A 72,089-nucleotide genomic window follows, 5' to 3' on the forward strand; every position below is an offset into this window, starting at 1 on the left:
CAAACCTCATAACACCCTTCATGGGTGATACCTTCAGCAAAACCTTCTCCCCAACCATAAAAGACACATCACGAACCTTCCTATCCTCGTAGCTCGTCTGCCTAGAATGCGCCGTGCGAAGCCGCTCCTGAATCAATTTCACCTTATCTGATGCGTCCTGGACCAAGTCTGTACCTAAGATCCTAGCCTCACCCGGCTCAAACTATCCAACCGGAGATCTACACCTCCTCCCATATAAAGCCTCGTACGGAGCCATCTGAATACTCGACTGATAACTGTTGTTATAAGCAAATTCCGCGAGTGGTATAAACTGGTCCCGTGAACCCCCAAAGTCAATGACACAAGCACGCAATATGTCCTCCAATATCTGAATAGTGCGCTCGGACTGCCCGTCCGTCTGAGGGTGAAAAGTTGTGCTCAACTCAACCTGAGTACCCAACTCTCGCTGCACGGCCCTCCAAACCTGCGATGTGAACTGAGTACCCCTATCTGAAATGATTGAAACTGGGACACCATGCAGGAGAACGATCCCTCGGATGTAAATCTCAGCCAATCGCTCTGAAGAGTAAGTAGTACCAACTAGAATAAAGTGCGCGGACTTGGTCAACCGATCCACAATAACACAAATAGCATCAAACTTCCTCGAAGTCCGTGGGAGCCCAACTACAAAGTCCATGGGGATCCGCTCCCACTTCCATTCTAGGATCTCTAATCTCTGAAGCAAGCCACCCGGTCTCTGATGCTCATACTTAACCTGCTGATAGTTGAGACACCGAGCCACAAACCCAACTATATCCTTCTTCATCCGCCTCTACCAATAGTGCTGCCTCAAATCCTGGTACATCTTCGAGGCACCCGGATGGATGGAATACCGCGAGTTGTGGGCCTCCTCAAGAATCAACTCTCGAAGCCCATCTACATTAGGCACACATATCCGGCCCTGCATTCTCAGCATGTCGTCATCACCAATAGTCACATCCCTAGCATCACCTCTCTGAACCCTATCCTGAAGAACGAGCAATTAGGGGTCATCATACTGACGATCCCTGATAAGGTCATAAAGAGAAGACCTGGATACCATACAAGCCAATAACCAACTAGGCTCGAAGTATCCAATCTGACAAGCTGGCCTGCTAAGGCCTGAACATCCAATGTCAAAGGTCTCTCTGCTGCTGGAAGATATGCTAAACTCCCCAAACTCTCTGCCCGGCGACTCAAAGCATCGGCCACCACACTGGCCTTCCCCGAATGGTACAAAATAGTGATATCATAGTCCTTAAGAAGCTCCAACCATCTCCGCTGATGTAAATTAAGATCCTTCTGCTTTAACAGATACTGCAGACTCCGGTGATCAGTATAGATCTCACAATGAACCCCATATAAAATAATGGTGCCAAATCTTCAAGGCGTGAACAATGGCTGCTAATTGAAGATCATGGAAAGGATATTTCTTCTCATGGGTCTTCAACTGGCGCGAGGCATAGGCGATCACCCTACCCTCCTGCATCAAAACACAACCAATGTCTATCCTTGAGGCATCACAATACACGGTGTAAGAACCTGAAGCTGATAGAAGAACTAACACTGGAGTTGTGGTCAAAGCAGTCTTGAGCTTCTGAAAGCTCTCCTCACACTCATCCGAACACCTGAATGGAGCACCCTTTTGGGTCAATTTGGTCAAGGGCGATGCAATAGATGAAAATCCCTCCATAAAGAGATGGTAGTAACCCGTCAAACCAAGAAAGCTCCTAATATCAGTGGCTGAGGACGTTCTGGGCCAATTCTGCACCGCCTCTATCTTCTTTGGATCCCCCTAAATACCCTCATTGGACACCACGTGCCCCAAGAATGCTACTAAGCGGAGCCAAAACTCACACTTAGAGAACTTTGCATAAAGCTTCTCCTCCCTCAATCTCTGTAATGCAATCCTCAAATGTTGAGTGTGCTCCGCCTGGCTGCGAGAGTACACCAGGATGTCATCAATGAATACAACGACGAATAAGTCCAAATAGGGCTAGAATACACTGTTCATCAAATGCATGAATGTTGATGGGGCATTGGTCAGCCCAAAAGACATCACCAAGAACTCATAATGGCCATATCGGGTCCTGAAAGTTGTCTTAAGGATATCTGAATCACGAATCTTCAGCTGGTGATAACCGGACCTCAAATCAATCTTGGAGAACACCATTGCTCCCTGAAGCTGGTCGAATAAATCATCAATACGAGGCAAAGGATACTTGTTCTTGACTGTGACCTTGTTCAACTGCCTGTAATCAGTACACATTCTCATGGAACCATCCTTCTTCTTCACAAATAGAACCGGTGCACCCCAAGGTGACACACTAGGCCAAATAAACCCCTTATCAAGGAGTTCCTGAAGTTGTTCTTAAATTCCTTTAACTCCTTCGGTGCCATACAATACAGTGGAATAGAAATGTGCTGAGTGCCCAGCACCAAATCAATACCAAATTCAATATCCTTGTTAGGCGGCATGCCCGGCAGGTCTGCAGGAAACACATCCGGAAAATCACATGCCATCGGAACAGAATCAATGACAGGAGTCTCTACACTAACTTCCCTCACAAAAGCCAAATAATATAGGTAACCCTTCTCAACCATGCGCTGAGCCTTCAAATATGAAATCACCCTACTTGGTACATAATCTACATAACCGCTCCTCCTTAACCCTTGGAATTCCCGGCATAACCAACATCACCGTCTTAGCGTGACAATCTAGAACAGCATGACATGGATATAACCAATCCATACCCAATATCACATCAAAGTCAACCATACAGAGCAACAAAAGGTCCACTTGGGTCTCCAGACCCCAATAGTCACCACACATGACCGATGTACGCGGTCCACAATAATAGTATCGCCCACATGAGTAGATACATGTACAGATGAAACTAAAGACTCACGGGGCATATCCAGAAAATGGGTGAAATATGAGGAAATATATGAATACGTGGAACCAGGGTCAAATAATATTGAGGCATCTCTATGACAAACTGAGACAATACTTGTAATCATAGCAACTGAAGCAATAGCATCTTTTCTGGTAGGGAGAGCATAGAAACGGGCCTGACCACCCCCTGGTTTGCCTCCCCCTCTAGGGCGACCCCTAGCTGACTGACCTCCACCCCGAGCTGACTGGCGGGTGGTGAGGTAATTGGTGTTGTAGTCGGAGGCTGACTCCTCTGATGAGATAGACCTCCATGACGATGAGGAAACTGCCTCCACATATGCCCAAGCTCCCCACACTCAAAATAACTCCCTTGTGCTGGCAGTGGAAACTGAAGGGAACCCCTAGCACCGGGATAACTGGTAAAAGAATCTGGCATAGAAGAACCATGAACAGGAGGAGCACGGGACTAACTCTGAGCTGGAAGGGCACTAAGTGATGAGTGTCCCTGATGAGAAATGTGAGAACCATGGCCATATAATGAACCACGGTGAAATGGCCGAGCTGACTGAGCCTGTCTGAAATGACGACCTCTACCGTGCTGGAACTGACCCCTAAAAGGAGCACCGCTGAATCCAACCTGACCACGAGTCTTCTTGGCCTCCCTCTCAACCCTCTCCTGACCGCGAACCATCTCAATCTTCCGAGTAATGTCGACAACCGCATCAAAGGTAGCACCCAAAACCCGCTCCCTGGTCATGAGCAACTGTATCTGATAAGTGAGGCCATCAATAAACCTCGTGATCCTCTCTTTGTCCGTGGGAACCAACCAGATAGCATGACGGGCCAACTCATAGAATCACATCTCATACTGTGTCACAGACATATCACCCTGGAGAAGCCCCTCAAACTGTCTGCGCAGCTCCCCTCTGCGGGATCGAGGCACGAACTTCTCCAAAAAGACCACGGAGAACTGCTTCCAAGTAAGGGGTGCTGCGCCAATAGGCCTACGCCTCTCGTAAGTCTCCCACCATCTGAGTGCAGCCCCAAAAAATTGAAAGGTAGTGAATGAGACCCCGCAAGTCTCCAGAATACCAGCAGTACAGAGTATCCTCTGACACCTGTCCAAAAGGTCCTGAGCATCCTCTCTCTTTATGCCACTGAAAGGTGGTGGCTGGAGTCTCCCAAACCTCTCCAACCTATGCTGATTATCCTCAAGCATAGCAGGAACCACATAATCCTGAGCAACTGCAACCGGTTGGGCTGGTGGTGCCTCCGGTGTCTGAAGTCCCTGAATAACCTGCTCGGGTGTGCGAGCGACGGGAGTCTGAGTGCCTCCCCTGGCCTGAGAAGTGGTTGCGACCGTTGAAATAGATACCTCCTGAGCAAGGCTAGTACACGCTGTTAGAATCTGAGCTAGGGCCTCCTGAAGGCCTGGAACCACAATAGGCACAGGTGGTGCCCGAGTTGGTGCACCAACAACTGGAACCTGGTCCTGATCTGGGACAACCGGTGGATCTGTAGGTACTTCCCCAGCTGCTGTACGGGATGCACCTTTGCCCCTACCACGGCCTCTAACGCGGCCCTGGCTAGTGGTACTGGTGGTTGGCCCTCCTGACCGGTAGCACGAGTCCTCACCATCTGTGAGAGAATGAAACAACAGATGTTTAGTTACTAGAATCAACAGATTCGCACGACAAGAATTCAAGAATGTGGAGTTTCCTAAAGGTTCTGCAGCCTCTCGAAGATAAGTACAGATGTCTCCGTACCGATCCGCAAGACTCTACTAAACCCACTCATGACTCGTGAGAACTATGTAACCTAGGCTCTGATACCAATCTGTCATGACCCAAACTAACCCCTGTCGTGATGGCGCCTATCGTGGAACTAGGCAAGCCAACTCATTTCCAACACAAATCGATATTTTCATTTCAAAGATAATTTCAACGTTATTTAACATAAAACCTTCGTAAAGGAGTTCCAATCAAAGGGCAGAAGGAAAAGCCCGACATCGGGGTGTTAGTAGTCATGAGTATCTACTACAATCTGTCTAACAATATCAAGACTAACTCAGTCTGGAAAATAGCTAAATATAACTAAAGGAAGATAAGAGGGAGAAGAGCAAGGCTTCGATCGCCAGGCAGCTACCTTGCTATCCCCGGGAAATTCTACAATCAGAACAATCAACAACCACTATCATGTCCAGCTGCACCTAGATCTGCACACAAGGTGAAGGAAGTAACGTGAGTATGCCAACTCAGTAAATAACAATAATAAATAAAGACTGAGCAGTAGTGATGAACAATAAAGCATATAACATTCATATCGGGAAATCTCAGTAAAATACCACATGCTTTTAAAATCAGAGTTTGAATCAAAACATCTCGTTTAACCCAGTTCCAGTAAAAATCATTTACAGATATTTTTCAATAGTTTTTAGACAGAGGAAGAATGCAAAGGTGAGCAAAAATGATGAAATCATAAACAGCCCCTCGGGCAAACCTCACAGTCACTCTTGCCACTCGGGCATACCTCACAATCACTCTTGCCACTCGGGCATACCTCACAATCACTCATGCCTCCCAGTCACGAAGCACTCTGTACTCGGCACTCGCCCTCGCACTCAATAGGTACCTGCGTTCACTGGGGGTGTGGACAGACTCCGGAGGGGCTCCTTCAGCCCAAGCGTTATAATCTGTACGGACAACTCACGTGTTACACGGACAACTCACATGTTATATTAATAAAGTATGCTGCACGCGGGCAGCCCCGATCCACACTCATCCTCATAATTAGGCCATCGGCCTCACTCAGTCATAAACCTCTCAAGCCACTCGGGCATTCGGCCAAAAACATTTATATGCATCAAAATAGAGTCATAAAACTAAGTTATGCGGTAAACAAGTATAAACATGACTGAGTATAAACCCGGTAAACAAGTATAAACCCGGAATCACCCCGAGTCCCCTCCTACAAATGTTCACTTTTTGGGTTTTGTTATACACATGTAAGGAGTCAGGCCTTAACCCCTACACCAAAAAAAAGGTTAATTATTACTTAAATTGATTGTTTAACTTTGAATTTTATTAAAATCTAGGGGTTAGGTCTTGTTAAAATTGAATTGAATTGGTTACCTAGGGTTTAAATTGAATGTTTAAGTTTGTATTGACTTGAATAGTTTGGTTAGGAATTGAATGTTTATTTTGAATTGAATTGAGTTTTTAGGGTTTTATTCTTGTGAATTGAAATTTTAGGGTATGAATTGAATTGGTTTAGGGTATGGGTTGAACTTTTTGTATATGAATTGAATTGGTTTAGGGGTAAGTGTTGAAACTTTTGGATAGAGCTTATGTTTTGTGAGGTTAATTGAATTGTTTAGGGTATTAATTGAATTATTTAGGGTATTGGTTGAATTATTAGGATATGGATTGAATTTTTTGGGGTAATGGTTGAACTTTTTGGATATGAATTTAACTTTTTAGGGATAAGTGTTGAACTTTTTGGGTATGAAGTGAACTTATTATTTTTTGTTTAAATTGAATGAATAATAAATAATTATATTTACTATAATTTAATTTTGGTGTAATTAGTAAAAATTAATTAGCTTAATTAACAAAAAATGATTTAATTAATTTATAATTGTAGAATAAATTAAGTAGTTCTTATACTTATGGAAATATCTCAATTTATTTTTGTTTTATTTTGTATAGATATAACATCGTACTTGGATGTACAATAGGAATTATCCTAATCGGCGGAGATTAAGGGAGGATTTTGTAGAAGGGGTTGATGACTTTATTAGACATGCAATGTCACTTTCAGCGTACCAAATTGAAGGAGTAATTAGGTGTCCTTGTGTATAGTGCGATTGTGTGAAGTTTAAAAAACTGGAGGAAGTTAAACTTTATCTTTATGGGAAGGGGTTTATAGAGAATTACTTTGTGTGGATTAATCATGGAGAGATCGATGGTAGCCGTGTAATATTACATAACATGCTTGTTGGTGAAAGTAGTAGGTCGGTGGAGAATAGGAATCATGATTCTAGAATTAATTATATGGTTGCGGATGCTTTTGGGATTCACTCCGGGGTTGAGCCCAATGAAAATGTTGAACAAACTCCTAATGATGATGCAAAGTGTTTTTATGAACAGTTAGAGGAAGCTTGTCACGACCCAAAATCCTAGCATGTCGTGATGGCGCCTAATGTGGTAGGCAAGCCTACACTTCAAAATATTTCCAAAACTTTTAAATGTAAAACGAACTAAAACAGGTTTAAATAATTAAAGATCTCATAAACTAGATAGAAGGTCAAAACTCAAAATGGATGTTCCCAAAACCCGGGTGTCACATAGTACAAGATCGTCTATACAACACAGTCTGAAAATATTGTCTATGAAAAACTAAAACTAAATAAATAAAGCTGAAAGATAGGGAAGGAGAGCCAAGGTCGGCGAACACCGGCAGCTACCTTGAAATCTCTGAAGGATCAAGCTGCTCAGATAATCAACACTCACCGTGTACGGAAATACCTGGATCTACACACGAAGTGCAGGGTGTAGCGTGAGCATAACCAACTCAGTAAGTAACAAGACTAACTATTGGACTAAAAATAGTGACGAGCTTCACGGAAATAATTCAATTATAGAAAATACAATCCAGGAAAATAGGCATGCTTTCAAGTTCGACAGTTATAGCCAAAACAGTTTATTCATGTCAAGTTCAATTGAAACATGATACAGTATCTCTTAGAAACTACAAGGCAATGATATATACCGGTTAAAGTACAACAGTAATGAAATCAAGTGCATATTCTCAGAGTAACAGTCACTCAGTCATCCCATTTACTCCAACCTCACAGTCACTCATTCCTCACGGTCTCTTAATTCTCTCAGTCGCTCGACACTCGCACTCAGTAGGTGCTTGCGCTCACTGGGGTTGTGCAAACTCCGGAGGAGCTCCTTCAGCCAAGCGCTAAAATCAGCCAATCATGGCGTTAATCAATAAAACATGTTGCGGTGCGCAGCCCGATCCAATAAATATCCGCACAATCAGGTCCTCGGCCGCACTCAGTCATCAATCTCTCCAGTCTCTCGGGCTTTCAAAAATCATGATAATCAGCCCAAATAACAATTATATAATGTATAATTAAAGAACAACAGAGACTGAGATATAATATGCAAGTAAAAATAAAGACTGAGTAAAAATGGAAATTTAGCAGATAATTCAACATGTGACACGACCTCTAGGGGTCCATACAGTGCCAAAACATAGCCTAAACATGATTTGCATCTCAATTTCTATAACACATGGAAAATATACGAATAACAACAGATTTTTCAACTATCCAGTTCCTTAGAATTTACCAAGTCACAATTCTTACGGTGCACGCCCACACGCCCGTCACCTAGCATGTGCATCACCTCAACACCAATCACATGACACGTAATACGGGGTTTCATACCCTCAGAACCAAATTTAGAACTGTTACTTAAATCACACCGTGTAAATCCCTACTATAACATACCCTTGCCTCGTGAATCAACCTCCAAATGCCTTGAATCTAGTCACAAACATTTCGATACAATCAACACGAGCTAAAGGAATCAATTTCATAAGAAAATACTAAGTTATTAATCAAAAGTCAAAAAGTCGACTTAAAAGTCGGCCCCCTGACATCTCAAAATCCGATAAAAGTCATAAAATCTGAAAGCTCATTCAACCACGATCCAACCATACCAAATTTACCAAAATCCAACAGCGAAATCCCCAATTTAACTCTCCAAATCCCTAGCCTCAACTTCCAAAATTAAACCTCAAAACCACACAATCTAGGTGGGAATCAATGGGGAAACATAATTATTGAATAAATTTAACCACAAGTGATTTACCTCAAGAAACCCCCCGAAAATCCTCTCAAATATCGCCTAATCCCGAGCTTGGAATGTTCAAAATGAAGAAAATCACGGAAACCTCGAATTTAAGGTTTTGTCCAGCTTTTTCGCTCCTGTGGAAACTTAACCGCATCTGTGGCGTCGCAAAAGCGAAAATCCTTCCGCTTCTACGGTGAACCACTGGCACTGGGCCTTTGCACCTACGGACCATGCTCCACTCCTGTGCAAACGCAGGTGCGACCCTCATTCCTGCTCTTGCATTGGCCCGCGCTTCTACGCTCAACCTCTCTGCATTTGTGACCACGCAGGTGCTGAGAAGTCCTTCACACATGCGACCAAATCCTTCCTCACTCTTGGACACATCTACTCTTCACAACTCATACCTACGACCAAAGCTCCGCAGGTGCGATTGCACTAGAAGACTTCAGCTACAGCACCCCTTTTAACTCCAAACTTGATCCGAAAACCATTTGAACTTCACCCAAGGCCCCCGGGACCTCAACCAAATATATAAACAAGTCCTAAAACATAATACTAACTTAGTCGAGCCTTCAAATCACATCAAACAATGCTAAAATCACGATTCGCACCCCAATTCAAACCTAATGAAAACTAAGGAATTCCAACTTCTACAAACGATGTCGAAACCTATCAAATCATGTACGATTGATCCCAAATTGTGCACACAAGTTACAAATGACACCATGGACCTACTCCAACTCCCGGAACCTCATTCCGAGTCCGGTATCCACAAAGTCCACTCTCGGTTAAACTTCTAAATTTCCAACTTTCGCTATTTCAACCCTAATTCAAATACGGATCTCCAAATCACAATCCGGACATACTCCTAAGTCCAAAATCATCCAACGGATCTAACGGGGCCATCAAAACTTCGTTCTAGAGTCGTCTACACATAAGTCAATATCCGGTCAACCTTTTAATTTTAAGATTTGAACTCTTGAGACTAAGTGTCTCAATTTATTCCAAAACCTCTCCAGACTCGAACCAACTACCTTGGCAAATCACATAAAACTTAAGCATGGAATGAGAAGTAAATGGGGGAACGGGGTTGTAACTCTCAAAATGAATGGCTGGGTTGTTACATCATCCCTCTCTTAAACAAACGTTCGTCCTCGAACGGGTCTAGAAATGTACCCGGAGTCTCAAATAGGTGTGAATATCTGCTCTGAATCTCCCGCTCGATATCCCATGTAGTCTTCTCAACTGGCTGACCTCTCCACTGTACCTTTACTGAAGTTGTGTCCTTTGACCTCAATTTTCTAACCTGCCGACCCAAAATGGCCACCGGCTCCACATCATAAGTCAAATCACCATCCAACTGAACCGTGTTGAAATCCAAAACATGAGATGGATCACCGACATACCTCCGGAGCATAGAAACATGAAATATTGGATGCACACTCGACAGACTAGGCGGCAAGGCAAGCTTGTAAGCCACATCTTCAATCCTCTGAAGTACCTCAAACGGCCCAATATACAGAGGGCTCAATTTTCCCTTCTTCCCGAACCTCACAACACCCTTCATGGGTGAAACCTTAAGCAGTATCTTATCCCCAACTATGTAGGCAACATCACAAACCTTCCTATCGGCGTAACTCTTCTGTTTAGATTGCGTCGTGCGAAGTCGATCCTGAATCAATTTAACCTTGTCCAAAGCATCCTGGACCAAGTCAGTATCCAATAGCCTAGCCTCCCCTGGATTAAACCATCCCACCAGAGATCGACATTGTGTCCCATACAAAGACTCATACAGAGCCATCTGAATGCTCTACTGGTAGTTGTTGTTGTAGGAAAACTCCGTGAGCGGAAGAAACAGATCCCAAGAACCCCCGAAATCTATGACAAAAGGGCGTAGGATATCCTCCAATATCTGAATAGTACGCTCGAATTGCAACCGCTCTGAAGAATACATAATTCCAACTGGAATGAAGTGCGCGGACTTGGTCAGCAGATCCACAATCACCCAAATAGCATCAAACTCCCTCAAAGTATGTGGGAGTCCAACTGCAAAATCTATGGTGATACGCTCTCATTTCCACTCCGAAATCTCAAGCCTCTGAAATTCGCCCAGTTTCTGATCTTCATACTTTACCTGCTGATAATTTAGGCACCAAGCTACAAACCCCACTATATCCTTCTTAATTTTCCTCCACCAATAGTGTTGCCACAAGTCCTGGTACATCTTCACGGCACCCGGATGAATGGAATATCACAAACTATGGGCCTTCTCAAGAATCAACTCACGTAACTCATCTACATTGGTCACACATATCTGGCCCTGCATCCTCAACACCCCATCATCCCCGATAGTAACATCCTTGGCATCACTGTGCTGAACCATGTCCTTAAGGACAAGCAGATGGAGATCATCATACTGGCGCTCTCTGATGCGATCATTAAGGAAGACCGAGAAACCACACAAGCTAAAACCCGACTGGGCTCAGAAACATCTATCTCATGAAATGGTTGGCAAAGGCCTGAACATCAACTGCAAGCGGTCTCTCACCAACAGGAATGAATGCAAGGCTACCCATACTCACCATCTTCCTACTCAAGGCATCGTCCATCACATTGACCTTCCCGGGATGATACAGAATAGTGATATCATAGTCCTTTAGCAGCATTACTTGAGACTTCGATGATCTGTAAATACCTCTCCAGACACACCATAGAGATAATGCCTCCAAATCTTCAATGCATAAACGATGGCAGACAACTCCAAATCATGCACAGGGTAGTTCTTCTCATGGGGTTTCAACTGGCGCAAAGCATAAGCAATCACTCTACCCTCCTGCATCAAGACACACCCACTACTAATCCTAGAAGTGTCACAATACATTGTATAAGAGCCGGAAGCTGAAGGCAAAACTAGAACTGGAGTTGTGGTCAAGGCAGTCTTGAGCTTCTGAAAGCTCTCCTCACACTCATCCGACTACCTGAAAAGAGCCCTTTTGGGTCAATTTGGTCAAGGGTGATGCAATAGACGAGAAACCCTCCACAAAGCGATGATAATAACTAGCCAAGCCGAGAAAGCTCTGAATCTCTGTAGCTGAGAACGGCCTGGGCCAACTCTAAACCGCCTCTATCTTCTTTGGGTTCACCTTAGTCCCCTCACTGTACACCATGTGCCCCAAGAACGCCACCGAACTAAGCCAAAACTCACACTTAGAGAACTTAGAATAAAGCCTCTCCTCCCTAAGTTGTTGTAGTGCAATCCTCAAATGCTAGGCATGTTCCTCCTGGCTACGTGAGTACACCAGGATATCATCAAGGAATACTATGGCAAATGAGTCGAGATATGGTTGAAATACATTGTTCATCAAGCGCATGAATGGGCATTGGTCAGCCCAAAAGACATCACAAGGAACTCATAATGACCATAACGGGTCCTGAATGTCATCTTTAGAATATCGAGTCCCGAATCTTCAATTGGCGATACCCAAACCTCAAATAAATCTTAGATAACACTCTCGCTCCCTGAAGTTGGTCAAATAGATCATCAATGCGCGGCAAAGTATACTTGTTCTTGATTGTGACTTTGTTCAACTGCCTATAGTCGATGCACATCCATATAGTACCGTCCTTCTTATGTACAAACATAACCGGTGCACCCCCAAGGCGACACACTAGGCCTAATAAACCCCTTATCAAGAAGTTCCTAAGGCTGATCTTTCAATTCCTTCAACTCGACCGGTGCCATACGATACGAAGGAATAGAAATAGGTTGAGTGCCCGATACCAAGTCAATACCAAAGGAATTATCCCTGTAGGGCGGCATGCCCAACAAGTCTGCAGGAAACACATCCGGGAAATCTCGCACCACCGAAACAGAATCAATAGTAGGGGTATCAGCACCAACATCCCTCACAAAGTCCAAATAAGATAAGATATCCTTCCCAACCATCCGTTGGGCCTTCAATAATGAAAGCACTCTGTTGGGAATATAATCTAGAGAACCTTTCCACTCGATCCTTGGAAACCCCAGCATCGCCAATGTCACGGTCTTAGCGTGAGAATCCAGGATGACATGGAGTCAACCAATCCATACCCAAGATCACATCAAAATCAACCATACTAAGCAATAAGAGGTTAACTCTAGTCTCTAATCCCCAATAGTCACTACACACGATCGATATACATGGTCCACGACAATAGTATCGCCCACCAGTGTAGATACATGAACAGGTGAAACTAAGGACTCGTGGGGCATATCCAAACATTGAGTAAAATAGGAGGACACATAGGAATAAGTAGAACCTAGGCCAAATAATGTGGAAGCATCTCTGTGGAACACATAGATAATATATGTTATCATTGTATTTGAAGCAACAGCATCTGGCCTGGCAGGAATAGAATAGAATTGGGCTTATCTGCCGCCTGATCGGCCTACCCCTCTAGGGCGACCTCTAGCTGCCTGGGCCCCACCCCAAGCTAGTTGGGCAGGTGGTAAAGTAACTGGTGTGGAAGTTGCAGCCTGACTCCTCTGTTGCACTGGACCTCCCAGGCGACGAGGACACTGCTTCCACATATGCCCAAACTCCTCATACTCGAAGAAACTCCCCGGTGATGGTGGTGGGGACTATAGGGAGCCCCAAGTATTGAAATTACTGTTGAAGGACCTGGCATAGATGAACCCTGAACTGATGAACCACGGGATGAACTCTGAGATGGAAGGGCACTAAGAGATGACTGACCCTAACGATCACTGTATGAACCATGGTTGGATGATGCACCATGCTAAACTGGACGAGCCATCTGAGTGTGCCTGTAAGGATGACCCCTATTATGGTAGAACTGACCTTCAGACGGAACACCGTTGAAACCACCTGATCCACGAGGCCTATGGGCCTCCCTATCCTCACACTCATGACTACGGACCATATCTAGTCGCCGAGAAATATCAACCACCTCATCAAACCGAGCACCAGATACACTCTCTCAAGTCATAGCAAAACGTAAGTGATAGGTGAGACCATCAATGAACCTCATAATCCTCTCCATCTTAGTGGGAACTAACAAAATTGTATGATGAGCTAACACTGAAAATATCATCTCATACTGAGTCGCAGACAGGACATCCTGACGTAGCTGCTCGAACTGCCTGCGCAGCTCCTCCCTACGGGTTGGTGGCACAAACTTCTCCAAAAAGAGAATGGAGAACGCATGCCATGAAAGTGGTGTCGCACCGACTAGCCTTCTCCTCTCATAGGCCTCCCACCATCTAAAGGCAGCCCCAGTAAACTGAAAAGTAGTAAACGAGACCCCATTGGTCTCTATAATACCCGTGGTACGAAGAACCCGCTGACACCTATCCAAGAAGTCCTGAGCATCATCTAACTCATCCTCACTGAATGATGGGGGATGGCGTCTCCTAAACCTCTCAAGTCCCTTCTGCTCATCCTCACTCATAATGGGACCCACCTAGGCCTGAGCAGTTACAACCGGCTGGGCTGGTAGCACCCCCGGTGTCTGAATTCTCTGCAACACCTACTCTAGAGTATGGCCGGTGGGAGTCTGAGTACCTCCCCCGGCATAATAAGTGGTTGGCGTGGTCTAAACATAAACCGCCTAAGAAAGGTTGGTGCACATAGTCAAAATCTGAGCCAAGGCCTCCTGAAGGACTAGAATCACAATGGGCACAGCTGGTGCCTAAGTTGTCCCCACTGGCTCAACCATATCTGGTACCTGCTCCTGAGCGGGTGCAACTAGTGGATATACAAGTGTTGTCTAGCTGTTATGCGAGTTGCACCTCTACCCCTACCGCGGCCTCGGTCTCTCGTGGCCCAAGCTGGTGGTACAGATGTTGTCTGTCCTGTCTGGTAGCATGTGTCCTCACCATCTGTGAGATAATAGAACAACAGAAGTTTAGTAATCAACAAATCCGCACGACAAGAATACAAGAATGTAAAGTTTCCTAAGGGTTTGGCAGCCTCTCGAATATAAATACAGACGTCTCCGCACTGATCCGCAAGACTCTACTAAACCTGCTCATGACTCGTGAGACCTATGTAACCTAGGATCAGATACCAACTTATCGTGACGCAAAATCCTAGCTTGTCGTGATGGCGCCTAATGTGGTACTAGGGAAGCCGACACTTCAAAACATTTCCAACTCTTTTAAATGAAAAATGAACTAAAACAAGTTTAAATAATTAAAGCTATCATAAACTGGATAGAAAGTCAAAACTCAAAACGGAATTTCCCAAAACTCGGATGTCACAGAGTACATGAGCGTCTATACAACACAAGTCTGAAAATAATGTCTATGAAAAACAAAAACTAAATACATAAAGCTGAAAGATAGGGAAGGGGAGTCAATGTCTGCGAACGCCGGGCAGCTACCTTGAAATCTCTGAAGGATCAAGCTGTTTAGATAATCAACACCCACCGTGTCTGGAAACACCTAGATCTGCACACGAAGTGTAGGGTGTAGCGTGAGTACAACTAACTCAGTAAGTAACAACACTAACTATTGGACTGAAAGTAGTGAAGAGCTTCACGGATACAGTTCAATTACAGAAAATACAATACAGGAAAATAGGCATGCCTTCAAGTTCGACAATTATAGCCAAAACAGTTTATTCATGTCAAGTTCAATTGAAATAGGATATAGTATCTCTCAAAAACTACATGACAGTGATATATACCGGTTAAAGTACAATAGTAATGAAATAAGGTGCATATTCTCAGAGTAACAAACACTTAGTCCTCCCATTCACTTAAACCTCACAGACACTCAGTCCTCCCATTCACTTCAACCTCACAGTCACTCATTCCTCACAGTCTCTCAATTCCCCCAGTCGCTCGGCACTCGCACTCATACTCAGTAGGTTCCTACGCTCACTGGGGGTGTGCAGACTCCGGAGGGGCTCCTTTAGTCCAAGCTCTATAATCATCCAATCATGGCATTAATCAATAAAATATGATGTGGCGCGCAGCCCGATCCCATAAAAATTCACACAATCAGGCCCTCAGCCTCACTCACTCATCAATCTCTCCAGTCTCTCAGGCTCGCAAAAACTATGATAATCAGGCCAAACAGCGATGATATAATTTATCAATAAAGAACAACAGAGATTGAGATATAATATACAAGTAAAAACTATGACTTAGTACAAAATGGCAATTTAGCAGATAATTCAACATGTGACACGACCTCTAGGGGTCCTTACAGTACCAACACATAGCCTAAACATGATTTACTTCTCAATTTCTATAACACATTGAAAATATACGGATCTCAACACCAATCACACGACACGTAATACAGGGTTTCATACCCTCAGAACTAAATTTAGAACTGTTACTTACCTCAAATCGTGCAAATCCCTACTCTAACACGCCCTTACCTCGCGGATCGGCCTCTCAGTTCCTCGAATCTAGTAACAAATAGTTCGATACAATCAACGCGAGCTAAAGGAATCAATTTCATAAGAAAATACTAAGTTATTAATCAAAAGTCAAAAAGTCGACTTAAAAACCGGCCCCCGGCCCAAGTCTCAAAATCCGATAAAAGTCATAAAATCTGAAATCACATTCAACCACGAGTCCAACCATACCAAATTTACCAAAATCCAACACCAAATCAACACGCAAATCCCCAATTTAAACTCTCCAAATCCCTTGCCTCAAACTCCTAATATTACACATCAAAACCACACAATCTAGGTGGGAAATTCAATAGGGAAACATAATTATTGAATAAATTTAACCACAAGTGACTTACCTCAAAAACCCCTCAAAAATCCTCTCAAAAATTGCCTAATCCCGAGCTTGGAAAGTTCAAAATGAAGAAAATCATGGAACCCTTGAATTTAAGGTTCTGTCCAGCTTTTTCGCTCCTGCGGAAACTTAACCGCATATGCGGCGTTGCAGAAGAGACAATCCTTCCGCTTCTTCGGTGAACCACTGGCACTGGACCTTCGCACCTACGGACCATGCTCCGCTCCTGCGCAAACCCAGGTGCGACCCTCATTCCCACTCCGGCGTTGGCCCACGCTTCTGCGCTCAACCTCTCCGCATCTGCGACCATGCAGGTGCTGAGAAATCCTTCCCACATGTGACCACATCTTTCCTCACTCCTGGCTGCATATTCTCTTCCCAGTCATACCTGGGACCAAAGCTCCGCATGTGCGATTGCACTAAAAGACTTCAGCTACAGCACCACTTTTAACTCCAAACTTGATCCGAAAATCATCTGAACTTCACCCAAGGCCCCCGGGACCTCAACCAAATATACAAAAGCATCCTAAAACATAATATGAACTTAGTCGAGCCTTCAAATCATATCAAACAATGCTAAAATCATGAATTGCACCCCAATTCAAACCTAATGAAAACTAAGGAATTCCAACTTCTACAAACAATGCTGAAACCTATCAAATCACGTCCTATTGACCCCAAATTTTTCACATTAGTCACAAATGACACCACGAACCTAATCTAACTCCTGGAACCCCATTTCGAGTCCGGTATACACAAATTCCACTCTCGGTCAAACTTTAAAATTTACAACATTCGCCATTTCAAGTCTAATTCAACTACGGACCTCCAAATCACAATCCGGACACACTCCTAAGTCCAAAATCACCCAACGGAGCTAACGGAACCATCAAAACTTTATTCTGAAGTATTCTACACATAATTCAATATCCGATCAACCTTTTCAACTTAAGCTTTCAACCATTGAGACTAAGTGTCTCAATTAGTTCTGAAACCTCTCCGGACCCGAACCAACTATCCCGTCAAGTCACATAATAACAATTAATCAGGGAATGAGCAGTAAATGGGATGAATGGGGCTACAACTCTCAAAACGACTAGCTGAGTCATCACAAAGATAGTCATCCACTACATGAAGGAAGTCTGCACTCTGAGCTGTCAGCTGCAGTTAGATTACTAAGTATCAAATCTGATTTGAATATTTCTCAAGCAGCCATGGACTCTTTCATTGACCTTATGAGTGAATTAGTTGACCCAAATATCAACTTACTTGGTGATTTCTATAAGGCAAAGAGATTGGTTTCTAAGTTAGGACTTTCGTCGATGAGAATTGATTGTTGTAAAGATGGTTGCATGTAATATTATAAAGATGATGCAAATTTTGAAAGTTGTAAATTCTGTGAAAAGCCTCATTTAAAGATACTTTCCAGCGGGAATATGGTTGTTGTGAAGGCGATGCATTATTTGCCTCTTATACCTAGGTTAAAGAGATTATATGCGTCGATGAGTTCTGCTCCTCATATGAGATGGCACTTTGAAAATAGAAGGCCACATGGTATTATGTGTCATCCTTCATATGGAGAAGCTTGAAAGCACTTTGATAGTACATATCTAGATTATGCTAGTGAACCAAGTAACATTCAGTTAGGTTTGTGTGTGGATGGCTTCGCGCCTTTTTCTATATCTGTGACACCATATTCATGCTCGTATGTCTTTCTTACACCTTATAATCTATCATATGAGTTGTGTATGACTAGTCTATATATATTTTTAAATTATATTATCCCCGGTCCACATAATCCGAAAAGTATGATTTATGTATATTTGGAACCTTTGATTGATGAGCTAAAACAATTGTGGTATGATGGTATTGAAACATATGACATATCAACCAAGAAGAATTTCAACTTGCGTGCTAATTTAATGTGGACTATTTACGATTTTCCTGCGTATGGAATGTTGTCTGGGTGGATGACTGTTGGGAAGCTAGCTTGTCCTTACTGCATGGAAAATGATAAAGCGTTCACTTTTAAACATGGCCAAGAGCAATCATGGTTTGATCATAACCGTCAGTTCTTGCCTGATGATCATGAGTTTAGAAGGATAAAAATTGCATTCAAAAAGAATAAAGTGGAATATGATTCACCACCTTCGATACTTTCGGTGAGAAAATTTGGGAAAGGGTCCAGAACTTCAGTAACGTTACTGAGGCTCCACCTTCTAGATTCCCCGAATATGGTGTTACTCATAATTGGACGAAACATAGTATATTTTAGGAGTTTTCATATTGGAAGGATAATCTTCTCTGACATAAGCTTGATGTCATGCATATTAAGAAGAATTATTTTGACAATTTGTTAAACACAGTGATGGATTTTGTAGGTAAGACAAAAGATAACCTGAAGGCTAGAATAGACTTACAAGAATATTGTAGGTGACCTAAATTATACTTGCAGACAGCGAACAATGGTAAGGTGTTCAAGCCCAAAGCAAGTTACACATTCACTTCGGAGGAAAGATGGCAAATTTGTGCTTGGGTTACGAAATTGAAGATGCCTGAGAGTTATGCGTCGAATATGGGGGAAGTAGATATGGAGGTAGGGAAGTTGAGATATTTGAAAAGTCATGACTGTCATGTTTTTATGGAGACCTTAGTGCCTATTGTATTTTGCGGTTTGCCTGAAAGAATCTGGAACCCATCACAGAGATTAGTTTGTTTTTCAAGGACTTGTGTTCTACCACTTTAAGGGAAGAAAACCTACTTCGGATGGATCAGAACATTCCTGTAACTTCTAGTATGACGGAAAAAATATTTCCATGTGGTTTCTTTGATGTGATGACACCTTCCAATCCACCTTGTACACGAGGCACGACTTGGAGGGCATGTTCAATGTAGATGGATGTATCCCTTTGAGAGGTAATATTATAAGTTTGATGTAATATTCTATTTTATTTGAATGTTCTTGGATAACATGACATTATGTAGGACAACTGACAAATGCAAACAATTTGTTAAGCAGAGGAATAGGATTGAAAAATCTATATGTGAAGCCTATCTTGAAAAGGAAACTACACATTTTTGTTCTTACTATTTTGAGAGTAACGTGCCATGTTCTAGGAATAGGCCCAATAGGCACACTGTCGAATGTACGAATGATCCATTATATCCACCAATGTCCATCTCCAATCAACCAGACTGATGTTCTAAGGATGTTAGAAAGAGAAGTTTGAGTGATATGGAATACAAGTCAGTTGCAATGCATATGTTGCTAAATTGTCGTGAAGTTAAACCATTTCTTAAGTAAGTATTGATTTATTAGTAATCAAAAGGTAAAATATACAGTGATTACATATTGATGCAACTAATAAAATTTTTTGATGTGTCACAGTCACTTTGTGGGTCAATTTGGTCATGATGATGTATATACGAGTTTTGATACGTGGTTCAAATAGTTTGTAAGTTTATTCTGATAATGTACTTCTGAAGTTATATATATATATATATATATATATATATATATATATATATATATATATTCGGTTATGCTAACTTATGGTTTTTTTTAACACTATGTAGGTAAATAATCCAAATAATGGTGTAAATCAATTTTTGAAAGATATATCTTGGGGACCTGGGCTTTAGGTCACAACAATGTCTAAGTACGTAGTAAATGGTTATATAATAAAAATAGCAAGAACAACAGGGTGTGGATTCAAGGTGGTGATGGAAACCAAGTTGAAGACATTGATTATTATCGTGTGGTCAAAGAAATATTACAACTAGAATATACAGGTTGGCTATATAAGAAATTGATATTCTTTAGATGCAAGTGGTTTGACCCAAATCCAACAAGAGGTACAACAGTACACCACCAATACAACATAATTGAGGTTAATCATACTAGGAAGTATGATTGCTATGATCATTTCATAATTGCACATAACGTTAGGCAAGTGTATTATGCTCCTTATCCATTACGGCGGAATAAGTCTGATTGGTGAGTTGTAATCAAAACTAAGCTTGTAGGTAAGGTGGAAGTCGAGAATGTGTTAGATGTTGCATATCAAAAAGATATCTCCAGTGTTCACCAAATAGTGGACAATCAGTTAGAAAATGATTTGGAACATCCTGAAAGCATATTGGAAGAAGTTGATATAAATGTGTCACGACCCAAATTTCCCTCCGTAGGATGTCGTGATGCCATCTAGTCTTAGGGACTAGGTAAGCCTAACATTTACTGAATTAATGGCAACTCAACCAATAGCTATTAAATATGAAACATAAATTTTCTACACAAGCCCACAATCCCAAAATCGGTAGTACAAGTCATAAGCTATACAGAGTTTACTAGAAAATCTCTAAAATACAACTGTTCCAGAATAGGATTAAACAATACAAGTTAAATTTGAGAAGGTGACTCTGAGGCCTGCGAACGCGACAGCAGGTATACCTTGAGTCTCTACGGCAATGCCCGATCAGCTAGCAAAATATCAACAATTCCGAGGTACCTAGATCTGCACAAAAATATGCAGAAAGCGTAGCATGAGTACACCACAGTGGTACCCAGTAAGTATCAAGACTAGCCTCGATGGAGTAGTGACGAGGTACAGTCAAGACACTCACTAGACAAATTTCATGTGCAGTATAGCAGTATAAAGCAAATAATGGAAAGCAAGACCCAGTGGATAGCAACAAGAATCAACCAATGATGTAAACAGTAAAGTAATAAGAACATTGTATAGTATCTTTCAAAATAATTAATAAATACAAGGGCAACCAATTACGCAAGCCTTTCTAACACATGTTTTAATAACAAGGTTACTCTGTGGTACCTCATCTCATAGTCACAAATCACGGATTTCAACTCACCATCATAAACTCGCGGCACCTCGTGACCACATCTCATATCAATATATTTATCCACACAGACAACTCATGTACCAATAGAATAAATCTTACACGGAAGACAAGTAAACGAGAGTACATATGAATGGTCAATATCATCAGGATTCATTGTTTCTTAAACCGAAATGGGGAATAAATTACGTGTATGCTTGTGCAAGTGTTCTATCACAACTCAAGTCAACCAGTAAGAACAGAGACAGTGAATGGCACATAAGAAACTATCACCACCAAATGTACTATGTATAACTCACGCAAAGTAGGTGCGCCACTATACAAATATCATCAATAAAATGCCCCCAGGCCATCACAAGTCATCACAAACTATTCCCTGACATAGACCACTTTGTCTCGCCAGGTGTGCAACAATAACGTAAATGCCCGCCTTGTCTCACCGCACACATAAAATAATGTTCCTACCTTGTCTCGCCACATGTGTAATAATAAATTAAATGCCCGCCTTGTCTCACCACACGCGCAAAATAATAATATTTCCACCTTGTCTCTCCACATGCACAAACCCATATATATAGCCCACCTTGTCATGCCACATGTGCAAATATCACTAATAATAATAGCACGGCAGAAACCTCGTGCAAACACCCTGACAATCCTCTCAACAATATCACGTGTACCAAAAATACAACAACACAATATAATGACTTGTACCACATGTGCCCATATGCCACAATATTTTTTAAAAATAATTTCAATACCATAACTACACATAGACCTTGGCTCAACAACACTGATTACAACAACAATAATAATGACAACAACAGTGTAACACGACAATTAAATCAATACAAGAATTACAAAAACAAAGAAATAGAAGACCGAGCTCACAATAAAAGACATAACAAGAAATAATGGCTTCAAATAAAATGACTCAACAATAAGAGATACAACATGTAACAAAGATTTCAGGTAAGGATAAATCACAATATAAGAGACAACATGTAATAACAGAGGCAACAATTCCAAGTAAAGTCTATAAAATTATATTTGGCAACAAAGGGTAGAACATGAATTAATTAATTCCAAATAAGGCATGTAAGGGTGAATTTAGTAACGGGGGATTTAACATGATAAACAACTTCATCTCCAATAAACATAAGAACCTAAGAACCCTAAACAGTCAAATTTTCCACAATAAAGCCCGAGTACGCGTAACGACCCGACCGATCATTTTGAGCTCTAGTGCGTTGTTCGGTGGTTTGAGGCCTTGAGTAGCTTCACTTCATGTTTTATGACTTGTACGCGTAGTCGGGATGGAAAATTCTTAATTCGGAAGCTTTAAGTTAGAAGAGTTGACCAATGTTTGACTTTTGAGTAAACGACATCAGAATCAGGATTTGAAGGTTCCAATAGTTTCGTATGATGATTTTGGACTTGGGCTTATGTTCGGGTTAAGTATCGGGTGGTCCGGAAATATTTCTACGCTTATTGTGAAAAGTTGGCATTTTGAAGGTTTTAGAATTTCCTAAGATTGATTTGAAGTGAACTTCGATTTTATTGATGTCAGTTTGGGATTTCGGGCCTTGGAATAGGTTTGTATCATAATTTGTGACTTGCACATAAAGTTTGGTATTATTTCGGAATGTTTAAGCGCGTTCCGTGAAGTTTGAAAGTTTGAAAGTTGAAGTAGGTGTTTTGATCGTTGATTCATAGTTTGAATGTTTTTTCGTGTGATTTGAGGCCTCGATCAAGTTTGCATTATGTGTTGGGAATGGTTGGTATGACTGGACGGGGTCCTGGGGTCCCGGGGTCCTCGGGGGTATTTCGGATGAGCTACGGGTCATTTCGCCATGTTTGAGCTGTTGTTTTAAAGATCTGGTGCATCCTTCTTCGCGATCGCGAATAAAGGGTCGCGATCGCGAATAAAGGGTCACGATAGCGAAGAGAAAATTGTTGTTCCGCGCCTTGTGAATCACGATCGCGGAAGGAAATTCGCGATCACATAGAAGGATTTTCTGTTGTCAGTGGTCTGACTTCGGGAGCTTATATCTTGTAATCTATAAGGAATTTGGGGATGATCCAAAAATGAAAGATGTAGCCCTTGGAATCTAGTTTTTAAAAAATTAAATTGTTTGTCATTTGGGATTTTTTACAAAATGTTATTCTTATTATACCGAAGGGTGTCTGTGAAAAGGAAACGAAATTTGTACATCGCGATCGCAAGGTTTTGGCCGTGATCGCAATGTTTTGGCCGTGATCGCGATGAAGGAAAATGATTCTGTATTTTTTGTTAATAGATATTGCATGGATAATGACCGTGATCGCAAAGAAAGAGGCCTGGCAAGTGTATTAAACATCTAATTTCGGGATTTTGAGCTTATTTCATCACTTTTAAGTTCTTGGAGCTCATGTGGGGCGATTTGGGGTGATTCTTGAAGATCGATTTCGCCATATATCATAAGAAAAGTTATTCCTACTTGCTTTGAGTAAAACACATGGGTTATATATGGATTTTAACATGAATAATTGATAGAAATTATGGAATTTTTGGAAGAAAACCTAGAAATTGTATTTTTAGATTTTGACCACAAAATTGGACATGGAATTAGGAATAAATTATATATTTGAGTTCGTGGTATTATGGGTAATGTTTATTTTTGAAAATGTTTGGAATCCGGGCACGTGAGCCTGAGGGTTGACTTTGTTAATTTTTCGAGTGGAGTTGGGTATCATTATAAATTGTTAAATTGTAAGCATTGGAGTATATTTTGATTGATTTGCAGGTTGTTTGACTAGTTTCGGAATGTTTGGTTTTGAGTTGAGGTGTTAGAGAGGCGTTGGAGCCGGTTATGGAACTTCGGAGCGAGGTAAATCTCTTGCCTAACCTTGTGAGGGGGAAACTACCCCCTAGACGATGTAATTATTATGTGCTACTAGTTGTGGGAGCTACGTACGCACGAGGTGACGAGAGTCCATACGTAACTAAAGCATGTTTATGTCCGGGTAGACTTTGGACTGTATCATGTAATATTTGAATTATTAGAACTCATTCTGCTGGCTTAATTAATTAAATTTATAATTGAAGTTGATTTATATATATATATATATATAGCCTTATCACCTTGAGTTGTTGGCAAGTTATTTGAGAAACGGTAAAGGTTATATTCACTTTGTGCTCATGTATTATATTGTAAGCATGTGTCTCGTAATTTGATAATTTCCTTCCTTTTTTGTGGAGTGGGCCGAACGTCTCGGCAATATAATATATGCATCTATGGTTCATGTCGCTCGACCCTCAGGAGTGTACACATTATTCTGGATCGGGCCGAACGACCTCGGCATAATCGTGCGTTATATCGCTGGCAGTCCGAATATTCACGAGATTATCCTTCTACTGATGCCTGGCATTTTATATGGTATTCCTTATCCGTTTGATACTGGCACTTGATACATTTGAGCTATTAAGATAGAATACAAGATTAAGAAATTCATACCTTTAAAAGAAATTTTTGGAAGATTATGTATTTTATAGATTTACCTCATTATTGATGTGTGCTTCATATCTGCATATGATTTATTATATTGCTTTATTGGATCTCTAGTAAGTGTCGATGTCGAACCCTCGTCACTACTTATCTGGAGTTAGGCTAGATACTTACTGGGTACACGTTAATTTACGTATTGTTGATGCACTTCTGTACTAAGTGTGCAGGATATGATAGGTTCAATTGGTAGTTATCTTGGCACGTAGGCGTAGCTGCTGAGGAGACTTTATGGTGAGCTGTATTCCAGGCCATGGATCGCAGCCCACAGAGTCTCCATCGTACTATTTACTCTATCCTGTCTTATTTACATTTCGGACAAATGTTGGATCATTATTGTACTCCTTAGTAAAATGCTCATGCACTTGTGACACCGGGTTTTGAGATGTTCTAGATGTCATTGGTGATTTTGCATAGCATTTATACACTCTTATTATCTATTCTATTTAAAGTGTAAGTTTCCATAATTGTAATGTGTTGATTTCTGTATCAAATAAGATTCACGATTTCGAAAATAATAAAATGCCTAATCAAGTTGGTAGTTCATTGTTGGCTTGCCTAACGGCGACGTTGGGCGTCATCACGACATATATTGAGTTTTGGACTATATGTACTCGTCACCTCGTGTACACGGATTTTATATTTCACAAATAGCACAACGACTCAATTCCTAAGGGGGAATTCCCCTACACAAGGTTAGACAAGATACTTACCTTTACGAAGCTAGGTCGATACTCTAAAATGGCCTTCTCGTGTGAAACAACCTCCGGGCGGCTCAAATCTAGCCAAAATAATTTTATAACATAAATAAAACTCATAGGAAACAATTCCATATAATAAAACTTTGATTTTTAATTTAACACTAAAAAGTCAACTTGAAAGTCAACCCCAGGCCCACACCTCAGAAGCTGACATAAATTCATGAAATCCGAATAACCATTCCTACATGAGTCCAACCATACCAAAATCATCAAATTCCGATATCGAATCGCCCTTCAAATCTTCATTTTATATTTTTGAAAGATTTTACAATTTTCCTAATTTCTACTAATTTAACGATGAAAATAATTATGAAATCATGAAATATAATAAATTTCGGATAAAGAACACTTGCCAAAATCAAACTAGTGAAGAATCCCTCCAGAATCGCCCAAAACCCCTGCTTCAAACCCCAAAAATGAATAAAAAAGGCAAACTACTGAATATAAGCTTTTGTCCAGGCTTCTACGCATTTGCGCACAAAACTGTTGCGCCCCGCAGCCTCGCCTTTGCGAGAAAAATCAATGCACATGTGGCCTTCACTTGAGAGCCCAGAATTCGCACATGCGACCCAATATTCGCATCCACGATTGCCCAAAAGCGTGACAAACACCGCAGAAGCAGACATCCCCTAGAACACCTATCGCGCATCTGCGATTCAACCTTCCGCATATGCGATCGCGCACCTGCGCTCCCCTTTCCGTAGAAGCGACGCAACATGGCATGTACCAATGTCACAAAAGAGACCAAGAATCACGTGGAATCGGTCACGCACCTGCGCTCCAAAATTTCGCAGGTGCGACGCACTAAAACCATACCTGCCCTCTTGACCAAAAATGATCTCAGACTCCTCCGAAATTCACCCGAGCCACTCGGGACCCCGTCCGAATATACCAACAATTTTAATAACATAATGTGGACCTACTCGAGGCCTCAAATCACATCAATAACATCGAAACTACGAATCTCGCCTCGAATCGAACTTAACAAACTTTTAAATTTTCAAATTCTATAACTCGCGCCGAAACATATCAATTCAATCTGGAATAATTTCAAATTTTGCATGTAAGTCCCAAATGACATAATGGAGCTATTCCAACTCTCGAAATTTCAATTTGAGCCTGATATCAACCAAGTCAACTCCCACTCAAACTTACGAACCTTCCAAAACTATAACTTTCCAATTTTGGCCAAAAATGCTTCAAATTATCCTACGGACCTCCAAATCCAAATTCGGACACACGCCTAAGTCCAAAATCACCATACGAAGCTATTGAAATCATCAAAATTCTATTTCGGAGTCGTCTATACAAAAGTCAAACTCCAATCAACTCTTACTGCTTAAGCTTCTAAAACAATAATTATTCTTCAAAATTGATCCCAAATCATCCGAAAATCAAACTCGACCACACACGCAAGTCATAATATATTATACGAAGCAACTCAAGGCCTTAAACCGTTGAACGGGATGAAAATTCTCAAAATAACTGGTCGGGTCATTACAAAATGAAGTAACAATTATAGAAAATTAGGACAAAGAATCAACTGATGAAATTGAAACAAGTGAGGACGAAGAATTCTCGGACTAGTAACAATACGTCGACGAGGATTAAAAAGTTGGTTTTTTAAAAGCATTATCGTGTTATAACTAGTTTATTTTAAATTTCATCCTAAATATGTATTATATTATGCAGATGGCTGGCAAGGGTCAAGGTAACAATGACCCTACTAGTTCTCGGGGTCGAGAAAAGGCTAGGAACGGAAATAGGAGGGTGGAATCTGGGGATAATACTACTCCCTCATTTCCATCCTCTTCAGAGATGTCTATGTCTTATCCTCTACCACATGGCTATACTGAGCTGCCACAGCATCACCAGGCCTATACTTTCATCCAGACACTGGATCTTCCATCACAGGGCTATAGGACTATACGTCAGACATACAGTCCAACTGCCTCGCATCTACATGGATCGCAACCATCTGCATCACAGCCACGTGGATCACATCCATACATATCACAACCACATGGATCGCATCCATCCATATCACAGCCATACAACCATTTGTATCACAGCCACATGGATCGCATCCATCTATGTCGCAGTCACAGGGATCAGAGCCATCTTCATCATCTACTCCATCAATTTCAGGACATTGCCTACGCGACTGTAACTCTAAGCCCCCATCTACACCATCTACATATTCCTTTGATACACATATTGAGAATGATGATCCAGAGGTAGTGCATTATGATCGCTATGGAAGGATCATCATAATCCCTAAGGGTAATGGGTAAGAGTTATTTGTTATTTTTGCGTTTATTATTTTATAATAATTTTACTAATATTTTCATGTATTTTTATTGTTAAATTGCAGGTTCAAGATGGGCAAGCAGACTACAAAGATAATCATCACTGCGATCAAAAAGCTTTATGATGGTCCCTATGCGACTTGGAGTAATTTTCCATACTCGCTGAAGGAGCACATTTTCAATTAGTTTAAGGTATAAATATTTTTTTAAGCAGTTTAATAATTTATATTTATGATGTTTCCATCTAAAATTTAACTTTTGAAATGCAAAGTAAGTGTGTATGGGAAGATCGCTATATCGAAAAAGTGGCTGCAAATTTTCATCATAAAGCCCGCAAGAGATTGGCGGATCATTTCTCGGATGATAGAAAGAAGAACAATAGGCCTGACTGGTATCTGCAGCATTTATGGGATGATTTGTTAAGGCAATGGCAGACATAGGAGTTCTTAAAGAAGAGCAAACTAGCAAGGAAAGCTCGCTCATCCGAGAAGGGAGGCTCCTTGTACACTAGGGGTGCTATCAGCATCGGGATAATAAGAAGAAGATTGGTAATTGCTTAAATTATTACGTCTTTACTTTTCTAGGTATATCAATTCTATTTATTAACCAAATTAATTTATTTTCAGGAAAAGAAGTATGGGCGTCCAATGAACCAAAATGAGCTATTCAAGGAGACGCATATTTTAAAGAAGAAGAATAGGGGGATGCAGATAGGTGGGTCGAGGACCGGGCAAGGACTACATATGTAAGCTTTCAATTTTCCTTAAGTTTTATAATTTACTTTTATAAGATTTTTTTTATATACTAATTTAATTTAAAATAACGTAGGGTCGCTACCAAAGTACCGTGGAGGACTTCATTCGTAGTCAGCCAGCTGGTGAATCGGGCGAGCCAACCCAACCTTCGGACAAGGATGCTAAAAGAATATGGTTGGAGGTTGTTGGCGGTCCAAAAAAAAGGGAAAGATATATGGGCTTTCTAAGAAAAATTCCATCGCTACAGGTGTGGAATACAAGGAATAGGGACTTCCTCACAGGGCGAGGCACTTAATAGGAAGAGCCTCTCGGCTATGCACGAGATGGTGACAAGGCTTACATCCGAGCTAGAAGCGGCCAAGGAAAGATAAAGGCTTAGAGATGCTCAATTCCTTGGTATGCAAGCTCATATCATAACTCTCCTTTCTACTAGAGCTTTTCCGTTGCCCCGGTCTCGTGAGTAATCGCCAGAGGCTCGACCTCTACGTGATCGTTCCTCCCGTCATCTCATGATCGTTCTGCACGTCCTCCACAAGACCGTTCTTACTGTCTTGTAGATGAAAGTTCATCAAATAGTGGTGATATTGTAGAAAATACCCCTTGGCTACTTTGATATACTTTGAACTAGACTAATAGAACTTGTTTTGAATTAGAATGAACATTTCTGAAATTGTTGTAATTACTTAGTTTTTGATTGGTTATGAATTATGATATTTAATTGAACTTGCTAGTTTTAAAGTATTAATTGGATGTTTGGTTGGATATGGATGTAGTTGGATTTGTGGTGAATTAGGGGTTGTTTGTGGTGAATTGGGGGTTGTTTGATGTGAATTGGGGGTATTGGTATGCTGAAAATATATGTTTTTTATTTGGCAGTTGGTGTAACTACCAAAACATGTATTTTTTGCCAAATTTATTCCCAGAAAATCGACCGACCTCGGTCGGTAATTAAAAAAAATTAAATTATAAAATACTGACCAATGTTGGTCGGTTAATGCGCATACAATTCCCAGAAATTCAACATTACCGACCAACTTCGGTGAGTAAGTTGGCTTCCATGTCTAGATTACCGACCAACGTTGGTTGGTACTGTTAAATTTTACTTATTTAAAAAAAAATCTAATACCGACCAACGTTGGTTAGTAATTAAAATATAATATGATTAATTTATTTTTCTTTACCGATCAAAGTTGGTCGGTAGCCAAAATTATTAAATTTAGCACACCGACCAACGTTGGTCGGTAAAATTAAATTATTAAAATAATATTCTGACCAATATTGGTCGGTTAGTCAATTAAATTGTCAGATGGTCGTGTAGAGCATACCGACCGAAGTTGGTCAGTAATTTCCGACTGACTTTGGTCGGTATGCTCTATCAAACGGTTATTTTCCATTACCGACCGAATTTGGTCGGTTTTTTCGGACGGTTTTAAGCGAATTTTTGGTAGTGAATGACACTTGGCTTTTTGTAGTTATGACACTTGGCTTAATGAGATTTCTTTTTCTTCTACTTTTAATTATAAATACTAGATAGATCACATTTGTACTTTGATATGCATTAGAAAGAAGAGGATTATGAAGGTTGTACGCGGTGCTTGCGGCGTTGTAACTAGCCGTTAGAATCAGTTAAATAGATAGGAGGTATAAGTTTCAGAGTAATACACTTTAGTCCCAATTAGTTTATTTTATACCTTTGGGTGTTTACAATTGAACCCACGTAATTATCCTTTTTATTTCCATTTAGTCCCATAGAGTTAGTTACTAGATTTGTCTTTTAGTGGAGAGTGGAAACATATATGTCCTGGTACCCACTTCGTTTGGAATCATGAATTGAAATTATTCTCTTTGCCCTAGTTTTATCTTCTTAGCTGTAGCTTTTATTCTTTTCCTTTTACTGTTTTATCGGCAGTTGCAACATACTTAATTCTATGAGTCATATAATCTTAGTGATGAACACAATTATTCTGCAACAAAAGTTTTGTGTATTAAAATATAAAATTCGAGCTTTTTTGTTGGGACCTATGTGGGCTCTAAAGGAAGAAAAGAATTTTAAAATTGAGGCGACTAGCGCATGTAAAATACGTGCTATATATAAAATGATACTCAACTCGTTTTTCATCTATTTTGATTTATTGAATTCAAATACAGTCAGATTTTCCTATAACAGCATCCTTATATAACAATCATTCACTATAAAAGCCAAGTTTTCCTTAGAACGGTTTTTTTAAGTAATATTTTACCTCTCTATAACAGAATTTTACCTATAACCGCAATATTCATATTTATAACAGAACGTTCTTTGTAGAATTACCCCTCTATAATAACCATATAGAATTTTTAAAATTACTAATAATAATTCTAAAAATATATACATAATCTTTTCCTTTAAACAAAGTTTTTATCTTGCATAAGATATAAAATTTGAAGATTTACACATGATATTTTTTTCATTAGACAAATTTCAAAGAATATTTAGATAGAAAATTTAACTATTAAGCTCTTATATTGTCTTCAAATGAAAGCTATTGGATACCTTTTTGTTAAAAATTTGGACATGAGTCTTCAAAAATTCAAGTGTTATATCACTATTAAGAGAGTGAAATCTACTAAACAAGCTACAATTACAAAGTTCTTCCATCAATCTTGAAAAAATTTATTTTTTTAGGTAGCTTTAAAATGTCTGCGTTTGAGTTTAAATCTTTATACATTTAGTTATGAATTTATTAATAATGTATTAACTTTTTTCAATATTTAACTAGTGAAATATGCATATCTTTTAAGATTTTAAATTTGAATATTTTTTTATCTTTTATACGTAACACTAAAAAGGAAAAATAATTAATTTTTGGATAATTTTTTCTATAACATCCAAAAAATATTTAAACGTCAAATGTTGGTATAGGTGTATAACAGTCATTCTTTAGCCAAAAAATATCCGAATAAACGATATTGTTATAAAGAGCGTTGACTGTAGTTGTTATTTAGGTTCCGGACTCGTTTAAAACTTGATTGGGCCTTTAGCACTGGGCTGAAAGTCCGATAGCAGGGAACTACCATCTGTATTTGGAAGAAAAGGCAATAAATGAGTGGGACTATTGTTTACTGATTACTAACATTTTTTGGCTTCATTAATGGTACAAATAAATGTTCCATGTGTTGGCTGCAGTTGGAAGATACCCTCATTTAATTTTCTTTCCTACTTTTTTCGCCTTTCTTATTCTTATTCTTATATACATATCATTGTGATGTATTATATGTACATATAACGGAGTAGAGGCGGAACCAGTTTTTAAATTTTATGAGTTCAGAATTTACTATAGAAAATTAAATATTTATATATATTTAATAAATTTTCTAATACAAATACAGTATTTAAGCAAAAATGATTGCGTTTGGTCAAACCCGCTCCTAATAGGCTAGCTCCGCCTCAGCGGCAGAAGCAAATTCAGGACGGTCCAACTAAACTCATTGATTTCATCTCGAATTATGTATATATGTACAAAAAAAATAAAAATAGATCACGTATTAATATTCATTCTGAATCACTAGCTTTAAATTTTGAACCCGTAACTTTAAAAGTATAGTATGTTCAGTGCTAAGAACTTTAAACAATGAACGCATTAAATTCAATTCCTGAATCTATCTCTCCTTATACATACCACTGTGACGTATTATGTATACAGTGTCACGTACTTATATTTGAATATTTGATATTTTATAGGACTTGTATTAATGTTTTCATACTGTTTATAATATACTCTCAACGTCTCAAATTATCTATCGTGATTTCTAAAATAGTTATCTCAAATTATTTGTCATTTTAGAAGTTCAAGACAAACTTAATATTTTTTTCTAATTTTACCGTTAGTAGTAATTGTTCATGAAAATTACAAACACTTCAATTATGGGGTAATATTATGATTGTACAAATACCAATAAGACATGAATAAGGGAAAAATAGTCAAAAATACTTCCTAATTATTATTTTCTTAAGACACGTGTAAAACAAAAACACGACATATAATTTGAGACGGAGGAAATATAGTGGAGTAGAAAGTAGTAGGCTCTCACTCAAAACTCTAAGGGGTCGTTTAGTTGGAAAGAAGTTATCCCAGGATTAGTTATCCCGGGATTAGTTATCTCGGAATTAGTTATTTCACATTTTCATGGGGATAAAAAAATACTACAATCCCGGGATAACTAATCTCAGGATTAATTATACCGCAATTTTCTCTCAACCAAACATGGGATAAACTCTTCTTAAATTTAATCTCAAGATTAATTATTCCTTATCCCTCGTACCAAACGAGCCCCAAGAGTATATCTTTTTCACATATAGTCTCAATGAATGGATTGATGGAGAAGTACATTTACTTCCTAGCTACCTAGCAAACTGGCAATACATATTAATCCTTCTCTGCTTTAATTTCCTATCTGTATTGAAATATGACCTTTACACTCTTTGGATTTATTACTACTTCCCAACTTTCCTAAGCTATCACTACTTGGACCCTTTTTTTCCTCCCATCTAAGTTGGTCAAAGTATTCAGCAGAGTTTCTTTTCTATCTGCTAATATCAAGGTATGTTACTTACTGCATATTTGGTTCAAGCAAATGTACAACTATTCAAAATCTTCACTATTTGGGTGTTTTCTCTCAAGTATAAGTGTATGCAGGGGCGAAGCTATGTATGGTCAAGGGTGGTCAACGAAACACCCTTCGCCGAGAAATTATACTATGTATAGGGTAAAATAATACATACTTGTTATTGGTTAAAGAATACAATTTGAATACCCTTGCATAGCCCATTGGCAAAGGGTGTTCAAATTTTGAACACCCTTATGGAATTTCCTGGCTTCGTCACTGAGTGTATGTGTACATTCAAATGGCAATTAGGGCGGATTCTATGAGTTCAACTGAACACATTGCTTTTATCTTGAACTATATACATCTGCTGCAAAAAAATTAAAATATACACATATAATAAAATCACACTCATTTTGAGACAACTGACTCTAGATCCTGAATTCGATTTTGCATACATTGGGCTCTAGGCAATGAAGGAAATCTTGGTAGGATGTTATTCAACAAACTCTTTCCTAATCTTGACATAATAATCCTTACCAACTTTCTCCTTTTTGTTTCCAGTGTTGGTGTATATGTATGAAGTGTGTGTGATAAAGAAAGAAGGCAGGGGAGGGAACTTGTAGAGTTGAAAGGATGGGAAGTAAAGAAAGGGAAATCAAATCACCTGAAGTTCAATTGGGAGAGAATAATTCTGATTCAGGAAAACGGGGATCGAAGAAGTTGGGCATCTATTTCATTGAATCGGATAGTAGGAGAACACCTTTGGGGCGTGGTTACAGTGGCGGAGTAGGAGGAGCTACTCCTGTGAACATACATGGGAAGCCTATCCGCGATATGTCCAAGACGGGTGGCTGGATAGCTGCATTGTTCATATTTGGAAATGAAATGGCTGAAAGAATGGCTTACTTTGGCCTATCTGTCAACATGGTCGCCTTCATGTTCTACGTTATGCACCGCCCTTTCTCTTCCTCTGCCAATGCAGTTAACAATTTTTTAGGTATATCACAGGCATCCTCTGTGCTTGGTGGTTTCATCGCTGATGCTTACCTCGGTAGATATTGGACTATTGCCATCTTTACCACCATTTATCTTGCGGTAATCAATGATTTGCTAATAACATTTATGCTAATATTGAGGATTTTTACATATAAATTTATGGTCGATTGAACTCATTCCTCAAGTTTTGCATCTGCAACTGCTAGTGATCACTTCAATCAAGTGAAGAAGATAAAAGGTTAACTTGTTTGTTTTCTCCTCTACTTTATGGTTATGTAGGGATTAACAGGAATAACGTTATTAGCAACGATGAAGGTATTTGTTCCAAATCAAGATGGGTGTGATCAGATTGCTCTTCTTCTAGGCAACTGCGAGCCAGCTAAATCTTGGCAAATGACGTACCTTTACACAGTGTTGTATGTGACGGGGTTTGGAGCAGCAGGGATAAGACCTTGTGTTTCATCATTCGGGGCTGATCAATTTGATGAGAGAAGCAGGAACTATAGGTCACACCTGGACAGGTTTTTCAACTTCTTCTACCTGTCGGTCACAGTTGGGGCGATCGTGGCCTTCACTGCAGTCGTGTATATTCAGATTAAACACGGATGGGGAGCTGCCTTTGGTTCTTTGGCCATTGCAATGGGCCTGTCCAACATGTTGTTCTTTGCTGGTACCCCTTTGTATAGGCATAGGTTGCCCGGAGGTAGTCCTCTTACGCGTGTGGCCCAAGTCCTCGTTGCTGCCTTCCGCAAGAGGAACGCTTCCTTTCAAAGCAGTGAGTTTGTGGGCTTGTATGAGCTTCCAGGGAAAAGATCTGCTATCAAAGGAAGCAACAAGATAGCTCATACCGATGATTTCAGGTAAATTCAACAGTTGCTCCTTTTTTTTCACTTCTTCCATGCTTTTAAATTGTGTGAGCGTCTCATCTCAAAGCTTAAGTTGTTTGTTAGAGACATTTAATTTATGAAGGAACACATACATTTAAATAAATTAGATAGCGCGTAAATGTAAAACGAAGAACTTGTTCTTCGTGTAGCGGGAGCGGAAGATCAGGAATAGACCGCAACTGGAGTTACTGGCCAGTGGTGGTCGTACGTTATGTCGGAGCAACCCCCTTGAATCACAATCTAAATCTAATGGTATGTGGTAGAGATGTGAGCGTGGGAAAATAATGTATCCCATATCTCTTTAGCCGTCCACTGTATGTGTACTTATATAGGATAACTAGGGGTAACAGTAATCACTTAAATTAATGGGTTTTCCCTAGTGGGACTCAAGACCATCCCCTTATGGGGGTAGAAATGCTATTTAAGAATTAGCCAGTGCGTCCTGAATTTCAGTTTTTCAGTTCAATTTTTTCAGGACAAAAATGTCCTGAATTGTCTTTAAGTTACGATTTTTAATTTAAAATTTCAAAACAAAATAAATATTGGTTAATCTTTGAATAGCATCCCTCATAATGATTATCTGTGCACTTTCCCCCCTTATGGGTTGAAACTTTTCCAATAATTTACTTATCTATATCTTCAACACAGTCCAACGCTCTTTATATGTGTATGCTCAATGCAGATGTTTGGACAAAGCGGCTCTGCAGCTAAAGGAAGATGATGGTACAAATCCGTGGCGGCTTTGCACAGTGACTCAAGTAGAGGAAGTTAAAATCCTACTGAAACTTATTCCAATTCCATCATGCACTATAATGATAAATGTCATCTTAACAGAGTTCTTGACTCTATCGGTACAACAAGCGTATACATTGAACACTCACATGGGACATCTAAAACTACCTGTCACATGCATGCCAGTATTTCCAGGCCTCAGCATTTTCCTACTGCTCTCACTCTATTACTCCGTGTTCGTTCCAATATCCAGGCGGATCACTGGCAACCCTCACGGTGCTTCTCAGCTACAACGCATTGGCATTGGTTTGGCTGTCTCAATCCTCTCGGTGGCATGGGCTGGAGTCTTTGAGAGGTATCGGAGAACTTACGCGATACAACATGAGTACGAGGCTAGCTTTTTGACTCCTATGCCTGACCTCAGTGCCTATTGGTTACTAATCCAGTATTGCCTGATTGGGATAGCTGAAGTTTTCTGTATAGTGGGATTACTTGAATTCCTGTATGAAGAAGCTCCTGATGCAATGAGAAGCATTGGTTCAGCTTATGCTGCTGTGGCTGGTGGTCTTGGTTGCTTTGCAGCCTCCATTTTGAACACCATAGTCAAGTCTGTCACTAGGGGAAAAGGCGAAAGACGAGAATCATGGCTTTCACAGAATATAAACACTGGCAGATTTGATTACTTCTATTGGCTCCTCACAATCATGAGTGTCATCAATTTTGCTGCTTTTCTTTACGCGGCAAATCGTTATCAGTACAGAATGAAGGATGAGATTCAGACAACCGACAGACCAAGTGAGAACGAGCCTGAATCCGATCATACCAGCACTAACGCATCAGATGCCATCAGAACTCCAAAGTTAAGCGTGTTTGGTCGGGAGTAGTACTAAAAAGTGAGAAAGGGCTCTAACGCATCAGATCCCGAACTCCGAAGTTAAGCACGTTTGGTTAAGAGTAGTACTAAAAAGTGAGAAAGGGCCAAAGTCTGCCAATATCACTACCACTATCAGTCAACAAACCATATAAAATATAGTTGTTCCTTAACAAAGAAGAAAAGAAAAAAAATCCATTCTCCAATTGTTTATAGCATTGTGTTTGACAAGTTCTATTCTTGCAAGTGACATAGCAATAGCGTAGCAATAGAAAGGAAGAAGAGATAAACTCAGTTCCTAGATATAGGATATATTTATATGCATTGCTTGATCTTAATTTTGTAATATTCTTGAAATTGTTAATGTTCTAAAAATTCAGCTGTCAACTAAATCATTTTTTAATGATTTAAGTTTTTTAAATCATTTTAGGCGAATTAAATAGATATGTTTGTGCTCAAGAACTAACAGAGAAGGGAAGAGTAGAGAGATTGAATAGCTAAACATGTAGATTCATTAACCGCGATAAGAATAAAATTATAAAAAGAGTACAACTCCAGGATTTATTTCAACATTAATTTCTATATATCTCAATTTTGTTTTTTTTCATCTTTTATATTTGGATGGATTTATAAATGGCGGCAACTAAAGAGTTAGCAAGACTAACCGCAATTTCAGGAATAGGTTGACTTTCTTTTATTTTTGTTATAAGTCATTTCGTTTAGTACGAGATCCATTCACACAAAGGTAGACCCAGGATTTGAAGGTGGCAGGGCACATGAGTGAACTGCTCAACCAGTGCCCGTTCGTACTTTTGATCTAAGTAAATTCCAAGCAAAATATACGATCCTTTTTACAATATATACACTTATATATTCAAAAAATTTACCGAAGTTAACAGGGTCCGATGACCCCTCTTCTACATGCAATCATGCATAGGTCCGCCTCTGAGGTTAGCTCAACTGATCTTTTAGGATATTAACTAACAAATCTAGCCCGTCCAATGCTGCAATAAATCCATAATTCCGGAAATGAAACAAAGTTGTTCTCTTTCTTCAAGTAGGTAAAGTAAGCAAACGAGCCATTTAGTCTTAAACTCTATTAGGACAAAGCAAATAATACAAGTCTACCTTCCGTCATTAACGACCGGAAGGTAGTGCGAAATTGAATGAATTGATTGAAGATAGTTGTAGTGTTAGTACCGAATTGGGGGTGGGTTTGAAACTAAGCTTGTTAACAAGGAATGTGAATTCTAGTCTATAACTATATAGATTTAAGCTGAGAGATGGTTAATATCCAACATGGGCGGCCCAATGATATTTGGGGCCTAAAGCCATACTTCAACGAGGGGCCTTAAATTTTCGGCATTACAAAAAATAATTTAGTAAAATTTTATTTAAAATTTATTTTTCTACCTTTTTGAGATACAAAATTATTAATATTTTAATTATAATCGATCTTTTTACTAGGATCATATATGTTCTAGGATATTATTTCATTCTCTTAGAATTTTCTGATTTTCGATAGATTTCTCACCAACTTCTTCTTCTTCTTGGATTTCATTATCGTCTAGCTCAATTTTGTTAGTGATTTGTTCATCTACCATAAATTCTTCCATATTTTCTGATTCAAAATTTTTATAGTTCGCTAAAAATTTACCAATAACTCATTTTTGGGAAAGTATTAAAGTTTTAACTCTTCCTTTTTTGGTGTTTTAAATATGCGAATTCATATTTTCTTGTTGATATATATATATATATATATATATATATATATATATATATATTCTAATAAATAAACAAAAAGACAATATATAATTAAGAACAAAAGATGTAACGTGGGGAAATCTTGAAATAAAAGAGTGTTGGCAATTGCTTTATGCTATCTTATTTGAGAGAATGATTTACGAGACAATAAACTTGTGAGTGTAAAGAGGCAAGTGGTAAAATTAATGTAGGCCATGTGATAATGATGATGGTGTATAAATGAGGTAAGAATACACACGTGAAGTTTATGCTGGAACTTTTCGTGTTGCAGCAAAATAGTGACTATTTTTCAATGACTTTGCAAACGTTGGCTATTTTTCAACTATCAGTCCGAAAACTGGCTAGCCCATGCTATTTTCACCCCAATATCTCTAGCGGTCCCAAATTATTCTTTTTCATGAAAAAATATACTTTTTCTTTGATATACTAAATATTTTTAAAAGAAAAATTATTACATACAACTATTTAATATTAGAAATTTTGGGAAATTTGGGGGCCTCAAGCAATTGCTTGACTTGCTTTACCATTGGGCCGCCCTTGATATCTAGCTAAGTATTATCTCCTATATACGTTACAGAATTAACATAATCGACATAAGGATAAGGCAACTAATAGCGTATTTGGCCAAGTTTCTTTTGAGTCCAAAATAATTTTTCTTGGTCAAAAGTGTTTCTTTTCTAAAATTAAGGTGTTTGGTCAAGCTTTTGAAAGGAAAAAAAGTGCTTTTGAAGAGAAGCAGGAGCAGTTTTGGAGAAGCAGAAAAAAGTAGCTTCTCTCCAAAAATACTTTTTTGAAAAACATTTTTGAGAAAAATATACTTAAAAGCAGTTTTTTTAAGTTTGGCCAAAACTAATTGCTGCTCAGAAGTACTTTTCAAATTAATCAGTCAAACACAAACTGCTTCTCACCAAAAGCACTCTTGAGAAAAGCACTTTTGAGCTTCTCAAAATAAGCTGATTTTTACAGTTTGGCCAAACGGGCTATAAATTGAGCATATTAGTACACGCAAGTTTAACTAATAATATATCTCTAATTGAGTTTTCTCTAACTTAGCATGATTTCCTATTCAAAAAGGGCATGATATTAGAAGTACTTGAGGATTATGAACTTGCATATGTGGGATCAAGCGTAGGGGAGTCTTGGAGCAACGATAAAAGTATCTCTATATGACCTATAAGTTATGAGTTTGAGCCATGAAAGCAGTCATTAATGCTTGCATTAGGTTAGGCTGTGTATATCACACCTTTGGGTACGGTCCTTTTCCGAACCTTGCGTGAAGACAGAATGCCTTGTGCACCGAGCTGCACTATATGTGAGAGCAAGCATATGCTTGCCTTATAACAACAACAACATACTTTTCTGCTTCAAATGAAAGCAAACATAATCAAGACGAACAAGTTTCAAGGAGTTTTCACTAAAATAAATATGCCAAACGATCTTTATCCGACTCAATATTTTTCATTTTTGCCTTCCAAGATCTACAATTGCGCTATAACAATAACAACATACTTCTCTTCTTTCACACTATCAACTACAAGAACAAGAAATCTAACAACTTCACACTTCTACAAAACCCGAAAGAAAAACCTACACAACATTAGGAAGTACTTTCAGGTATGTTACTAAAACTCAGAAGAATACCAAGATTTTCACCAGACATTAAGAGCTACACAAGAATAAGATTTTCTCTAACGCCATCAACTGATTAATCACGTACGAGGTCAAACTCGTAACCATAGCAACATAGAGAAACCAAGGGCACATAAAATCCATAAATAACAGAACAATTTTCAATGGCAAGAAAATCTTTAATTTCATTCCTCACTTGAAAATTGCTAAAACATATAGTACAAAATTTTTGTGTTCGACTAAATGTACTTCAATCCTGAAATATATTGTTGTCTAGAGATCAGATACTGGGCTAAAGAATATATAACTCCAAGGAGTCCCAATATCTTAACCTTGATAATGTCCGTCATCAAAACTGATGGCAAATTAAGAGGTATTGTCAGCAACGGCATAGATTCAGCCTGTTTTGTGTAGCTCCACACGAAGCGATTAAAAAGGATGTGGCTTGGGAATGTTAGAATGAGAAGTGCCAAATTCTTGACTGCGAAAAACCAATCTGGACCTCCCACATCTAATCCCCACCCTGCATTCCCGTGCCATACATTTTCCCATATGCTATACAGGGTAGTTAACACCAAGTAGGAGGAGATAACAACTACAACGGGGAAGTACCTTTGCTTGTCCCCAAAACCCGCAACAAAGTCAGAATCCTGATTAAGCAGCAGCAGGATAGGTGCCAAGAAGAAAATAGCACGGTTTGAGCCACCAGTGAGATTGACATTCAAGATCAGGCATATAGCAAAGCACATGATCGTAGCAACATTACCAACAGCAGGCATCCAGGCACCCTCAGCAGCCATTCTCTTGATTGTAAAGCTTGGAACAGCAGAGGCTTTGCGTTGCTGCATGAACCTTAATCTTGGGGGAACAGTAGTAGTAGAGCTACTTTGACCTGAATGGCTGTGTCTAACTCCACCCCTATCTACTACCTTTTCTCGCATCAGTGAAGCAAGCTCAAACTTTACTTCAAGTGCAATAAGCATAAAGATTGCAGCATATAAGCCAAGAAGGGAAGTCCTTGCACCTTCAACGGCCAGAAGGGTTGCCAGTTTGCTGTCTTCTTCTCCCATATCCTGCACTGCACTATCTCCAAGGATGGTTTTGTTTATTCTGACCTGGCCCTCCAATAAATATGTCACAGGAAAGAGAGCCACAAGAAGTGCAAATACCCATGGCAGAAGCTTTGTGCTTGAAGCAGATGGGAAGTGAGTGAAAACAACAAATACTGAAGCACAGACCATGGTGACAACAATGAGAACGTGGAGGATTGCAGCCTGGAGAAAATATTCTGCTGATATGTAAATTCCAAGAGAAATGCCTATAGCAATGGCATAAAATGTCCTCAATTCAACGACGTATTTAATGGGGATGGTGGAAGTAACAGATGCCAGGGTGAGCAGTATTGCAACAATAAGCAACCATGAGGGCCACGTAGACTTTGATGCGAAGAAGCCATAAATAGAAATGTCATCAGCAGATTGACGAGCAGCTTTGATTATGTCCGAGTGGTAAGTCCACGACAAGGGGATTGGCGGCTGCATTAGGATAAACAACAAACCTGTTGCAACCACCAGCACCAAGCATCTCTTTGCAGACTGCAAGATAAAAAGAAAAAGCTCCTAATTAGTTGCATCCAGTCAAGACCTCCCACTAAAGCAACCAGAAAAGTGGTTCTTTACACAAAACAAGAAGATACTTATCAGGATGTTGCACTTCCACGCGTTTGTAATATAAGTATCCCTATTCTATGACCATGAAATGTTTAAAGAACAGTTAAGAGCAAAAGATAACATGAACTAGACTTCCCAAATAAGGTGTAGCAAACTAACAGAGAGTGGATACGCGTAAGCAAACAGTCTTGATTTGAAGATTCACATTATTCCATCCCAATCCCAGATGTATAAACACTTAATTATTCTGGATATCTGTAATTATAGTAAATGAATTATCTTTCTCATTAAGAGGAGGGTTCAGAACAGAAAATCAACATGTTAGCACATTTCCTTTTAGAGTAAAAAATTTTATCTATTAACAATCACTGTTCTAATCATCAACAATTCTATTAAAAAGAAAGCATCAAATACAACAACAAATAAGTTGGGGGGAATACCATAACATGTGAAAAGTGAAGTGCAACAATCGGGACGCAAGCCAATCCCGTCAAGAAGAAGCAGGAGCCTAAAAGCAAACCATCAGAAGGAGGTCTACCATGCCACCATTGAAGAGCTTCAAAGACTGTTTCACGACAGAACCAAACTGATAAAGCAACAACAGCAGCATGAGCATAACCTTGCCAAGGTTTCATTTTTGAGGCAGTTCTTGACTTATCCCTGCAAGATAAACAAATTAGGAATCTGGAAGAAGGAACACAATCTTTTTAGTGCTGGTGAATTTCGTTTTTTTTTTTTGGTTGGTGGGGGGGGGGGGGGGGGGGTGTTGCAGATAACATCAAGCTGGACCAGGGAGATACCTGTAAAGAAGCAGGGGAGGAGAAACAGCCAGCAGGAGGATAGCTGACACCCACAAAACTCCCTTTGATGTGATAAAAAGCACAGCCAGCTTTGAGGAGTATAGGCAAGTTAGAATCCAAACAGCCTTTGATCCAATGCGGTTGTCCACGGAAAGTCTCCTCACAACCGCCAAACCAACAAAAGTAGTTATGACTACCATATAACTTGGGTACATCACATCATCCTCCAACCCATAATAGTAAACGCTAGAGTAACTAAAGAAACAATTCTCAATATAGCATAGCAGCAAAGCATGGCCAATCAAACCAATCTCGGTCAGAAAGCGAAATTGCGCTGGGAGAATAGCTAAACCAGGAATGGCCATTGCTAGGATAACACTACCAACAATGAGCTTGCAGAAGGATTTTAAAGGCATGCCCGACATCCAAATGTTTAGATCCCAGTAATTGTGCATTACGAACCATATAACCATCAAGCTTCCAAGCACAACAAAAGCAAAGTATGACGAGATACTCTTCCTCGCGAAGAAACGAGCCAAATAAAATCCTGCTACTGCTGGGAGTGGAACAAACTGCATATTGAAAAAAGATCATTGACATATGTCAAATATTCTTTTTAGTTTTTCATTGGTTAAACAAAATCAAATGTATGGAGCACTAAAATGTGGTCTAATGCCTGAGAGCTTCTCCGACACATTCAAGCTTTATGCTGTTTCAATGTGTTAAATTTTTCGAATATCCATTTTTAATATTTAATGGCAAAGATTCCACAAGGAAAATAGATTTAATTTTCTTTCACGGCACCACAAGGATATGCAACAATAATTCGCCAAAATTTTTGCTTACCTTTTCATTTCAAGCTCACAGAATTAACATTGGGTTCAATTATATCCAGTACTGCCATAGAGTTGTATCTGCCACTAATCAGTGAACTGGAGGTTTTCCTTTTTTTTAAAATAAAATTTTTTGGTTTCACTTAACATTCATCAATTTGGTTTTAAATGCACAGCGGATATGCCACAGCGCCGCAATTCTAGGGGAGAAAAGAAAAGGAATGACTTCCCTCAAGTGACTCTCCAATAATGCTGCAATTCTGTTTCACAACACTAGTGCAACTAGACACCAAATGCAGTCACAAGCCTTAATATCCTGGTCATTATGGATTGACCAAGACATAGGCCACATAAAACCTTTTTTTTTTTATGAAGTAATAATATTATCAACATATTTGGGCACAAAAACACCCGTATACAGGAAGTATACCAACAACAACAGCAACATACCCCGTATTATCCCACACCGTGGGATTTGGGGAGGGTAGTGTGTACGCAGACCTTACCCCTACCTTGTGAGGATAGAGAGGTTGTTTTCAATAGACCCTCGGCTCAGGATATTATAAATACCACATTGATGAAAATATAGGCAAAAAGGGACAGTATCAAAAAGCCATATAAAAGCAGAATAAAACAACAAGACAATAAAGTGATCAACAATGAAAGAAAACAACGGTTAGTCATAAAAACCTACTACCAACAGAAAACGAGACCGTGTGCCAATACTAATGTTATGAACACTCTGCACTACCTACTCTACTACCCTAATTCTCGACCTCCAAACCTTCCTATCAAGGGTCATGTCCTCGGTCAGATGAAGTTGCGCCATGTCTTGCCTAATCACCTCTTCTTTGGCTTACCTCTACCTCTCTGTAGGCCCTGCAATGTCAACCTCTCACACCTCCTCACCGGGACGTCTGCGCTCCTCCTCCTCACATGACCAAACCACCTAAGTCGCTCTTCCCACATCTTGTCCTCAATAGAGGCCACACCCACCTTATCGTGAATAACCTTATTTTATACCAAAAAATAAAAAACTTACAAACATATAAGGTTTTCTACAAACAACACCCAATCTTCTATACATACATTCTTTAAGCATCTTCACTTACCTCTATTAAAAAAACATCTTCCCTTGAATTTCTTTGGATATTTCATGTTTATCTCACATTACGTATCATTTTCTCAAAGTTAGCAAAGTTTAAGAATTTATTGTCAACAACCAAATTAGCTTTAGATTAAGGCAAAGTGATTCTTTTTTTGGTGACAGGTGGTATCCAACCTAGCTTGTGTGCACCTCGACTATTCCACAGGCTACCTGCTTTCCCACCAGCACAGGTACCGGGTCCTTCAACAAACAATTTTCTGAAACTACAATGGGTTCACCATGTTGAAAGGGGTAAATGCAAGCTAACTTCACTAGTCAATAATAGAAAAGGTCAAATAACAAAAGCGCAGCATGGAAATGGAAAGAATAACAGAAAAGTAAATTTAAGAAGATCAAAAACATGCCAATACATACCAGAACAGGAAACCCCACCACGATCGCTCCAGCAGAACTTACAATGACAGCTGAAGCAGTGAATCCTAGTGAGCTAAAAGCATCAGAAACCATACCAAGAGCATAAGCACCAGCTGCAGCTGCCCCTCCCAGCATAGTTATAGTGACAAGCAGGTAATTCAACGGCGGTGGCACTTGAATGTATCGTCCAAACGAATGGAACACAACCCTAACCTCCAAACAAATGACAACAACAAACAAAGCAATAGCTCCATTCACCACGCGAATGCTCTGCAACTGATGCTCATTCTTCGTCACCCACCATAACCCCCCTCTCGTCGAGGCATACAGTTGAAACAAGAAAGGAATGAAGAAAAGCAGAAACAGATCACAAATAGAAGCCGCAGAGACAAATATAACCGAGTAATGCGATGCAATATGAAACAAAAGAGGGAAAAACAAGAGATTCAACGTATGCACACAACTCTCAAGCTGCCCAAGGATAAAATTTTCATCTGGAACCCTACCACCGTGGTAACTCACTTCTTGCTTCAGTTTAAACGACGATAAACGAGGCACCGAAAAAAGCCAATAGAAAATGCAGTTAAACACCATAAGATAATAAGCAGCATTAACCATACCAACTGCAGAGACAGTTGCCCAGGTAAAAACTGTAGAAGCAATAATCGGACAACAAGCGAACAATAGCCGCTCGAGAGCAAGCACAATCGTTGGATATTCAATTTGAATCCACTTGAACTGAAGCGATACCCACACACCGATTAAGAAATTCGCTAAACTACAAACTGATACAGCGGATAGGCCGAGAATGATCGAATTGAAAGTTCCGAACAGTGATGAGCTGAAGAAGAAAGCAAATTGAGAGGCGATGAGTGAAAACCATACGGCGAAAAACGAACCGGACTTGAAATTGAGTGAATCGAGGATGTAAGCTATCATGAGACCTAATGTGAGCGTAGCGACGACGGGAGTGCCGCCAAGGTCAAGAAGGAAAGCAGCGCAAGGAACTAACGCGACAGCGATTCGAGCGTTGTGAACGAACGCCGACGGCGAGAATCGAGAGCTTCGTAGAGATCTACTGTTCAGGGAGCTGCTGCTGCTACCACCGTTAGGGTTTCGTTCGGGACTGTAAATGCCGTCGAAGGAGGTGGGGAGAGACGGAGCACTAGTTGAAGCGGAGATGTACGGACGGAACGTCCGCGGATGGAGCTCCGGCGGCAACATTTTCGTCGTCCGATCTTCCGGCCGGCGATTGTAACAGAGATTTTGCACTGAGTTTTCGTGTGTGATCTGCTAAGGGTTTAGCTGATTGAATGATCTGCGTTACGAGTTTCCGATTACTGAGTTACGAGTGACAGTGTGTAAAATTGAGTTGACGTGTTTGAGACTCTAAGGACCGTTGGATCTTTTATTCTCGAATTTGATTGGCTGATTCAATGATCGAACCGTTTGTGACACCGATAAGATCAACTATATAAGGCTGGATTTGACAAGTTTTTTAATCAAAACGGCTTTTAAACCACTTCACTTGAGCTATTGGTCTTTCGCATAGTAGCCCTCCCCCTCATTTTATGTTACATTATTTTTATTATATAATTCCAAAACAATAGATATATTTTATACTATAGAATAATTTTAAATTTTAAATTATTTTACCCTTAATAAAAAAAATATTATAGCCATATAAATATTAGTATGATTTATTTAAAAACCACAAATATCAAAAAGTTATATAATCGCACTAGTATCATAATACGTTTATGACAACGAAGGCATCATGATATCTTATTGAGGTGATCATACTTTTTTTTAGTGGTGGATCCAAAATTTTAAAATAATGGGTACTTACGGGTAAAAATATCGAAAGAAGAGGAAAAATAAATTTAGTAATGGGTGCTCACTCAATACTTATCTTAAAAAAATTATAATTACCTATGTAAATCTATTAAGTTTGATCAAAGGCAATGGGTACTCACAAAACTTCTTGTGGATCCGCTATTGCTTCTTTCGGTAAATATGTTCTTCATGCATTTGAACTTGCTCCGATTGCATTTATACAAATTGTAAGCACCTAATTTTTTACTATATTTGAATTTTTATCACCTTTTACTATGTAAATATTTTTAGAAATTTAATATATATATTTTTTTAATATATATATATATATTAGCTATGTTACATTTTTTTAATATAGAGTAAGAATTAAAAATAATTTAAAAGGTCAAATTATTACTACTAGTATTTTTTTATTTTTTATCTTTATTTTAAAATAAAATAAATTTTAAAAAACGAAAAAAAATAAATATATTTTTTAATTTTCGGATGGGAATAAAATAATAAGAAAATTAAAAGTATGGAATAAAAAAAGTAAAAGTAAAAATAGGTGAAAATTATTTTTTAAAAAAAGTAAAAGAAAGTGGAAAATTAAAAAAAATAAAAGTAAAAGAATGTGGAAATTTAAAAAATTAAAAAGTAAAAGAAGTTGGAATTAAAAAATAAAAGTAAAGGTAGCTAAAATTTTAAAAAAAAAGTAGAAATTTTAAATTAAAAAAAAGTAAAATAAGTGGAAAATAGAAAAAGAGTAAAGTAAAAAAAGTGAGAAATTAAAAAATAAAAGTAAAGGAAAGTGGGGAATTATTATTTTTGTTAAAAGAAGAAAAATGGGAATTGGGAATTTTTTTTAATTAAAAAATAAACAACAACAACAATAACCCAGTAAAATTCCACTAATGGGGTCTGGGGAGGATAGTGTGTACGCAGACCTTACCCTTACCCCGAAGGAGTAGAGAGGCTGTTTCCGAAAGACCCTCGGCTCAAAAACAAAAAGACAAAAGGACAAAAAGGGGAGACAATATTAGTATCACAACAACAATCATAGGATAAATAGGAACACAATGAAATCCAGAAGAAAGATGCAAAGCAAAGGGAGACAATATTAGTAAATATTAGTATCACCACAACAGTCAACCACTCCAAACCTGCTCTCCCCACACACTTCCAAAATTCCACCGGAATCTCATCTGGCCTGGTCGCTCTGCCCCTACTCATCTTACGCATAGCTCCCACGACCTCCTCAACCTCGATACGCCTGCAGTACCCAAAGTCACGGTGACTCTCGGAATGCTCCAATTCGCCTAGTACAATATCCCGATCCCCTTCTTCATTCAGAAGTTTATGAAAGTAAGCCTGCCATCTCCTCCTAATCTCGGCATCTTCCATCAAAACTCTACCATCTTCGTCCTTGATGCATCTCACTTGGTCCAAATCCTGAGCCTTCCTCTCTCTCAACTTGGCCAGCCATAATAACTTCTTCTCCCCGCCTTTTTCCCCCAATTCCTCGTACATACGACCATAAGCCGCAGTCTTAGCCTCTGTGACCGCCAGCTTAGCCTCCTTCCTAGCTGCCTTATACCTCTCCATGCACACTCGCCTCTCATCCTCACCTATGCTCCCCACTAACTTCAGGTACGCCGCCTTCTTGGCTTCCACTTTACCTTGGGTCACTTCATTCCACCACCAGTCTCATTTGTGCCCACTAGAGATGTCCGTCGAGACCCCTAACACCTCTCTCGGAGCCTCCCTAATACAGTCTGTTTTCGCTGACCATATAGTGCTCGCGTCATCACTGCTCCTCCAAGCTCCCAGAGCCGACAACCGCCCCTTCAACGCTTGGGCTTTTTCCTTAGTTAAGGCTCCCCACCTGATTCTCGGTCTTCCTCGAGTAGACCTTTTCCTCCTCTTTAACATAATACCAACGTCCATCACCAAGAGCCTATGCTGCGTCGCGAGTATCTCACCCGAAATCACATTGCAATCCTTGCACAACCCTCTATCACACCTCCTAAGGAGAAGATAGTCAATATGGGTCTTCGCCACCACATTTTGAAAAGTAACCAAATGCCCCTCCCTCTTCCGAAAGCTAGAGTTCGCAATCACCAACCCAAAAGCCTTAGCGAAGTCCAACAACGATGTACCTCCTCTGTTCCTCTCCCCAAAATCGAAGCCTCCATGCACCTCGCCATAACCACCTGCGGTCGACCCAATATGCCCATTGAAATACCCTCATATGAATAGTTTCTCAGCAGGCGAAACCTGGCGCACAATTTCATCTTACCCTTCCGAGAAGCACCGTTTAACCTCCTCATCTAGGCCCACATGCAGCGCATAGTCATCAATCTATCATTCACTCGTCTAACCTCAACCACAGACTCTCTAAGTTCCCTATCCACCAAGATGCCCACTCCATTCTTACCTTTCTGGACTCCTGAGTACCAAAGTTTATACCTATCCACGTCCCTCGCCCTCGACCCTACCCACCTTGTCTCATGGACATACGCTATATTGACCCTCCTCTTCTGGAGGATCTTCACCAACTCTATAGATTTACCCGTCAATGTACCTACGTTTCATGACCCAATTCTCAACCTACATACACCCTTGTTCCCTTTACCTCCCTTGCCTCCATCCCCACTCCCTAAACCCTGCCCTACCTCCCGCCCCACCCCCCGTTCCCCCCGAGGACATGACCTCACTCGACCATCCCAGACCACAGCCACTCTACCTACGGCAGAGTAAGGGGAATCATTATCATACAAGGCAACAGACCAAACTAGAAGAATATAAGTTGCAACAACAGGCATACTAATACGGTAAATAAACTAGCACGAGGTAAGATGTCAGCAATTTAACTCACACAACAAAGGAAAACTGGAAAACGGGAGGTACCAACTCCCGCGAGCAGAAATAATACAATAAAAATACCGATACCACGAGTACCAGATATAGAACGAAAGAACCCGGAGCAAGTTTTCCTGAAGCGTGCCGGATTTGCTCAAGAGCACTGGCAAGTCCTGCTGTGTCCCACCGGAAAGCTGTTCGGAAGTCGCCGGAATTTACGAAACTTGCCGGCAATCTGAACACACCGGAAAATAGTCTGTCCTCGCCGGGAAGATGCTGCACCTGTCCAAAGAAACAGATGCACCCACACACACACAAGGGAGGGGGAGAGAGAAAGGGAAAGAGAGAGAGAGGAAGGAGAAGATGGAGCGGGGGTTGCCGGAAAAAACAAAACCAGAAGGGTCGCCGGAAAAAGCAAAACCAGAAGGGTCACCGGAAAGTAATACAGGTAACTGGTGCATAAAGTGTTATTTCCAGAACAACAAGTAAACTATAAAACTCCTTTTTTTTTTCAAAATATCAGCAAAAAGTTAAATGAAGCCTGAAAAGTCAAACTTTAATAAACTAACATAAAACAGGCACAAAATTGATATTGAAACAAAAATATTATAACAACAAAAAGCTTTAAAAAAATTATTTTAACAATAGAACACAATATATAGCACACATTTACACCAAAACATAAACATAAAACTAACATAAATATCAGAGACAGATCTTCACACTAACACAATGAAACATTAAAAATATATGTAAAAAGGGAAAAATAAATCAAATCTGGAATGAACAAAAGGAAAACAAGTGAGAAAATATTTTAAAAAGCTACTATACCTGAAGAAAAAAAATGATTTTGGGCAAAAACCCTAATATCAAAATTCGATTTTGAGCAAAGCCCAAATACCAAAATTCAATTTTGAGCAAAACCCAAATACCACAATTCGATTTTGAGCAAAACCAAGATAACAAAATTCGATTTTGAGCAAAACCCAGAAGAGAAAATTCAATTTTGAGCACAAACCAGATAACAAAAAATTCGATTTTGAGCAAAATCTAGATAACAAAAATCCGAGTTTGAGCAAAACCCAGATAATAAAATGGAGCTTACCGGGATTTTCAGGCTCCGATAGTGAACCAGATCTAGGATTTCAGCGGGAGAGGGAGACAACTTGGAAAGAAACTTAGTCCCCTTTTCTATATTTACTGTCTTCCAAGAGGGATGGTTATCAACAAAAATTGAAAAGCAGAAATTGAAAAGAAATCAAACCCTTTTTGCTGTTTGACTGACTAGCGGGTGAAGAGAAGACTCCCCTTTTCCTAAACAAAGAAAGAAAGGTGGGGTGAAAAGAGGGAGAGAAAGAGAAGAAAAAAAGAGAGGAGGGAATTGAGAGAATTTTGTTTTCTTCTTCTATGCTAAGAAAATTTCTACTCGTGTCATTCTTTCTTCGTCTTTTCTTTTCGAAACACCTAGCTATTCATCAACCAAAACCCAACAAAAATAGTTCATAACATCCCTTTTTACACGCCAAAAAGTGAAGTCAATAGTCGAGGTCGAGGATTCCGTTAGAGCTCCGTTCACTTGCTTTGATGTTCTTCTTCGCTTATGCTTGTTCGATATTTGTCTGAGTTACTGTACCTGTTCTTGGAAACTCATTTAATTAAAAATTTTGCATTTAAGGTTTATTCTTTCCTCTATTCTTTTAATCTTATTTCATGTGATTTTATTTATTTGCCTTTAAAATTTATAAATAATAATGTAAATTAGTATTTAAATGCTATATACTTAATCATGTTTCTCGAAATATGGTATTCAAACTTGCTTTAAAGTTAGAAAGATTTGGACCCTAATAAATTTGGGCTTCAATTGTTGGATTGTAGGGTATTGGTAGATGATGGTTTATTTATTCAAATATATAAAATCATACACTTCTTCCACAAGTAATTCCATAATTCATGACCTTACAATAATCTCAAAAATATAGGAAGAATAATGAACACCGATAGAGTGCTTTAGGCACGCCTTTAATTAGTTTATCGCGATTATGTATACGTTCGCGTGGCATAATTGTGATTTTCAAAAAAATAAAACCGAAGTATGTGTTAACTTTGGCCAAAACAATCTTAATAATAAAATGCTATTAATTGTGTACACGTACGCATGACAAGATTTTGGCATAATAAACAAAACGGATTCACACACGTGATTCGTTTGAAAGATAAGTCCATATTTGAATAATTAAAAGCGGATAGATAAAACATGAAAATCAATAAATCACAGTTTATCCAAAATTAATTCAAGCCAAGTTGTAGTCAATAAAGCGACCGTGCTGCAATCAAGGGACTTGGGGAATACCTTACACCTTCTTCCCAGTCAATAGAATTCCTTACCCGGACTTTGTTTTCGCACACCAATAATAAAAGAGTCAAATCTTCCATTAAATATGGATTCAAATAAATGGTGACTTGAAACACCCAAAAAATCAATTTCAAGTGGCGGCTCTATAAATAAAATAATCCTTATTCAAATTTGTCATTTTAATTGAAAAAACTCTTTAACCCACAACAATCCATATACATATCTTTTGGGGGGGTATAAAAGGGGTGTGAAAGCTCTGTCGAATCTGCTTGGGAAAATAACCGAGAACTTTTGGTTCAGGGTTCAGAATTCGAACTTGTAATGTGATCTATACTTGGCTTTCTTGATTGTTGATATTACTATATCTATGGGCCTAGTGTGCTAATCGCCGTTCATTTACCGCTTTGATATTATTTGAACTATATAAACTGCCTTCTTACGCCTCCCTTCTGAGTCTTCTAAATTTATGGTGCATACGTGCGCGTGGCCCACTATTCTGTTAGAGGTCATACCAAATAGAACAAGGCTGGATCAGTAACTAGGCCGGGTAGACTTCCGTGCTCCTGGTACGTTTCCCCCACCTCGGCTCGAGCTGTCCGCTTGGGTAAGCCTTGTCTAACCCCTCTCTCCCCCCCCCCCCAGAATTTTAAACCTTGAATAACATAGCCTCATGCCGGATCCCTAGTAGGAACATTTGTTTGAATCACGTGCATTTGACTTTGGGGACTCAACACAGGGGTTGGGTCCGTCTAGGACAGGTGTACCCAAAAATAAAAGACCATCATGATGCATCCTACGTGTTATTTGTGCATTTTGTTTTAACTAATTTGCATGTTGACCGACTGCTAGAATAAATACAGAAAATTGAGAAAAGGCAGAAGTGAGAAATAGGAGAAAGAAAATTTATCCGATTTCCAAGAATTTCGGTATTTGAAAAATCTAGAAACTCTGCCGAAATTTTGAAAAAAAAAAAGAGAAAAAGAAAAGTCATTTCAAAATGAGTAAAAAAAACATGTTTTCCCTGTTGTGTCAAAACCGACCGAACTACGCGGGTCTGATTCTCATCGGATGTGAGATATGTAGGCAAACCTCATCGGTTCCGGCCCCAATTTAAAAAAATATATATATATTTTCCCTTTCCTTGATTCCCTCTTTAGAATTCTTTCCTTAAAAAATCTAAATATATATATATATATATATATATCCAAAAAAAATTTCCTTCTTTTCTAAAGTCTTTCATTCAAAAAAACAAAAATAATTTCAAATCAAAATCCAAAATATTTTCTTCATTCTTTATAATTCCTTCTTTTTAAAAATAAAAATAAGAAAAATTCAAAATTCCATAAATAAAAAAAAACTCAAAAAAATAATATTTAAAGGTCTTTATATAAAAAAAGAAAAAAGAAAAGAAAAATGGGTCAGTCTATTCCCGATCTCCCTGAACTACGTAATGATCTGATTCATGCGACGTCATGATACGTAGGCAATCCCCATCGGATTCGATCATAGCCATAAACAAATTGAGTAAAAAAATAAACCGAAAAAAAGAAAAATAATTGAGTGAAAAAGAAAGAAAAGAGTGACAAAAAATAACAGAGAAAAAACAAAGAGCGAAAAACAACAATAAGAGAAAGAAAAAGAAATCAAGATATGAAAAAAAAAAAAAAAGAGCCTCCCCAAAAGGAATCAGTTCACCCCTGTTGGTGAATCATACTAGAGCTTGTTCTAAAAGCTAGTCAGGCTAGGTCTACTGCAGCCAGTAGCCCCGAACCGGCCAAGCCCTGAGTCCCCTTCGCACCGGGCTAATTCTAGATGTGAATACCACTCTGGAGCAGTGGGTCATGATACAGAACATTGTTGGACTCTTAAGAGAGCAGTGGAAGACCTCATCGACGTCAAGACAATAGTGCTTAGGGATGAAGAAGCACATAATATGATGAACAATCCTCTGCCTACTCACACCAATGGACCAGTAGTCGGAATGATCTGTGAAGATGAGGAATTTGATCTGGCACTAAAGGCCATTGTAGCCATTGCCGAGACAGAAGAAAAGCCAAAAAATAGTCGCCAAGCCTGAAAGTCCTCCATCATACGAGAGTCTCGGTAACCAGTCTTGCTATCCTTTCTGTGTTCGGATTATCTCAGGGTGTGATCCAGATGTTTTACTTTATTGTCTTACTTTCTAATGTAAACATTTTTGTCTTTAAAATTCAAAAGAAAAAAAAATCAAAAACATAAAATAAAAATCAAATGAAATTAATATTTCGTTGTCGAGGAATGTCTCTTTTCTTAATCTTATCACTTTTCTTATTCTCTTTTCAGTTCTATTAATGTAGATTTTAATGACATGACATGCTTGCGGACTTCATGCCCAGATCCTAAAATGCTGTCAGACTTTGAAATAATGATTCAAGAGTCAGGATGCAATGAAGATAAGCTTAAGAAAATAAAACAATGAATCGGAACAGCTAAAGAAAAATTGGCTATATATTGGAAAGGTCCATACATTGTAACAAGAGTACTGCCAAAAGGGAGCTTTATATTTGGGGGATATTGAAGAAAATGTATCTGTGCCAGCTGTCAATACAGACGCGGTCAAAAGGTATTATGTTTGACCCTTTTATGCCACTTTAATGCTCTCTTATTGGGATGACGAAGGCTTTTATTCTCGCTACCCAAACACTATCAACCTTTTGCAAACCCTTTGAGTCGTTTACCTTTTCTTTGATTACCCTCTTTGGAACCTGAAAGTGTTATTAAAACAAAAAGAAGAAAAAAAGGAAAAAAATATAGACAAAAGAAAATTTAAAAAAATGAAAAAAGGAAAAGGAAAGAAAAAAGAAAACAAAACAAAATAGAAGAAAAAGAAAACAAAACAAAAATCCAAACAAGTTCTTGTTAATTAAACTACGTTCGACTTGATTCCGAAAGGATATGTAGGCAACCTCTCTCTGGGGTTCAGTCACACCAAAATAAAAATTCACATTCCCCCAAAAGTTGAAACTGGGGCAGATGTTACAATAGTTCAGCGATGGTCTCGCCTAAGAAGTTCCAAAGTTGTAATTCTATCCAAATCTTTTTTACCCAAATCCTTTTCAAGTCCTTCCGATCAATCAACGAGAATGTTGAAAATTGGAGGATACAGTCACTTGGATCTGGTGCAACCAAAATCAGAGAAATAAAATGAGAGAGTCATATTGGTGAAAACTCTCATGGGCACCGTAAGGAAATGTTGAGTAAAGAAACTAAAATGAGAAAGTCTTGTTAGGAAAAACCCGCAAATGGCCACTATAAGGCGATGGTGAAAAGAGAAATGGGAGAGATTAGATGGTGAAAACCCGCTAATTGAAAAAATTCTTTAACTCACAACAATCCATACACATATCTTTTGGGGGTATAAAAGGGGTGTGACACAAATTGAAGCAGGTCGACGAGCAATGCTAGTTGTTGGCTCTAGCGCATGTCAAATTTACCCATTTATTATCTGAAACTGGGAAAAAAGTTGTTTTGCATTAGCCTTTTTGTCTAATATTACTCCCAATTGTTTCTCGTAATCCTCTCACAAAACTATAGCCGTTTAGCGTGAGTAATTTTTACTTGTAATTAAAAATTAAGGTATAAAATTTGACTTTATTCTCAAAGATGTGAATACATAGAGTTCTGTTAATAATAATAACAAAGATAAAAAGATTTGCTAGTGGTAAAGATATGACGAACAACAATATTAAAAGTAAAAAAAATAAACAGTTTCGATTAAGTAAATTTGAATCTTTTCTCTTTCGTTGAGGATGTATATCTTATGGCAAATTAAACTACATCATTATACAGAGGGAGTATATATTTTCTAAAAACTAAAATAAACCTTAAAGTAAATAAGGTCATGACATTGAAGGATGCAAAACTAGAGAAATGTTACAGCGAATCAAAAAATTTATGATTGTTTACACTATTTATAACAAGTATTGTATCATAAACCTAAAAGAAATATCACACGAAAATTATGATAATTTCTTGAAGTCATCCTCTTAAGATGTACCTAATTCATAGAGTGGTGGCGTGGTACTTTCATTTCTAAAGGCAACATTCATCTTAAGGATCATAATGAGACTTTTTTATGCTCCATTTTAAACAATAATAACAACAAATACAGTATTATTTCATAAGTGGATTCTAGGGAGGATGGTGAGTACACAAATTTCACACTTATTTTTTGAATGTGCCTACTCAAGACAACTATGAAACTTTTTCCTGCTCTGGATGGGAGAAAACAAACAAGTAGGAAGCTGAGAGGAGGAAGTTGAATGGATAATGACAAAAAAATGCCGCAGTAAACCTCACACAGAGATTCTAGGATGGATGCTTGCAGCGACTGTCTATCACACTTGGAACGAGCGCAATGCCATAATATTTCAAGAACTGAGCCAAGATCACAGACTCAGAATTAGAGAGATTGCTACCCAGCAGCATATCAAAGGACAACATCGGAGCAGATGGGGAAAAAATACTAGATAGTTTAAATTCCTACCCAAAATTAGTATAGGAATATATTGTAATAACACCCAACTGATAGAATTAAGTGTCAACGTAGAGTGTTACAAATATGAGTACTAGTTCTAGAGTCAACAATGAACTAGTGGATGTACGTATCCATATTTGGTTAAATAAAAATTTTATTGTTTGACCAAAAAAATAATAAGATAATCAAATCGAAAGAGACAACATCCTCTCTCTCTATATATATATTCCTAATTTGACTTGCTTGTGCTCCATGGGATAATAAGATAATCGAAGCGAGAGAGACAACATCCTATATATATATATATATATATATATATATATATATATATATATATATATATATATATAATTTGACGTGCTTATGCTCCATTGGATATGCTTACTCTAACTGTTGAGGGGGAAATAATGCCATGTTCTCTCAACTCACACAAGTCCTTTTGCTTACAATATTGATTTTGAATCAACCCATAAATGATCTAATTGGTCCTAGTATAAAGTTGCTACTCTAATTCAAGTAATTACACATTTCATTTGCAGCCTCTCTTGCCCATTGAACATTCGTTTCTTTTGTATTTGCATGATAAATTTCAGTTAGAGGGATAACAAGACAAACCAAAGAGATTATAACATTGTTAGTTACCAACTTAAAATACTGGAGAGCATGTGATTAAACAAATTAAAAGAAAAAAATGAGAATAATTAGATTATTTCCTATAATGGATGAGTAAATTAGTCGAACTGTCAAATTTATTTTTCTAAAAGAAAAATGATCTAATTCGTGTTAGTATACTGTATTCGAAAATATATTAAAAAATAAAACGATATAAAACCAGCAACGTAGAAGAACAGAATTATTTCGAACCCACTGAATTCACAGTGTTTCCTTAAGGAACTTAATCCCCTCCTAGTACCCGAGGTTTAGGATTATTTTCTCCCATGAAAGAACGGATTACCCTTACCGGTGTAGCGGTACTTCAAACCCCAATGACAACGAACGCAAAGAACAGTAGTAAATCACACTTATTGCTTTCTTTTCTGTTAAAACAATGCAGAAAGAAGAAGGATAAAATCAGAATTTTCATAAGAAAAATCTGAAGGAGAGCTCATGTATTTATAGCCAAAATACGTTGGGTTATAATGAAGAGTTACAACTCTTCATGTAAGGTTGTACCTCAAAATGGTTGTTATATAAAACGACCATGTATGCAAACCGCGAAATTCAAATTATAACGGAAAAATTAAAACGGGGGAAAATTGAATTACCGTTATAGAACGGTCTAATTTGGATTAATTAATATTGCGTTAATATTAACAAATAAATTTGCTCCAAAAAATTAATCAATCAATCGATCATTCGACTAAATTTGAAGCCACAGCCAAAGCCGAAACCGAAACCGAAACCGAAGTAGAGCGAGCGATGACGACGGCGCGAGGCTTGCCTTCTCCTTAACTCTTTAAGAGCTAGAAGAAGATCAATTGTATATATACTCGACAAAAGTCTTTTGCTCCTCCAATATGGGACAATGTCCCTTTGTCAAGGAGGGAAAATCAAATTTTCATTTTTCCCTTCATTTCTCATTCATCCTCTTTTAAGCTCTAAGAAGCTTCTTTTAAGCTCTAAGAAGCTTAAACCCAGTAATCCCCCCAAATGAATGGAGAATGGCTATATCACGGAAATATGCATAAAAACTGTGTGATTTACAAGTAAGGATTAATCGCATCTGGATAAGTAGGTTTCCTTTTGAACTTTCCGTAGTGAACTTATGTCGGATATACTCGATCAATCGGTAGATTTAATATCTTTGAACCGTCGAACTTTGGTGTATACCTAGACAACCATAAGTCACACAACCAACCCTTAACCGTCTTTGATTCTCATTGTTGTATTCGTTTCAGCCATGAACACCGCCTGGTTTCATAAGTGTGTAGAGAACTAGCCTTGCAAAATTCTCCTTGAAGCGGCTAACACTTCTCACTTACATAGGTGATTCCTAAACGTGTCATCCCGTAGATACACTTTTTGATATACCCCATATCAAATTTAGAAACCATTAAAAAGCCTTACTGTATTATCCTTGGTACTGAACATTGTCTCATCACGAAAATGGACCAAAACTTTAGTTGACAATGTTGAACCATCATTAATGACTTTGTTTGATCTCCTTAAACCTATATCTTGGGATCTCCAGTATTCTAGGTAGAGTTACCGCCACACTGACTTGTCCTCGGCCATAGTCCCATTCCCCTCAATGATATTTCAAATACCTCTCTAGTTAGGCCTTTCGTAAGTGGATCTGATACATTGTCGCTTGACTTTACGTAGTCAATTGTGATGATCCCCCTAGAGACTAGCTGCCTAACGGTTTTATGTCTTCGTCGTATATGACGAGATTTACCGTTATACATAACGCTCACAGCCCTTCCAATCACCGCTTGACTATCGCAATGTATGCATATTGGTGCCAACGGTTTGGGCCAAAATAAAATATCTTCCAAAAAATTTTGGAGCCATTCAGCTTCTTCACCGGCTTTATCTAAGGCAATAAATCCAGCCTCCATTGTAGAGCGGGCAATACACGTTTGTTTGGATGACTTCCAAGATACCGCTCATCCACCAATAGTGAATACATATCCACTTGAGGACTTAGAATCAGTTGAGTCGGTGATCCAATTTGCATCACAGTATCCCTCAATCACCGCAGGATAATTACTGTAGTGCAAAGCAAAGTCTTGGGTATGTTTTAAATATCCCAAAACCCGTTTCATCCCCATCCAATGAGATTGACCTGGATTACTTGTGTATCGACTCAATTTACTTATAGAACAAGCTATATCTGGTCAAGTACAATTCATGACATACATTAAACATCCCAGGACACGAGCATAATCCAATTGTGATATGCTTTGGCCTTTGTTCTTTGCAAGTGCAAGATTCACGTCAATTGGAGTCTTTGCAACTTTAAGGTCTAAGTGCTTGAATTTTCAAGTACTGTTTTAATGTAATGAGATTGAGACAATGCCAGACCTTGAGGAGTCTTATGGATCTTAATACCCAGAATTAAATCGGCAACTCCCAAGTCTTTCATATCAAACTTGCTAGTTAGCATACGCTTAGTCGCATTTATGTTGGCAATGTCATTACTCATTATCAGCATATCATCCACATATAAGCAAATAATGACTATGTGATTTGTAACATTTTTAATGTACACACATTTATCACATTCATTTATCTTAAAACCATTTAACAATATTATTTGGTCAAATTTCGCATGCCATTGTTTGGGTGCTTGTTTTAGTCTGTAAAGCGACTTAACAAGTCTACATACCTTCCTTTCTTTACTTGAAACCACAAACCTTTCAGGTTGTTCCATGTAAAAAATTTTCTCCAAATCTCTATTTAAGAATGCCGTTTTAACATCTATTTGATGAATTTCAAGACCATATACCGCAACTAATGCTACTAACGTTCGTGTGGACGTAATTCTTGTAGCTGGAGAGTATGTATCAAAATAATCAAGACCTTCTCGTTGTCCATATACTTTGACCATAAGTCTTGCCTTGTATTTGTCAATAGTACCATCATCTTTCATTTTCCTCTTAAAAATCCATTTAAAACCCAATGATTTATTGCCTGGAGGAAGATCAACCAATTCCCATGTATGGTTGTTCAGTATGGATTCTATTTCACTATTGACTGCCTCTTTCCAAAATAATGATTCGGAAGAAGTCATAGCTTCTTTAAATGTTCGAGGCTCATTTTCCAATAAGAAAGTCACAAAATCTGATCCAAATGAAGTAGATGTTCTGTGACGTTTACTCCGTCTTGGATCCTCCTAATTATATGTACTTTCTTTTGTTTCATCCCGAAGTCGTTTAGATCCTCCACCAATCGACTCACATTCCTTTTTATAGGATATATACTTTCAAAAAATTCAGCATTATCTGATTCTATAATCGTATTATTATGAATGTCGAGATTTTCTGATTTATGAACCAGAAATCGATATGCTTTACTATTTGTTGCATATCCTATGAAAATACAATCAATATTTTTCGGTCTTATCTTTACCCTTTTGGGTTTAGGAACTTGCACTTTTACCAAACACCCCCACACTTTAAAATAATTCAAGTTAGCCTTCATTCCTTTTCATTTTTCATATGAAATGGATTGCGTTTTGCTATGGGATACTCGGTTTAATATCCGGTTAGCCGTAAGAATGGCTTCCCCCCCACAAATTTTGTGGCAAACCATAACTTATCAACAAAGCGTTCATAATTTTCTTTAATGATAGATTCTTTCTTTCCGCAATCCCATTGGACTGGGGCGTGTAAGGGACCGTTGTTTGATGAATAATTCCATATTCTAAACATATTTCTTCAAGAGGAGATTCGTATTCACCACCCCTATCACTTCTTATCATTTTGATTTTCTTGTCAAGTTGCGTTTCAACTTTATTTTTGTATTGTTTGAATGCATCTATTGCTTCATCTTTACTATTAAGAAAGTAAACATAGCAATATCGAGTATGTCGTCAATAAAAATTATGAAATACTTCTTTCCACCGCGAGATGGTATTGACTTCATGTCGCAAATATCTGTGTGAATTAAGTCTAAAGGATTTTAATTCCTTTCAACTGACTTATAAGGATATTTAACATACTTAGATTTTACACATACTTGACATTTTGATTTGTCGCATTCAAATTTAGGTAATACTTCCATATTAATCATTTTTCGCAAGGTTTTATAATTGACATGTCCCAAACGTATATGCCATATATCATTTGACTCAAGTAAATAAGAAGAAGCTGAAATTTTATTATTGTCAACAACCATTACATTCAGCTTAAAAAGGCCCTCAGTAAGGTAATCTTTTCCTAAGTACATCTCGTTCTTACTTATTACAACTTTGATGAAACAAAAACATACTTAAACCCATTCTTGACGAGAAGTGAAATAGAAACTAAGTTCTTCCGTATTTCTGGAATATGACAAACATTGTTAAGAGTCACCGCCTTGCCAGAGGTCATCTTCATGAATATCTTTCCATAACCTTCAATTTTGACCGTTGCAGAATTTTCCATAAAAATGATCTCGTCGGTTCAAGCGGGAGCATATGAAACAAATGCTTCTCTAACAGCACAAACATGGCAGGTGGCACCAGAATCAATCCACCACTTCTTAGGATTTTTCCACTAAGTTGCATTCAGACAACATAGTGCACAAGTCATCAATATCATTATTTGTTTTAACCATATTTGCTTGTCCCTTTTTCTTCTCTTTCTTTGGAGCACGACATTCTGCAGCTTTGTGTCCACCCTTTCCATAGTTGTGGCAATTTTCCTTGAATTTTTTCTTGCTGGGATAGTTGTTTGGTCCAGAAGACTTCTTTCGCTTCTTCGGATTAGTTGGAGCAGTTTCAACAATATTTGCTTCCATAATTGTTGAGTTCCCACATGTCTTCTTTTCTGCAGCTTTATTGTCCTCTTCGATCCTCAATCAAACGATGAGAACTTCGAGTTTCATCTCCATGTTCTTGTGTTTCAGGTAGTTCTTAAAGTCCCTCCATAAAAAGGCAACTTCTCAATCATTGCTGCAACTTGAAATGCCTCATTGATGACCAAACCTTCAATGAACAATTTGTAATTAGTAACAAAATTAATACTTTCAACAAAAGTATCAATTCGGATTATACCTTCAGCAAGGAGATCGTGAATTATAACTTGCAGATCTTGAACTTAGGTAATGATATGATTGTTGTCTACCATCTTATAGTCCAAAAACTTGGCTGCAATAAACTTCTTTAAACCGGCATCCTCGGCTTTATACTTATTTTTCAATGCATCCCGTAGTACTTTAGAAGTTTTTGCATTACTATAGACGTTGTAAAGATCATCCTCCAGTCCGCTAAGAATGTAGTTCTTGCACAAGAAATCTGAGTGCTTCCATGCCTCAATCACTATAAAACGTTCATTATCAGGAGATGATTCCGGCAGAACCGGAACGTCCTCCTTGATGAACTTCTGTAGACTCAAAGTAGTCAAATAGAAGAACATCTTATGTTGCCAACGTTTGAAATCAATCCCGAAAAATTTTTCGGGCTTTTCCGCCGGTGGTGGCACAAAACGACTGAAAGTAGCAACATTGCTCGTAGAGCCAACCACGGGGGTTACTGGTTCTATCATTTCTGTTAACAACAAAACATAAACAAAATTATTTAACGGTGAAGTATTTAAAATATTCAAACCGAACAACTTTAACAGAAACATATTAAATGCTACGGTGAATATTTTATTTCTTCAAACCGAATACAGAAACGAGTAGAAAATCACAGAAATTTTAATCTCGTAATGTCAACCAAGGAGTAAAAAATCCGAAGATTTTAGTCTCCAAACTGAAAGTAGTTAGTCTCCCACAATCAGAATATAAAATGAATATTCAAAAAATAATAAAGTTCCTTAAGCTTGTTAGTTTATTGTATTCGAAAATATATTAAAAAATAAAATGATATAAAATCAAAAACGTAGAAGAACAGAATTATTCCGAGCCCACTGAATTCACAATGTTTCCTTAAGGAACTTAATCCGCTCTTAGTACCCGAGGTTTAGGATTATTTTCTCCCAAGATAGAACGAATTACCCTCACTGGTATAGCGGTACTTCAAACCCTAGTGACAACGAACACAAAGAACAGTAGTAAATCACACTTACTGCTTTCTTTTCTGTTAAAACAATGCAGAAAGAAGAAGGATAAATCAGATCAATCAATCATTTGACCAAATCCGAAGCCGAAGCCGAGCCGAGCGAGTGACGACGACGGCGCGAGGCTAGCCTTCCTCTTAACCTTTTAAGAGCTAGAAGAAGAGCAATTGTATATATACCCATCAAAAGTCTTTTCCTCCTCCACTATGGACAATGTCCCTTTGTCAAGGAGGAAAAATCAAAATTTTATTTTTCCCTTCATTTCCTATTTATCATCTTTTAAGCTCTAAAAGGCTTCTTTTAAGCTGTAAGAAGCTTAAACCCAAAAATTCGTCCTAATAAAAAGCTTGCTTTCTAGTTCAAATTAAAAAGTTGCAACCATTCTCACCCTTTCGTTTGTATTAAGGGATGATAAAATAAATTAAAGAGATTAGGACCAATGGGAATGAGGCTGAAGATGGAAGATGATAAAAGAGAAGTCAACCTGTACTTTAATATTTTAAATCACAAATATAATTAAAATTATTCAAGGCATAAATAGTCCTTTTAACTTCTTTATGTTTTTTTTTAAGTGGTGAGTGGTAATCTTTTTTTAATTTTTAAAATCATTCAACACATAAGTAATTTATATTGACAAACTTTATATTGATTGTCCTTGACCATCAATTGATGGATAAAGAAATTTTTATTTCATAAGGACGATATTGTATGATTAGAGTACTGCAGGTGATAGGATATGATTATAAGTTATTATGAAATGTGGTTAAATTTAGGTTGGGATAAGTAATTGAAGTGATACTTATAAATGATAATATAATTCTCGAGGATGATATTACGTTGTTGGGAAAGTATGGTTTCAAACTTTCGATCAAGTTGTTTATTAAATTAAATATTTATATTTGTGATTTAATAAAAAACAATTAATTAGCTCATGTGTAGCGCGACAAATTAACCGATAAATTATGTGTTTGCTATGTCTATCATGTTTTAATTTAAAAAAATAATGTTGTAGGTATCTAAAATTTATTGAATTTAAATCCAATAATTATTTAGATTATGTTTTAAATTCAATATATATATATATTAGTCCAAATAAATATTATGGGCTAATATAATTGGATTGATTACTTAAGTCCAATAAATATTGATTGGGCTAGCCCATTTAGTTTGACTACAAATAATGAGCCAACTTTATTAGGCTCAATAAGTCATCTTCCTAGAGGCCCAGTTTGGTGTCACATGTCAAATGACGTGGCACGCCAAGTCAAACGGAAGAACCAATAGGATCATGCCACATGTCAAAATGACAAGGCATACCAAGTCAAATTAAAAGACCAATGAAATCGCGTCACGCGTGCAAGTGACTTGTTCTGGCCAATCAAATGCAGCCTTGTCATACTTTAATTTTATTGGTCGGAAAGAGTTTGTTCTTATCATAACTCTTCACTCCCACAACTATAAATATGAGTCTTCATAACCGAGAAAAGACACCAGAAGTTATAACAAGAAGCAAGAAAGAGCTCGTGGATCAAACGCTGCAAATTGCTCCACAAGTTTCAAGCTTCAAGCAATCAAGTTCAAGTTCAAATAATCAGTTTCAAGCTCAAAAAACATCATATGCATGAACATTGCTGGGATGTTGGTCAGCAAAAAAGACATCACAAGGAATTCATAATGGCCATATCGAGTCCTGAAAGCTATCTTAAGAATATCTGAGTCCCGAATCTTCAGCTGGTGATACCCTGAACTCAAATCGATCTTGGAGAACACCATCGCTCCCTGAAGCTGGTCAAACAGATCATCAATACGTGGCAAAAGATACTTGTTCTTGATTGTGACCTTGTTCAATTGCCTGTAATCAATGCACATTCTTATAGTACCATCCTTCTTCTTTACAAATAGAACTGGTATACCCCAAGGTGACATACTAGGCCGGATAAACTCCTTATCAAGGAGTTTATGAAGTTGTTCCTTCAATTTCTTCAACTCCGTCGGTGCCATACGATACAGTGGAATAGAAATGGGCTGAGTGTCCGGCACTAAATCGATACCGAAATCAATATCCCGGTCAGGCAGCATGCCCGACAGGTCTGCAGGAAACATATCCGAAAAATCTTGCACCACCGGAACAGAATCAATAGCAGGGGTCTCTGCACTAACATCCCTCACAAAGGCCAGATAAGATAAACAACCCTTCTCAACCATCCGCTGAGCCTTCAAGTATGAAATCACTCTACTGGGAACATAGTCTATAGAGTCTCTCCACTCAACCCTCAGCAACCCCGACATCGCCAACGTCACGGTCTTAGCGTGACAATCTAGAACATCATGACATGGAAACAACCAATTCATACCCAAAATCACATCATAATCGACCATACTAAGCAACAAAAGATCTACTCTGGTCTCCAGACTCCCAATAGTCACCACACATGACCGATATACACGGTCCACAATAATAGTATCACCCACTGGAGTGGATACATGAAAAGATAAAACTAGAGACTCACGGGGCATATCCAGATAATGAGCGAAATATGAGGACATATATGAATAAGTGGAACTGGGGTCAAATAATACAGAGGCATCTCTATGGCAAACTGAGACAATACTTGTAATCATAACATCCGAAGCAATGCCATCTGGTCGAGCAGGGAGGGCATAGAAACGGTCCTGGCCGCCCCCTAATCGGCCTCCTCATCTCGGGCGGCCCCTAACTGACTGAGCTCCATCTCGAGCTGGCTGAGCGGGGTGGTGAAGAAACTAGTGCTGATGTCATAGACTGGCTCCTCTGCTGAGCTGGACCTCCCATTAGGCGGGGACAATGCCTCCTCTTGTGACCAAACTCTCCACTCTCATAGCAACTCCCCCGTGTTGGTGCTGGGGACTGAAGGGACCCCGGGCACCGGGATAAGTGGTAGAAGGACCTGGCATAGACGAGCCCTGACCCGATGGAGCACGGGACGAACTCTGAGCTGGGAAAGCACTGAGAGATGAATGGACCTGCTAATAATTGTGTGAACCATAGCTAGATGATGCACCACGGTGAACTGGGCGAGCCGTCTGAGCATGTCTAAAAGCACGACCCCTACCATGGTAGAATTGACCCCAGAAGGAACACCGCTAAATCCACCCTGTCTACGAGGCCTCTTGGCCTCCCTCTCAACCCGCTTCTGGTTGCGAACCATCTCAATCTGACGAGCAATATCGACAACCTCATCAAAAGTAGCACCAGACACTCACTCCAGTCATAAGCAATCACAATTGAAAAGTGAAGCCATCTATGAAGCTCCTGATCCTCTCCCTGTTTGTGGGAACCAACCAGATAGCATGACGGGCCAACTCAGAAAATCTCATCTCATACTGCGTCACAGACATATCACCCTAATGAAGCTGCTCGAACTACCTTTGTAGCTCCTCTCTACGGGACTGAGGTACGAACTTCTCCAGGAATAGACCGGAGAACTACTGCCAGGTAAGGGGTGCTGCGCCGACCGGCCTACGCCTCTCGTAAGCCTCCCACTAATGGAAGGCAGCCCCAGAGAACTGAAAAGTAGTGAACAAGACCCTACTGGTCTCTAGAATACCTACCGTACGGAGTATCCTCTGACACATGTCCAAGAAGCCTTGTGCATCTCTCCCTCGGTACCACTGAAAGATGGAGGCTAGAATCTCCCAAACCTCTCCAATCGACGCTGCTCATCATCGGGCATGATAGGAACCACATAGTCCTGAGCAGCTGCAACCGGCTGGGCTGGTGGTGCCCCCGATCTTTAGAGTCCCTGTACCACCTGCTCTGGTATGCGTGCGACAGGAGTCTAGCACCTCCTCCGGCCTGAGAAGTGGCTGTTGCGGCCTGAACAGAGATCGCCTGAGCAAGACTGGTGCACATGGTCAGAATCTGATCTAAGGCCTCCTGAAGGCCTGGAATCACAATGGGCAAAGGTGGTGCCTGAGCTGGCCCCACAGGCTCATCCACAACTGGAGCCTGCTCCTGAACTGGGGCAACTGGTAGATCTGCAGGTGCTGCCCAAGCTACGGTACGAGCTGCACCTCTGCCCCTACCGTGACCTCTTGCGGCCTTGACTAATGGTACTGGTGGATGTCTATCCTGCCCCATAGCATGCGTCCTCACCATCTCTGAGAGAATAGAATAACAGAAATTCAGTTACCAGAATCAAACGATTCGCACGACAAGAATTCAAGAATGTGAAATTTCCTAAGGGTTTGATAGCCTTACGAAGATAAGTACAGACGTCTCCGTACCGATCTGCAGGACTCTACTAAACCTGCTCATGACACAAGAGACCTATATAACCTAGGCTCTAATACCAACTTGTCACGACCCCAAATCCTAACCTGTTATGATGGCGCCTATCGATGGTACTAGGCAAGCTGAGTTTTCAAAATACTTCAATTATTTCACAAAAATAAACCAAAAGCTTGATATGACATAGGTTTCATAAAGACAAGAGTTAAACTCAAAATACAACGCGGAAAAGTAGCCCCAAATATCAAAGTGTCACCAAGTCATGACAACCAGTCTAAGAAATAGTGTCCACAAGAATCTGTGTCTAAATGCCAATATAGAAAATAAAGATAACAAGAAAGGAGAGACAAGGACTACGAACGTCGGCAACTACCTCGTGAATCTCCAATACTCAACCATGCACGAGATCAATGTCCTCCGTGACCGGATACACCTGGATCTGCACATGAAGTGCAGGGTATAGCGTGAGTACAACCAACTCAGTAAGTAACAAAAATAAATAAGGAGCTCAGAAGTTGTGACGAGCTATACAATTACCGTTCACTTCAGAAATTTCAGCAATGAAAGTAGACATTATTCAATTTCGGCAAATATAAGTTCAGTCAGTTGTACATTTACTAAGTTCAGATAAACCGGATGCAATATTTTCCAGAAGTTCAGAACAATGACATAATTCAGCTAAGTGCAGCAACAAAGAAAACAAATGTAACCTCTTAGGGTAACAATCACTCAAGCTCTCAATAGCTTAACACTCGGCTCCCGGCCCTCAATAATCACACTCAATAGGTACCTGCGCTCACTGGGGGTGTACAGACTCCGGAGGGGCTCCTTCAACCCAAGCGCTATATCGCTGCGGCATGCAGCCCAATCCAATCATATAAGTAGCCATAAGGCTCGTTGCGGCATGCAACCTGATCCACAATCCATAAAATAGCCATAAGGCTCGTAGTGGTGTGCAACCCGATCCATATACATTCAACCCTTAGGCTTATTGCGGCGTGCAACCTAATCTATATACCTCACAAACTCACAGCTCGGCACTCAGGCCCTATCTCAGTCACTAAGCTCTCTAGCCTCTCGGGCTCTTAAAAATCATACAAAACATCCCAAAAGAGATTATAGCAAGTATCAACAAGAAAACAAGAGGAAAACGGAGATATGACACACAAGTAAAACTGTGATTGAGTACAAGACATCAAATAACAGCTAATTCAACAAGTACACGACCGTTGTGGGTCCCAACAGTGATATCATATGGCCTAAGCATGGTTTATAACATGAATGACATTCAAATTTCTAGAAGATAGAGGGAACATGTAATTAACAATAAGCTATTCGACTTTACAGTCTAATGGGACGGACCAAGTCATAATCCCATACGGTACACACCCACACGCTCGTCACCTAGCGTGTGTGTCACCTCCAAAATAATCACATCATACCAAAATCCGGGGTTTCATACCTTCAGGACCAGATTTAAGACTGTTACTCATCTCAATCCGAGCAAAACTCTACTCCAATATGCCTTTGCCTCGCGAATCAGCCTCCGAACATCTAGAATTTAGCCACAAACAGTACAATATAATTAATACAGACCAAAGGAATCAATTCCATAAGAAAAATACGAAATTACAAGCCAACATCTGAAATTGGTCAAAAGCCGGCCCCATGCCCACATCTCGAAATCCGACAACAGTCACAAAAACCGAAAGCCCATTCACTCACGAGTTCACTCGTACCAAAATTATCCAAATCCGATTTCAAAATCTCAATCAAAACTCAAAATCTTAGTTGAAGAACTTCTTCCCATTTTCCCTAAATTTTCCACCCAAATGCGAAATTAAAAGATGAAAGTAGTGATAGATTAGTAGGATATAACCAAAATCAAGTGAAGAATCGTTACCCAATTGATATCTCTGAAAATTCCTCAAAATCTCGCCCAAATCCGAGCTCTCAAACTCAAGTTTTAATAAAAAGGGCCAAACCCTCGTTTTTGAAATCTTATATTTTGCCAAGGCAAAACCTTCTTCGCGAACGCGTCCCAACCCTCGCGTTCGCGTATAACAAAACCCCACTGACCAAAATTCCCCCTTTGCGAACGCGTACCTTTCACTTCCTGTTGCTTCGCGAACGCGTAGAATAAATCCTTGGGATTCCCAGCTGCTCCACTTCCTCTACGCGAACGCGATGTCCTTCTCGCGTTCGTAATGCACTGAGCCTCAAACCTTCGCGAATGCGTCCCCATCTTCGCGAACGCAAAGAACAACTCCAGCTGGCTTCTCAAATGCCTTACGCGATCACGAGACCTCTCTCGCGGACGCGATGAAGAAAAGTCTGCAACAAAAATACCAGAAAATCTGCTATCTCTCCTAAGTCCGGAATGATCCGTAAACCATCCAAAATCAACCCGAGGCCCCCGGGACCTCAATCAAACATACCTACAAGTCCTAAAATAATATATGAACTTAGTCAAGCCTTCAAATCACCTCAAACAACGCTAAAAACATGAATCAGCCTCCAATTCAAACTTAATGAACTTTGAAACTTTAAACTTCTACAACTGATGCAGAAACATATCAAACCACGTCCGATTGACCTCAAATTTTTCTCACAAGTCATATTCAACATTATGGACCTACTCCAACTTCCAGAATCGGAATTTGACCCCGATATCAAAAAGTCCACTTCCAGTCAAAATCTCCTAAAATTCGACTTTCGCCATTTCAAGCCTAATTCTACTACGGACCTCCAAATCACATTCCGGATGCGCTCCTAAATCCAAAATTACCCAACGGAGCTAATTGGGACCGACGAAACTCCATTCTGTATTCATCTTCATACAGTTCCGGCTACAGTCAAAATCATAAGACTTAAGCTTCCATTTTAGGGATTAAGTGTCCTAAATCACTCCGAAACCACAACAAAACCTCCCGACAAGTCTCATAAGCAGAAAAAGATACATGGGAAGTAGAAAATAGGGGATCGGGGCTATAATTCTCGAGACGACCGGTCGGGTCGTCACAAAACTGCAAGTTATAATGCTCCTCAACGCACGAGCCTAAACTGCAAGTTATAATACTTCTTGGCACATGATCCTACTCTGTATGTCATGAATCTCCCAAAATTTGAACTAAAACATAAAGCTCTTCAAATTTGAGCAAAGTCTTCAAATTATAAAGCTCTTCAAAGTCGAGCAAAGACTTCAAGTCGCAAAGCTTTTCAAATTAGAGCCAAACTTTAAGACGTAAACTATTAAAATTCCAGCAAAGTCTTCAAGTTGCAAAGCTCTTCAAATTCGAGCAAAGACTCAAGTCAAAAGCTCTTCAAAGTCGAGCAAAGACTTCGAGTCGCAAAACTTTTCAAATTAGAGCCAAACTTTAAGACATAAGTCTCTTAAAATTTGAGCCAAGTTTTCAATATGTAAAGCTATTCAAATTCAAGCAAATTGTTCAAGCTGCAAAGCTCTTCAACTGTGATCTAAATATTCAAGTCACGAAGCTCTTGAAATTCGAGCGAAACTTCAAATTGTAAGCTAAATCTTCAAGTTGCAACGCTCCTTGACGCACGAGCCTAAACTGCATGTTCCAAGACTCCTAGCCCGTAGGAGTATAAATTGTGTACGGCCCAAAAAAAGTCCGCTAAGTTGAAAACCTCGAAATAGGCGGCCTAGGCAAAAGTTAGGACGTAAAAAAATAAAAAAACCACCCATTCTGAACTACGGTATGACTTAATCCTCTTCACCGAGCTACGTAGGCAGCTTAGAGTTTCATTCTAAGTTGAGTCGCATAAGTTCAAAAGATACATATTGCCCCAATCGTTGTCCAAATGAAGTATGATGGAAGTAATTCATTCAACCAACGCTTGAAAGTCGGTCTAAAATATCATTTATCTATTGAAATTTGGATCTCATATGACTTAGAGGGGGCAAGCCTCCATGGTAAACCAATGTCTTCAATGGGACGATTATAGTCTTTTCGGAGGCTACCAAGTATTTGTGCTGAAGTCCGGGGGTTTACTATATCTTCATGTTCGCCAAATCTTTAAGTCTGCCGGTCTTCAAGTCGAAATATTTAAGCCTCCAAGTCTTCAAATCTGTCAGTCTTTAAGTTGAGATCCTCAAACTCGCCAGTCTTCAAATTGAAATATTTAAGCCCTCAAAGTCTTCAGGTTGAAGCGTCAAAGTCCGCTGAAACTTCAAGTCCATCAAATCTTCAAGTTTGTCGGTCTTCAAATTTCTGCAAAGTTCGCCAAGTGTTCAAGTTGATGTCATCAACTCCACCAAGTATTCGATTTGAAACTTTCTAATTTTCCAATCTTAAGGTGGATATGTTAGTACCTTTGCACCTTAAGTTGGCCTCTTCGCGAGGTTTGCCCTTAAAAGGAACTATAACTTTTCAATCTTAAGGTGGACATTTAAGTCCCTTTGCACCTTAAGTTGGCCTCTATATGGATTTACCCTTCTATATGGTGCCATGGATTTGCTCTCCATACGGTGTTAAGGAT

General features: G+C 39.1%; 3 protein-coding genes across 3 annotated transcripts; 1 reads left to right on the forward strand and 2 right to left on the reverse strand.

Annotated features, from left to right (window-relative positions):
* Window positions 1-13,761: 13,761 nt before the first annotated feature.
* On the reverse strand, window positions 13,762-14,232 carry LOC138909305 (uncharacterized). Its single transcript, XM_070200488.1, has one exon. The coding sequence runs from the start codon at window positions 14,230-14,232 to the stop codon at window positions 13,762-13,764; it is 471 nt and encodes a 156-aa protein (XP_070056589.1).
* Window positions 14,233-33,144: 18,912 nt separating this feature from the next.
* On the forward strand, window positions 33,145-37,237 carry LOC104094463 (protein NRT1/ PTR FAMILY 6.1). The gene is made up of 4 exons (XM_009600399.3): window positions 33,145-33,353; window positions 33,921-34,454; window positions 34,635-35,215; window positions 35,925-37,237. The coding sequence occupies exons 2-4, from the start codon at window positions 33,993-33,995 to the stop codon at window positions 36,856-36,858; spliced, it is 1,977 nt and encodes a 658-aa protein (XP_009598694.1). The 5' UTR covers window positions 33,145-33,353; window positions 33,921-33,992; the 3' UTR covers window positions 36,859-37,237.
* Window positions 37,238-40,355: 3,118 nt separating this feature from the next.
* On the reverse strand, window positions 40,356-46,519 carry LOC104094462 (uncharacterized). The gene is made up of 4 exons (XM_009600398.4): window positions 45,064-46,519; window positions 42,709-43,280; window positions 42,349-42,568; window positions 40,356-41,833 (listed from the first exon to the last, which is right to left on the reverse strand). Exons 1-4 carry the CDS (start codon window positions 46,285-46,287, stop codon window positions 40,478-40,480), a joined length of 3,372 nt encoding a protein of 1,123 aa, XP_009598693.1. The 5' UTR covers window positions 46,288-46,519; the 3' UTR covers window positions 40,356-40,477.
* Between the last annotated feature and the right edge of the window lie 25,570 nt (window positions 46,520-72,089).

The sequence above is a fragment of the Nicotiana tomentosiformis genome, chromosome 4, assembly GCF_000390325.3.
Source record: "Nicotiana tomentosiformis chromosome 4, ASM39032v3, whole genome shotgun sequence".
NCBI lineage: Eukaryota > Viridiplantae > Streptophyta > Magnoliopsida > Solanales > Solanaceae > Nicotiana > Nicotiana tomentosiformis.

Bases quoted from the DNA above. Each gene is read 5' to 3' on its own strand.
- LOC138909305 (XM_070200488.1), bottom strand. From the start codon at position 14,232: ATGAGTGAGGATGAGCAGAAGGGACTTGAGAGGTTTAGGAGACGCCAT.
- LOC104094463 (XM_009600399.3), top strand. From the start codon at position 33,993: ATGGGAAGTAAAGAAAGGGAAATCAAATCACCTGAAGTTCAATTGGGA. The intron at 34,455-34,634 runs GTAATCAATGAT...ATGGTTATGTAG, and splicing joins TTACCACCATTTATCTTGCG to GGATTAACAGGAATAACGTT. The intron at 35,216-35,924 runs GTAAATTCAACA...TGCTCAATGCAG, and splicing joins GCTCATACCGATGATTTCAG to ATGTTTGGACAAAGCGGCTC.
- LOC104094462 (XM_009600398.4), bottom strand. From the start codon at position 46,287: ATGTTGCCGCCGGAGCTCCATCCGCGGACGTTCCGTCCGTACATCTCC. The intron at 43,281-45,063 runs GTATGTATTGGC...TTCAATATGCAG, and splicing joins TGGTGGGGTTTCCTGTTCTG to TTTGTTCCACTCCCAGCAGT. The intron at 42,569-42,708 runs GTATCTCCCTGG...TTTATCTTGCAG, and splicing joins CCTCCCCTGCTTCTTTACAG to GGATAAGTCAAGAACTGCCT.